At 44.0% G+C, this 71,708-nt stretch overlaps 3 protein-coding genes and 2 long non-coding RNA genes across 15 annotated transcripts; 3 read left to right on the forward strand and 2 right to left on the reverse strand.

The window, feature by feature from the left end:
• Positions 1-6,386: 6,386 nt before the first annotated feature.
• On the forward strand, positions 6,387-7,261 carry LOC131137441 (nanos homolog 3-like). The gene is made up of 2 exons (XM_058085429.1): positions 6,387-6,486; positions 6,566-7,261. The coding sequence occupies exon 2, from the start codon at positions 6,584-6,586 to the stop codon at positions 7,106-7,108; it is 525 nt and encodes a 174-aa protein (XP_057941412.1). The 5' UTR covers positions 6,387-6,486; positions 6,566-6,583; the 3' UTR covers positions 7,109-7,261.
• A 1,827-nt stretch (positions 7,262-9,088) lies between these two features.
• LOC131137435 (serine/threonine-protein kinase pim-3-like) lies at positions 9,089-22,261 on the reverse strand. Of its 11 annotated transcripts, none has more exons than XM_058085420.1 (13): positions 22,251-22,261; positions 21,170-21,279; positions 18,611-18,661; positions 18,127-18,490; positions 17,814-17,990; positions 15,915-17,321; positions 15,202-15,288; positions 15,030-15,071; positions 14,697-14,950; positions 13,859-13,997; positions 11,645-11,741; positions 11,462-11,551; positions 9,089-9,388 (listed from the first exon to the last, which is right to left on the reverse strand). In XM_058085420.1, exons 2-6 carry the CDS (start codon positions 21,266-21,268, stop codon positions 17,167-17,169), a joined length of 846 nt encoding a protein of 281 aa, XP_057941403.1. In that variant the 5' UTR covers positions 21,269-21,279; positions 22,251-22,261; the 3' UTR covers positions 9,089-9,388; positions 11,462-11,551; positions 11,645-11,741; positions 13,859-13,997; positions 14,697-14,950; positions 15,030-15,071; positions 15,202-15,288; positions 15,915-17,166. The 11 variants fall into 11 exon arrangements, 8 of the variants coding, with proteins under 8 accessions (XP_057941403.1, XP_057941402.1, XP_057941400.1 ...); XM_058085419.1 differs by lacking the exon at positions 22,251-22,261 and adding an exon at positions 21,687-21,840; XM_058085417.1 differs by lacking the exon at positions 22,251-22,261 and adding an exon at positions 21,392-21,529 and having other exon boundaries at positions 14,718-14,771.
• Positions 22,262-29,350: 7,089 nt separating this feature from the next.
• LOC131136765 (E3 ubiquitin-protein ligase Mdm2-like) lies at positions 29,351-30,698 on the forward strand. The gene is made up of 5 exons (XM_058083988.1): positions 29,351-29,560; positions 29,620-29,754; positions 29,815-29,883; positions 29,944-30,103; positions 30,175-30,698. Exons 1-5 carry the CDS (start codon positions 29,351-29,353, stop codon positions 30,669-30,671), a joined length of 1,071 nt encoding a protein of 356 aa, XP_057939971.1. The 3' UTR covers positions 30,672-30,698.
• A 29,194-nt stretch (positions 30,699-59,892) lies between these two features.
• Positions 59,893-64,343, reverse strand: LOC131137446 (uncharacterized). The gene is made up of 5 exons (XR_009131912.1): positions 64,250-64,343; positions 63,630-63,748; positions 62,944-63,072; positions 61,880-62,010; positions 59,893-61,718 (listed from the first exon to the last, which is right to left on the reverse strand). It is a non-coding gene; the product is annotated as an uncharacterized LOC131137446 (long non-coding RNA).
• A 1,307-nt stretch (positions 64,344-65,650) lies between these two features.
• Positions 65,651-67,586, forward strand: LOC131137449 (uncharacterized). The gene is made up of 4 exons (XR_009131917.1): positions 65,651-65,738; positions 66,808-66,994; positions 67,091-67,187; positions 67,306-67,586. It is a non-coding gene; the product is annotated as an uncharacterized LOC131137449 (long non-coding RNA).
• The last annotated feature ends 4,122 nt before the right edge of the window (positions 67,587-71,708 follow it).

The following is a 71,708-nucleotide window of genomic DNA, read 5'->3' on the forward strand; positions in this document are numbered from 1 at the left end:
TCCTCATCATTCTGATTCCTAGTGCTGCTTGTACTTGCAATGGACTCAACTGGAGTTCCTTCCAGGTAATCTTTATGCTTTCTGGACACATGTGATGTGAACGTTGACGTAACTGTAAATGCAGGGCTCTACGTTAAAAACAAAAATTACTTGCCCATGGGGAATCCTTAAGGTGAGAACTACTTGCCCGAACTTGCCCCATGTAAAATGAAAAGACTGCCATAATGATATCATATATCAATATATGCTGATAATTCATCAGATCATAGTACTGATGCATTGTATTTGGAGGAATGTCTGAAAATTTGTGGAGATGTATGTTAACATGGCAAGCCATGCTACCTTACACATGGTAGTCGTAGTAAGCAGTGATATTTATTTAAGTTGTACACCTCAATGAAACATTTGACACATTTGTGTACTAGTAAAGTGTTTTTAGAAAGAAATGCTCAGAAAAAATGCTCAATGGTCAAACAATAATTTGTGAAGCAAAGGTGAGAAAAATACACAGAGAAATGAAACCGCTAGGTTTTGTAGCTTGTGCAAAATCAGCACTTGGTATTGGATCTAATGGGTGGTGTTTCATTGTGACCACTTCAAATTGTCACAGCAACGTGATTCACTCACCTTTGCCATCATTTGATTTGCTGCCGCTAATAAAATACTTATTTAGGAGGCACTGTTTCATCACTTTTTGGTGTTTTCCTTCAGAAGTTGTTGAAGAATTAGACGATGTTGGCAGGGACGCCATGATAGATGTTTTCCTAGTAAAACGATCGCTGATTGGTTGATCGCGAACAAGAACGGGTGTGGGTAAAACGCGGATTGTGGATTACGGACCGCGGTCTAAATAAACGATTCTGATTGGTCCATTTCAAGATTTGCAAGGATTGGTTTGCAAATTACCACCGGAATTACGCAGTCCGAGTTTTACCAACACCCAACAAGAACCGCTTTAAAAAAAACTCTTGGCAGTACGGCATGCTAAAGTGCACTTGCCCGACGGGAATATTAATGATTGGATTTACTTGCCCGAATTTTGTTTTAACTTGCCCCGGGCCATCGGTACATCGTTATTGTCGAGCCCTGAAATGTTTTGTCACAATGTCTAAAAGGGCATGAGACAGTCTTGCCATCAGTTATATGACTTGTCAGGTGCAAGAGAAGACCCCGGATATCATCACACTTTATACTAAATCTCCTGCATTATCCAGTTTAGTTACATTATTTACATATTTATGGCAATGAGTGTGAAAGCGAAAGGCTGAAAACGTACAAAAAGTTATTGTGCATTCAGGGAAACCACACTTGAAGGATGCATTGGGCAGACAATATCATGTTTAAACTATTTTCAGGCCTTCACAACAAAATGATCTCAACTACACACAATCTTTAAAATACACTCTCAAGATATATATTACAATAGTACACATTAGAAGCTGTTATTTAGCTTTTTGCCTCAACTAGCATAACAAGCGTCTCCCTAAACTGTTTTGTTTAAAAGAAAGAACTGGTAAAATAGAGCGATGTAGCCAGCAAATCAAATTTAAGTAACAGTTAAATTAAGTAACTTTTTAAGTAACTCAAAGAAAAGCTAAACCTTTGTCCACAGCTTTGCTAAATTAGCTAGTAGCGTTATGCTAGCTTGCGGCGCTAATTTTGACTCGACGTTTTCGGCACAAAAAAAGCTGCTCTTAATAAATGTTAATCCAACACAAAATCACATAATACCATTCTTCGTACTTTAGCAAGATATATTTACCTTCTGGGGTGCAGGATGGATGATGATGATGATGATGATGATGATGATGATACGCCGCTGGGAGAGGAGGGGCGGAAGCAGCAGGTGTCGCCTCCTCAAGTGCTCCGTCCAGTTTGGTGCTTTCAGTTTAACAGTCCGTATGAAAACAAATTCTTCGTTTTCTAGTTATTGTTCCCTCGATCTCAAATTAAAACACCAGTGCTTAGACCTAGTTTTTAATTGTATTTAATTTGTAATTTTGCAAAATAAATACTGTATTGTACTGTAAGATTTTACAGATGCTTGCTGTTAATATTTTGTTCCTCAGAGGCGTTTGAATTTACAGTATTCAACTGTATCAATGGAGAACGGTACACTATTGTTCAAAATACCTTGTATTTTTACAGTAATTTGTTGCATTGTAGTGAACGAGTGGTTAGCGCGTAGACCTCACAGCTAGGAGACCAGGGTTCAATTCCACCCTCGGCCATCTCTGTGTGGAGTTTGCATGTTCTCCCCGTGCATGCATGGGTTTTCCTTTTGCATGGTTGTTTGTCTATATGTGCCCTGGGATTGGCTGGCCACCAGTCCAGGGTGGACAGCTGGGATAGGCTCCAGCATGCCCGCGACCCTGGTGAGGATAAGCGGTAGAAAATGAATGAATGAATGAGTTACTTAGATATACATACAGATGATGCTGGGTGCCTGGAGTGGAGGGGAATGAGGTAGCGGATAGAATAGCTAAAAGAGGGACTAGAATGATGGACATGATCAATGTACCTTTGGGTAAAGGAGAAATAAAGGCAATTATCAAAACCAAACCAGATGGGATATGGATAAAGGGGGAAGGCAATATTACAAAATACAAAAAGATGCTAAAGCACAAGGGGTGAAGATGAAAAACACAAAAGAGGAAACTATTTTAACGAGGCTACGATTGGATCATACTGGGTTCAATAAAACATATTTTTTAGTAGGTAAAAGGACGTGTGAAATATGTCTAGAATGTAAGGCCATAGAGAATGTGGAACATATACTGTTACATTGTGGAAATATAGGGACCAGCGTATGTAGCTAAGGGAAAGGATGACTAAAAGAGGAAAGGAGTGGAGCATGGAGAGTACACTAGGGCAGGGGTGGGCAAACTACGGCCCGGGGGTCACATCCGGCCCGCCAAGTGTTTGAATACGGCCCGCCCATTCTTTCCAAAGTATTTCATTTAAAGTCAACATACAAGCTGGCATCATGGCTTAAGCCGACATTTTCATGGTTTGGCGGTTTTATCAATTTCGTTATTTGATGCGGTCTGTTGTTTACAAAGTGAAAAAAGGGACACAAGCACATAAAAATAATAATAATAATAATAATATTAAATAATAAATGTATTCTTATTATTATAAATTTATAACGCACTTTACATCAAATAAATGATCTCAAAGTGCACATATAGCAGATTGCATAACACTTTTACAGATACAATAATTCCAGCTGGACTGTTACGTGTAAAATATCGAGTGTGGCCCCCTCGTCAATTTTGTTAAATCAATGCGGCCGCCCATCAAAATGTTTGCCCACCCCTGCCTCAGTCCTTCTGTAAAGATGAGCGGACCTAAGAAAAGGAAAGTGGACAGAGAATGTTGAGTGTTCAATAAGGAGTGGACAACTAAATATTTTTTCACTGAACACCGATCGTCTGCTGTATGCCTGATATGTCAGGAAACTGTGGCGGTTTTTAAAGAATATAATATTAGCCGTCACTTTACTACAAAGCATGCTAACTATGCTAGCAAGCTATCAACGAAAGAACGGGAAGCTACAGCTCAGAAGTTGGCGGCTAATTTACAGGCTCAACAAAACTTTTTTCACCGCCAAACTGCCATTCAGGAGTCAAGTACCAAGGCCAGTTTTATGCTTTCATTCAAACTGGCAAAGGCCAGCAAGCCTCTGTCTGAAGGCGAGTTTTTAAAAGAATGTATGGTGGAGACAGCAAGTGTCTTGTGCCCAGAGAGCAAAGACAAATTTGAAAAAATCAGTTTATCGCGCAGGACAGTGACTCGCCGTGTGGAACTAATAGATGAAGATATCACCAGCAACTTAAATAAAAAGGCGGAGTCATTCACGTCATATTCATTAGCACTGGATGAAAGCAACGATGTCAAAGACACTGCTCAGCTCCTCATTTTTATCCGAGGGATTAATGACACTTTTGAAATAACGGAGGAGTTTTTGACAATGGAGTCTCTGAAAGGACAAACACGGGGAGAAGACTTGTATGACCGGGTGTCTGCTGTCATCGAAAATATGAAGCTCGCTTGGAGTAAACTTATCAACGTCACCACAGATGGATCTCTGAATTTAACAGGGAAAAACGTTGGCCTGCTGAGGAGAATCCAGAATAAAGTCAAAGATGAAAATCCTGACCAGGATGTTATTTTTCTCCACTGCATCATCCACCAGGAATCTCTAAGTAAATCGGTATTACAGCTGAATCATGTTGTGAATCCTGTCGTGAAACTTGTCAACTTTATTCGCGCAAGGGGACTTCAGCACCGTCAGTTCATTACGTTTCTGGAGGAAACTGATGTGGATCACCAGGACCTGCTTTATCACTCCCGAGTCCGCTGGTTAAGTTTGGGCAAAGTGTTTCAACGAGTGTGGGAGCTCAAAGAGGAGATTGGTGTATTTTTGGAGTTACAGGGAAAGGCTGACGAATTTCCTGAGCTGAGCAACAAGAGCTGGCTGTGTGACTTTGCGTTTGCTGCGGACGTATTTTCACACATGAATGAACTCAACATGAAACTACAGGGGAAGGATCAGTTTGTGCAGGACATGTACACAAACATGAAAGCCTTCAAATCCAAGCTGGTTTTATTCTCCAGGCAAATTTTAAATAAGTCGTTCACACATTTTCCCACACTAGCCACGCTGAAAGAGGCCGGCGCAAAAGTGAAGAAATACAGCGAGTCACTAGATGCACTGCACGGAGAATTCTGCCGTCGGTTTTCTGATTTTGAAAAAATTGTCACTTCAGTTGGTGGCCTGTCCCCTGTCACAAGACCCCGAAACAGCTCCAGAGGAGCTGCAGCTCGAACTGATCGACCTTCAGTCCGACCCAGTCTTAAAAGAGAAGTTCAACTCTCTGAAACTGAATGACTTTTATGCTTCACTCAATGAAGCCGCATTTCCAAATCTCCGGAGGACAGCGCAGAAGATGCTGGCGTTGTTCGGCTCGACCTACGAGTGTGAACAGACGTTCAGCATCATGAACATCAACAAGGCCAGCCACAGATCCCAATTAACAGACCAACACCTCAGATCCATCCTGAGAATTGCTACAACTAAACTCACTCCAGACTTTGATGCGCTGGCTAAAAAGGGGGACCAACAGCACTGTTCCCACTGAAAGTAAAAGTTTCTCCTTTGTATTATGTAAAAAATGCTTTGGAAAATAATTAGTTCAGTAAGCCTTATATGTTACATGTCATTTCTGTTAAGGAGCGCACATAAGTGGTGCACAAATGAACGCACGTTCTCAAAACAAACAATGTGCACCAGATCAAATATAACGCGCTCCGCAGTGGCGCGTTATCAATGTTCCGTCCTTGCGCTGATCGTTGTTGACTTTTGGCACTGGAGACACAAACTGAATAGAAGGAGCAGGATAAGTACATCTGAATCTCTTACTGTTTTTGAAATAAATACAGTCAGGAGGAGAGTGATGATGATATCCAGAAGGTAACAGAACTTGCAGTGCTTTAAAATAGAAATTGTTAGTAACAAAAAAAATATTTTTTTTCAGTGTTTTAAGACTCATTTCAATAAATAGCTAAATACTGTGGGGCTTTAAAGACAGATCTTTTGTTGTAATGCTTTTGTTCATTTTCATTTGAAATTAAAGCACATGTTTTCTCCATATCCCATGATATATATTTTTTTTCTCCTGTGAGGTGGGGTTACCAAAACACTCCATCCATCTGCTCCTGGTCTGGCCCCTCTGTCAAAATTTAGAACTCATTGTGGCCCACGAATCAAAAAGTTTGCCCACCCCTGCACTAGGGACACTAGGGTCACTTGGGGAGGGCGTTGGAGATATACAGAGGGGGTGATCGTGTATTTAAAGGACACAGGACTGTAGACAAGAATATACATTCATTCATTCATTTTCTACCGCTTATCCTCACCAGGGTTGCAGGGGGTACTGGAGCCTATCCCAGCTGTCCACCCTGGACTGGTGGCCAGCCAATCACAGGGCACATATAGACAAACAACCATTCCCACCCACATTCATACCTATGGACAATTTGGAGTGGCCAATTAACCAGGCATTTTTTTGGAATGGGGAGGAAAGCCACACATACACGGGGAGAACATGCAAACTCCACACAGAGATGGCCGAGGGTGGGATTGAACTCGGGTCTCCTAGCTGTGAAGTCTGCGCGCGAACCGCCGTGCAGCAGAATATAGATTATTAAAATAATTAATACCACTATTATGATTATAGAATATTTATTACCATTATTAGTAGTAGTACTATTATTAGATTTCTCTCCTACTCATCTGAATGTAAAAGAAGTCAATTGCCCATTGATATACTCCGGTACAGTAGGTGGCGGTATGCACCTGGTACAGTAGGTGGCGGTATGCTGTTTAATTGTCATGCTAGCAATTAGACCATTACAGCAAAAGACGACGAGAAGAAGAAGCTGCAGAAGAACAAGTCCAGACTTTTTATTCATTTTTTAAAGGTTTGTTGCTACAACAAGTTAAAAAGTTGAGACGGTGCACGTTGTCCTACTAAACAAACACTTCCATACCAACTTACAGTGAAGGACCAAGTCCCGCATGGAACCGGGCGGTGCAAGGTTCCAGCCCTGGCGGGACTACTTTGGCTTGTCGGACGCAGTTCGAAGGATCGTGAGTCGGAACCCGACAACTCCGGATCCTCCAGAGCAGATGATTCCTTCGGAACTGGACGCTCTCCTGGAAAAAAACGACCGTCAGGTGAACTGTGTAGCAGATGATCCAACCCGATGCACAAGGCAGTTCCACATTCATGCACCAGGTGGCGATCTGCTGGATGTTCCCGCAGAAGGAGTGCTGAAAGCAGGGCAAGAGCAGAAGCAGCCGAAGACACCCGAGCCTGCACCCGCGCACATGCTGTGCCGTTTCTGCAAACGTAACGGGGAGCCCGAGGTGGTCTACAAGTCTCATTGGCTGAAGGACCTCTCGGGAGATGTCCTGTGTCCTGTCCTGTGGCAGTACGTGTGCCCTCTGTGCGGCGCTACAGGACCGAAAGCCCACACTAAGCTCCACTGTCCGAAGGTGGACAAGGCGTACCGGTCCGTTTACTCCAAGGGTAGACGCTGAACTTCTGGTCTCCTTGGGAGGTTTCACCCGTGTGGCTTTCAACCGTTTTACAGACCGGATTAAAATACATGCATGCTGTTTTGCATGGGTTCGAGCTTTAGTTGGTTTGTGTTACAGGTTGGCGTTCAATAGTTCAACTCTATTGCCAATAAAATTCACTCATTCATTTTCTACCGCTTATCATGAAGTTTGCCTTTATTCTTTTAATATTTGGATTTTATGCTTTATAACTCATCCTCTTGGAGACATTTTTTCCTTTGTTTTTTTTAGCTTTCTTCCAAAATAAAATTTAAAAAATATATTTTTTAAATCAATTTTTTTTTAAAAGAGATTTTTCAGTTTCCCAGTCTGGACGCCCCTAAACACGAGTGTTTGATAATAATAATAACTTTTACTAAATCTTTCCTAAGCCAACATGGCTTTTCATTCAGCATTAAGAATGAAGAGTACCTATTGTACTGAACCTGAAAGGATTCCAGCCAGGGAGGACAAAGTACTGACCTAAAGTGGAGTAAAGCCGACCATCAAGCTGGAAATATCGATATCAATATCAGCGTGGGACACTCCTTCAGTTCTTCCTGGCACGCCGCGTGTTGTCACTCTCCATGAGCGGCCATGGTTCATCCTTCATCCTCATCTGTCGCCTGTCATCTATGACATCATCCTGGACCGCTCATGCACGACTACTGGCTAAAGTATTTGACTTCAGAGAAGGCCAGTTTACCGTAAAGACGCATGAACAGACCAGACATGGAGGACGCGTACATCCGTATGTATTCAATCTGTTCTCTCTCTTCTAGACCAGTTACAAAACATGATGGAATAAAACCATATTTACCACAACATTTGCAACAAGTTTAGTTGGGGAATTAAAATAGAAATGGGGGAAAAACAGCTAAACATTTACAATAAATTCCACATTAAGTGGAAAATAATCATACTCTAACGGGGAAAAAGTAGGACATCTCATAATAAAATCATATTATAAGGAAAAATCATTTCGTACAAAATAATGGTAAACCGCCGGCTGCACCATTATTTTACACTTATTATTTATAGTGTATTATTTTACACTACATACTGTAATATCACTTTATTACCATTTCCTGGAACACAGTACATTTATGTATTTTATTGATTTACATAAAGTACTGGCAGCAGAGACGCCAGTATATATACACAATACAATATACTGGAATTTCACAGTATTCATACTGTTGGATTTTACAGCCTACTACCGTAAAAATAAAGCACATTTATCTGAATTTACAGTAACAATCTGGGTTACATGCCATTTGCACTGTGTACTGTATACGTATAATACACGGTAGAATAACAGTCCATGCAATTAGTTAGCATAATGGGTGACAAAGTGCTGAAACCTATGCTAAATATTCAATAAACAATGTACTCATATAAATCACACGTTTATTTAAACGGGCAGGGTCAGCATGAATACTGCTACTGTAACATACAATAAGAATACTAGAAAACCAAATGAATTCTTCAAATGCATGGAAGACCTTCCCAGACATGAAAACAAGCAAAGTGTTTCCATACCATTCTTTTACGTAGCGTCTCATCGTACATATTGATCTTTAGCTCAGACCAAACAATTGGGCTGAATACTGGAGCAACTCCTAACACGGCAAATACAGTACGTGATCAACTCGTTGCTTACCGTATCTAAATGTACTCTGCTGTTTGCAACCATGCGTCAGTAAAACAGTTGGAAAACTGAAATCAATCAAATATTCATCAATTGCTAAATGTCTGAAGAAAACTGGAGGCATGCTGCTGTTTTTCCAACTTCAAATATCCAAAAGCAGTTATATAGTATATAGTATGTGTGGCGAGCTGATGGAGGGGTACAAAAGGAAGTCGTCCGACAACGCCACCTGGGGAATTACACCCCAGGAAATATAGCACACTCAAGGTCACAAGTTTGTCACACCAATATACAGAGGAGGAGAGACGGACTTACTAAAGTATTAATAAATTTATTGGTTAAAATTACTCAGTTAAAAAAATATACAAAGGTCAAAACAGCCGGAGTGCCAAATAGGCCACAAAATTGATGCGGTCAAGTACCCCAAAACAAATTTTTAAAAAAGGTAGGAACAAGGATGCTAAGCACAGCGACCAGACTAAAAACAGGAGTAATTCAAACCAAAGAAAATCACTACAAACCAAACCACAATGTGCCACACCAACCTAACAAAGTGCAAGGGGGAAGCCACCACCCGGGGAAGTCCGTCGCGCACTGCACCAGCTCCTGTCCTAAAAAAAAGAAAAAGGAAAAGAAAATGAACACCGCTTGTGGCGGGACACTCAGGCAGGTAGGATCCGGTTAAAATAAAACATTTACCTACACAAAGACACACCAAAACACACCAAGTAGCATAAACCAAATTAATCAAACCAATATTGTAGAAAAATTTATGAAAAGCAACCCAAACAAAACTCAGTTGTGGGCGGGGCCAGGGATTGTATTCATTCCCAACCACTGAGGAATCAAAAACCAACTAAAAAAAAGGAAACAATAAACAAGAACTTATACACAATTAAACCACAGAACAAGAAACAGGAAATTAATTAACCCAAAAGAAAGTAAACGTGGTGGGGCAAAAAGCCCAGGGGTATGGGCGCATAGGAGGGTGTGCTTGAACCAGTTCAAACCAGGAACCTTAGCGTGGCAGTAGCATGGGAGACGGAGCGGCCGCAACGGTGTTGGAGGCTTTTCAATAGCCGTACTTGGGAGGCCCAGCTGGCAACGCACATCCCCTGCATGCAGTGCAGGCCCGAGACACGCCGAGCGTAGGGGGAGAGGGGAGCCACAACCTGTGGCTTTGACAGCTACCACAGACAGAAAGCTGGGCGAATGTTAACCTCGGCTAGCAGAGCAAAGAGATGAACAAAGCATCAGAAGCTTACCGGAGCGAAGGGAGCTTAACTCTCATCCAACGCAATATTAGCCTCACGAGGAAGAGGCCGACAATGCACTTCCTGCAAGCCCTCCAAAACACATGCCCGGTTGCCAACAGCCAACCCCGCTGCAAATCCAAAAAAATCACAGCTGCGGTCACATCATGATGCACCGTCACCGGTACAAGTCCAGTGATTTCATGCCTACCTTTCATATGCTGCCGATGGCACGACAGACCAGAGCGCACCACCGGAGCACGCCAACACAGCCTCAACAGGTGAACGGCAAGAAACAATGAGCGCCCCGGTGACATCGAGACCCATAAATCACACTGGCACCGCCTCACAATCAAACCCAAACAGCTGATGCCAATTAAGGTAGAAGCACAACAGCGCTCAACCTGCCACATTCGTGTATAACAGGGGTGCACATTAAGTCGATCGCGGAGGTGGTACTGGTCGATCGCGGCGTGACATTAAAAAAATATCATCCTCGCATCAATGCCGTCACTTGATTGATATACAGGGCAGCCATTCAGATGACAACTGAATGTTGCCCTTCGGGTGACCAATCAAATCAAACAACGTCTCTAAGTGCAGCAGAACTTACGATGTCAGCCTATCATCCATCCCCGTTACTTGATTGACATACAGGACAACCAGTCAGATGACAACTGAATTTTGACCTTTAGGTCACCGCTCATGCGTAAACAACGATGCAAAGTGCTAAGCTAGTCGGCGAATTGCGTCAGATTTTAAGCCCTCGCTAAAGTTTATGGTCACTAAAATGAGTGAAGTGGCTGGACCAAGTAAAAAGGCAAAAACATATCACTTCCATACGGAATGGGAGGTGGACTTTTTTTTTTCACAATGTCTTTTTCGAAGTGCGTTTGCCTGGCTAACCTGGCTATCAGCAGCTACTGTCCGGACTATGCATGCCTGGCTGATTCAATTCAGTGCAAGTCATCAAAGTAAACTCAGGTAATTACAAAAAATGTTAATAGTTAATTATGTGTGTTTTGCAATATTGGCTCATTTGGTTATGTAAGGTACATCAACATACGTACAAATAATCCTCAATACATTTGAAAATAAATACGTAGATGTTTTGCATTTTTGTAGTGGGTAGATCATTTTGACTCGGTCATTTTAAAAGTAGCTCGCATGCTGAAAAAGTGTGAGCACCCCTGGTGTATAGTATGTATATAGTATATACCCAGAACATCAATGTACTGCCATGTATGGAAATATACAGCACCCCAGTAAGAACATGAAGTAAGAACATGTCGGACTTCAAGATGCATCAATGGCAACTTTGGGGAAACCAAGACCTTAAGAGCCGGGTGACGTAGGCTCTGGGTAAAGTAGTGCGCTTCTGTGAGGTTGGCTTGTTCTTGACCTAAGAGTCCCGTGAGGCTCGTGTTCTACCTGATTCAAAGCACAGATGATCCAGTCATGGAGAGATGATCATCACGTTGCTGGCCTTCCATCTCTGGCTTGCCAAGATTACATGACGTGCTGATAAAGCAGATCATATCAAGTCTTTTATGGTTTCATGTGCCAATGTCAGTCACAACCACATATGGAGTTGAGAGACCAGATCTCACTGACCTTTCTCAAGTCCCATTCAAAGTCAACCAGGTTCTTCTGGACCATCATACCAGTCTTCTTGGACACGCTTCCGTGGGGTGGTCTACCATCCTGAAATCTGAATAGTCTAGGATTAGAGACTGAAAGGAAAACTAGATCTTGGAACTGTTCCATCTGTAGCAAAAGTTGAAGCTTAGAGGCGGTGTGACGGGACAAAATAGTTCTAGGATAAGACAGGAACAGCAAGCAGTACAATTACTCAATAAGTGTTGGATTCTTCCTGGAATGCTTTGTGCTTTGGCTCGAATCGTTTTGTTACCCGACCTGAGCCCCCCTGTTCTGCTGCTCATAATTAGCAGGGAGATCTGTGATGACAGAGTCTGAGACGTTTATGTCCGTCAATACTGGCGACTAACAAACAGCACCTTATGTTCAAAACTCCATCATGTTAAAAACCATCCCTATTAAAATGCCAAAGAATGGTCGGATAATTCAGGTTTCATTCATTTTCTACCGCTTATCCTCACCCGGGACTGGTGGCCAGCCAATCCCAGGGCACATGTAGACAAACAACCGTTCCCACCCACATTCATACCTATGGACAATTTGGAGTGGCCAATGAAGCTAGCATGTTTTTGGAATGGGGGAGGAACCCATGCATGCATGGGGAGAACATGCAAACTCCACAGAGATGGCAGAGAAGCAATCATCCACCGTACAGCCTATTCAGGTTTGAGTTTGGACAAATAAATCAATCAATCAATGTAATGACAAGAAAATGAATCCATCCCAGAGTAGCAGCTGCCTCCTCATATTGAAGGTAGAATACGTCATAGATTGCTAAGAGCAGCCATCCCATCATAAAGGATGCTGTGATGCCCTCACAAATGACACTATTACACCCCTCTCCCCCCAGAGTAGTCATCCAGCGTCCAATATTGACATCCTCTACCACCTGAAACATCATCAACCTTTACTTTATGTCCACATCTATAAAGTCTCCAAATAACGTCCAATCCAACATATGAAAGGCTTACCAAGCAGTATTTGGTTGGGTGGGGGGGGGGGGCAATATCAGCTATAGAGGCCGACACCTGGACGACACAAGGAACCATGTTATGGAAAATAATGGGTGAGAATAAAAATAGGGCATAATTACATTCGATATGTCAACACATGGCAAGAACTAGAATATGAACTTCCATCTGCAAGAAGGACCAGCCCTGCTAGTCGTATTGTTTGTGTTGCTCACTTAGGAGAATCATTCATCTCAAAGGGCTTAACAAGCAGGCAACAGTAGATGATAGACCATAGACCACATCTCCTGATCTGAACCCTCATCAGGGAAAAAGAAACCTTGAGAAGAGTCCGCAGATGGGGGGGATCCCTTCCAGGATGACCAGGCTGCAATGGATGTGGAGAGGGGAACATGTGACAGTTAAATATAACAGAGTATAATAGTCCAGGTCCAAGATGTAATGCCATCAGGAGAGGTGGGTCGCCGTGGGTCTTGAGATGATCACCATCCCTCTGCTGCAGTGCCTCCACGAGGTAGTGTAGAAGTAAGACTTAAGTCGGGACTTGAACATTTCTACTGAGGTAGCAGCTCTAATATTAACAGGCAGGGCATTCCACAACGTGTCTAGAACCCATGCTATATCTTGACTAGTTAAAGTCAATACCATTACTTGTTGAATTATCGCTAGCACAAGGGATCAACCAGGGAGGTTCAGGTTTATAGGCCTCGTTCATTCCCTTCCCAAAAACCGTCCGTTCATGACCGACACACCACTAGTGTTACCCCAGAGACGCCATGTAGGAAGTCACTCCACTGCTTGGCGTTCTCGTTTTGACAGCTACAAGTCCGTGTTAACATTATAATGTCGTTAAGGTGTCTATTCCCATTTATCGAAGAACAACATTCTTCAACATTCAATAAGTGCCCAGAAGAGCAGTTTTTGTGGATGCCAGAGTGCGCCAAACCGACAAGGTCATTTGACAACTTTCCAACATAAAAGTGTTATGGTGACTGGCGAGAGCATTTAGATCAAATCAACTAAAACAGCAAATAGCATACAACTAAGCATTTTACGGTACAAAATGGCTGCCGTCTGAGTGCTCTTAGGTGAAGTAACCAAAGCGAACACAAGCGTAATGTGTCTGGTGTCTTTGGCATAAGTCATTCAAGGTAGCAGTCCACCAGTAACAGCCGGAAACCAGCTCCAGGTAAGTCACCTCAGGTGTGCTGACAGGTATGAAAGATGGCATCCGTCTGTGCTTCCACCTATGGAACCGTGTCTCCGACGGGGCTGCTCCTTGACCTCACCCAGGAAGGGGGTGGGAGGGATGATGACGGCAGGCAGAGCTTCTGATTCTGGTGGAGGGAGGAGGAGGAATTGAGAGGAAACAAACATGAAAATAAAGGTGAGAACAGAGATCACGTGATTGTTGGAATGAAACTTTCCCTGTGTCTTAGAGACAAAAGGTACTCTCTTTGATAGTACATTTGACTCAGAACTACCGTTGTATAAAATATACTCGCTTTTCAGGATTGTTTAACTAGTTTTCCCTAACTTCATTTGGCGCCATATATAAGTCATATTTACATGAGATTTAAGCACTTTTCTAATATGATTGTGTTGTATTTTTTTAACATGGCCTTCTTGGAATTCAATGAAATGATCTGAACACATCTACAAATATGAAATGAAAACATTCTTTCAGACCAGAACACCTTTACTGCATTTCCCAGCACAGGTTAGAAATACCATACAAAACATTATAAATCATTGTAGATGTTTTTTACATTCATAACTATGCAAATAATGACAAGTAAAATACACAATAAAATGTTCCCAATTGTAACTTTCACATATAACAGTGAAATCTTTCAACACGCGTCATGTACTGCTGAACATTTCCAAATGCCTGCAAGGCATGCTGGTTAATCCAGTGGCAACAACAATATGAAATATAAACAATTATTGAAATAAAAACGTTGTCAGCAGTATGTCAACTCCTCGTCGTTTACTTCTGATGACCCCCTCAACACCTCCGTCTCATGTTGACGTACCTGAGAAATATGGTGAGGTACCTGGATTCGATTCTCCGCTGCATCTCCGCCTGTAGTAGTCTGCGTGGCTCCCCCCTACCCCCATTCCAAAAACATGTTAGCTTCATTGGCCACTACAAATTGTCCATAGGTATGAATGTGGGTGGGAATGGTTGTTGGTCTATATGTGCCCTGGGATTGGCTGGCCACCAGTCCAGGGTGGACCCCGCCTCTCCCCTAGGACAGCTGGGATAGGCTCCAGCATACCTGTGACCCTGGTGAGGATAAGCGGTAGAAAATGAATGAATGACTAAAGCATATTGGTGTCATTCATCAGCTGTGCTGTGATCTTACCTTGTGTAAGATGTTGAGACCAAATTCTTGAGAGTCAATATTCTGTGAAAAGGATGGAGACATTGTTGAGGAAATCCATTATCCAACTATTTTAAATCAATAATTCCAACTCTAAAGGGAAAGCTGCCATTTACAGATTGAAATGACAATATAGGTATTATTGCAATGTTACCTTCACAGTCCGGCGGCCTAGTTGGTGCAAGCTGCTGCTCTCCTCTGCTTCTTAGACTCTTTGACTGCACTAACTTGCTGTTCATGTCTGGAATAAACAACATTGCAGTGACAAAATCATTACAATATCATGTGTTATAGACGTTTATTTGGATATATTTGAAGACTGATGACACAAAGTTCCCGTAAAATATTTTGGACATGAAAATGACCACAGATGCGGTAAACTAACCTTGCTCCAAAATCACTCATCCTTCCAGACAGGTTTAAGTTGGTATTGATATATTTTCAGGACTTGAATAACCTGTGCTTTTTGCTGCAGTTCAGCAATTCAGTTCCTATCTTGCCACTTTTTGGTCAATGGATGACTTTTATTACAAATAAAAACTCCCGCCCCCCCCCCCCACTGTATCCCCAAGACTCAGGTCATAGCATACTTCAACAAATATTTAAGCTACACGCGGTTCCCATGGCTTGGAGCACACTGCTGCTTCCAAACAAATACCACATATGACGAATGGATCATTACAGGTTTAGTAAACATAAAAATATCCCGTCCTGCAACCGAAAACACGTCCATAAAGTTCGCAGTTCGCTAGCTAGATGGCAGGCTAAAGGTTAGCTAATGCTAACGTCGAGTATTCCACATTTTCACACTGACTTAGTCAGACGAGGAAAGGTGAGAGAGAAAAGTCAGATAAGCATATGACCTACCCATATGGCTCCACCATGAATTATCTAGTTAAACGACCGTCCATGTCGTCTTCCACCGTCTTCCCGTGAAAACATGGCGCCTCAAACTTTGCCTTGGCAAGTCTGAGGGCAAACCACCCCCTGACGCATGCGCAGAATGCCCACTAGGTGGCCAGGTTCACTGCCATTACCCAAGTACATTTTACTTTCTGGTATCAGGTTGGAAAATCAATACATTAGTGATGTAAATATGACTTAAAATTGACATATCAATGTGAGGATACCAAGTTACAGACAATCATCAAGTCCCACATTAAAGTTTTTAGAGTAAAACAAGTGAAATAATAAATCGGAAATGTGCTTGCTGACAAAGTCCCTGACCTGCAGATACCTGAAAAACTGATGTTTGTGGGTCAGCTGCTCAAAGGACGAAAACATTCCGTCGAGATACAGGTCTCCGAGCGAGCGAATCCCAACACTTTGCCAGGGTGAAAAGGCCATGTCGCTGACAAAGGGTTCAAATGAAGAGGGGACAAGAGAGGAATGGTGTGAAGTCCAAATTGAAGAGAAGTTTGAACAATGATGTTATCAGAGTAAGCAAGGGGTGATGTAGTCAAAGGAAAACACCAGGGACCTAAAGTAGAATGAGTTAGAATGAGTGAGTTGCAAGACCCCACCTCCATCTGGTGTGGAACCAGTACAACATGCTGCCAATGTTACAGCCCAGTAATAAAACCCTACATTTGGTCATGATCCACCCATCCATCCATGGTCCACCTGGTAGCACAGATGCCCAGATATGTTCAACTATGCATAGACATTTGGAATGGTAGCTTTGAGAGAGGATGTATTGTGGCTGCAGCGTTTAACGGCATGAGTTGGCTCTTTTGCAAGTTTCATTTCTTTCTTTCATATCTTCGCCAACTCACCCAGTAAGGTCATCACGGGATGGATCTGTCTGGATCAGACATGAAGGTTAAACAGCAACATGACATTTCTCTTGGACATGAATAAACTAGAGCGAATAGACTATCTGTCTGTCTGTCTATCTATCTATCTATTTAATTGGTTTGTTCAACTTAAATTAACTCTTGACTTTGGAGATAAAATGAATGAAAATAATAAATATATTATTATTAAAAATAGTGAAATAAAGTGAATGAGAAACATTTTGGGAACATTTTGGGGACATTCTGGCTCTCTAGGAACATTCCACACATCTCCAGAGCCTGAGAACATCCACCTGATGCTCCTCCGCTGTTTGACGGACAAATCACATGCCTTCCCGAGATGATGACGAGTGGTCAGCTGTGACGCCGGCCTCCTCATTGCCGTTGTGAAATGTCACCCATGGATGGAGGAAGATCTCCAGGGTTGGACGCTCATGGGGGTTCAGGCTGAGACACCAGCCAATCAGCTGCCGGCATTCTGTCAAACCAAAGGAGAAGGCTTCGTTCAAAAGAGTGGATGACACAATCATCAGCCCCTTTTCCACTTCAGGCTGGGGAACTTTGTTTCCTGGTAAATGTAGTTCCTGGAACTACCAGGTTCCGGTGGCCCTGTGTCGTTTGTGTTTCCGCCACATTTTAAAGCTCAGGCTGGTTGGTACAAATCAGGCTGATTTCTACAGTGATGCAATGGATATGGAAGTGAAAAAAGATGCGTTCAGCCTTTCACCCATACACAAACAATGCTCCGGGGGCCCTGAAATGGGGAAACCGCGACCTTCACCATCGCCATCACATGACAAGCCGGCAAGTCCGCAACTTAAACTGGCATAACTGCAACTAAAATGACGTCCACATACCACGGAAGAGGAAATGAACTGATTGTAAGATATTACAGTGGTACTGCTCAGTCCAATATGGCTAACGTGGCTAAGAGTGGAAGAACTGGCCCTTTAAAGAGAGCTTGTCTGACCTGCCGAGACACTACGATTGAAGCAGGGCTGTGCTCTCAGGATCTCCTCATCCCGTTGGAATGGGACGTCCCCGCACACCATGTCGTAAAGCAGCACGCCCAGAGACCACACGGTGGCCGAGCGGCCATGGCACTGTCCGAGCCGGATCCATTCTGGTGGACTGTATACTCTTGTACCTGGACACAGAGGAGCACATTAGCTGTTGTCACCACAGAGCCTCCAGCACCGCTCACTGGTACAAATTCCTGGTACTGTGGGAACTCTACTTGAATAAGAACTTTGCTGATCACCCTGATTCTGATGGGAACTCACCCTCAAAGTTAGTGTCAATGCCGTCTTTGAAGAGCGCCGCAGAGCCAAAGTCGATGAGTTTGATCTGTCCAGTCCGCAGGTCCACCAGAAGGTTCTCGTCCTTGATGTCGCTGTGGACTACACCGCACGTGTAGCAGTGGCGCACCGCCTCCAGCACCTGCCGGAAAAAGCCACGCGCTGCCACTTCATCCAGAGCGCCACGGTCTGTGATGTAGTCAAAAAGGTCCTGGACCAACTCAGGGCGCTCCATCACTAGGAACCAGCCGTCCGCCCGCTCCCACCAATCCAGGAGACGAGCCACGCCACCAAACGCCTCCCCCACCTTCTTCAACAAGACGATCTCCAGTGGAACAGCGACGTCGCCCTGTTGACATATACTGACATCAATGGCAGCCGCTATGCTTTACAAGAAGCTAGGAGGCTTTTTGTGGCCCCAATTTATTGGCTTTAAAAGTGTCTTTGAAAGGAAAAGTACACCACTCACCAAAGAGCCCCACTCAGTCACTCTGTTGCTGCACACATGTTTCACTGCCACCTGGTTGAACAGCAACATGACATTTCTCTTGGACATGAATAAACTATCTATCTATCTATCTATCTATCTATCTATCTATCTATCTATCTATCTATCTGTCTATCTATCTTATCCATCTCTCTCGCTCTCTCTTGCTCTCTCTCTCTCTATCTAATTGGTTTCTTCGTCTCAAATGAACTCATGACTTAGGAGAAAAATAATCAACAGATTATTATTAAAAATAATAAATAATATGAGTAGTTCCTCCTGAGTGGAAATAGTGTGCAGTATATTTGAGAGTCAGGGGCCTGATGTCCATCCACAACTCTTGGATGAGGGCTACAAGAATTGTGTTTGGGCATCAACTCCTGACTTTCTGTCACAGCAAAAGCGCATCTTTGTCCCTGTATTGGAAGCTAAAGTGGACAAAAAGTAAAAAAAAAAACACACCTCATTTTGAAAAATATAGCAAATTCTATCTATCTATCTATCTAATTGGCTACTTTGTCTCAAATGAACTCTTGACTTTGGAGAAAAATAATATATATATTATTCATTCATTCATTTTCTACCGCTTTTTTCCTCACACCCTGGTCTCCTAGCTGTGAGGTCTGCGCGCTAACCACTAGACCGCCGTGCCACCATATATATTAATTCATTCATTCATTCATTTTCTACCGCTTTTTCCTCACGAGGGTCGCGGGGGTGATGGAGCCTATCCCAGCTGTCTTTTGGGCGAGAGGCGGGGTACACCCTGGACTGGTCGCCAGCCAATCACAGGGCACATATAGACAAACAACCATTCACACTCACATTCATACCTATGGACAATTTGGAGTCTCCAATTAACCTAGCATGTTTTTGGAATGTGGGAGGAAACCAGAGTACCCGGAGAAAACCCACGCATGCACGGGGAGAACATGCAAACTCCACACAGAGATGGCCGAGGGTGGAATTGAACCCTGGTCTCCTAGCTGTGAGGTCTGCGCGCTAACCACTAGACCGCCATGCCACCATATATATTATTTTTAAAAATAATAAATAATATGAGTAGTTCCTCCTGAGTGGAAATAGTGTGCAGTATATTTGAGAGTCAGGGGCCTGATGTCCATCCACAACTCTTGGATGAGGGCTACAAGAATTGTGTTTGAACAAGAAACTCCCGACTTTCTGTCACAGCAAAAGCGCATCTTTGTCCCTGTATTGGAAGCTAAAGTGGACAAAAAGTAAAACAAAAAAACACACTTTATTTTGAAAAATATAGACAATTCTTATCATATTTTTCCCAAGCTGTAAAAACAGCTTAGATACTGTGTACTCTTATTAAAAATTTGGTAAATACTCTGCCAAGAGTGTTTATTTTCTAAAAAAAAACAACCATTGACCCTCGCCAACAAGTGAAAAAGTATCTATCTATCTATCTATCCCTCCATCCATCTATCTATCTATCTTATTGGCTACTTTGTCTCAAATGAACTCTTGATTTTGGAGAAAAATAATCAATACATTATTATTAAAAATAATAAATAATATGAGTAGTTCCTCCTGAGTGGAAATAGTGTGCAGTATATTTGAGAGTCAGGGGCCTGATGTCCATCCACAACTCTTGGATGAGGGCTACAAGAATTGCATTTGGACTTCAACTCCTGACTTTCGGGCACGGCAAAAGCGCATCTTTGTCCCTGTATTAGAAGCTAAAGTGGACAAAAAGTTTAAAAAAACACACTTCATTTTGAAAAATATAGCAAATTATCAGATTTTTTCCCGAGCTGTAAAAACAGCTTAAATACTGTGTACTCTTATTAATAATTTCGTAAAAACTCAGCCAAGAGTGTCTATTTTCCATAAAAAAACAACCATTGACCCTCGCCAACAAGTGAAAAAGTGCCATTACATACAATATGCACCTTCCAGTTCTTAATAACGTATCCATCCATACCTAAACTACTTCTAGTAAGTCCACGTTCCTGTGCATCCGACCTCAAGCTCTGCCTGTTTCCTTTTGCCTCCTCGTGTGCCCCTCTCTGCCTCTTCCTATCCATCCATCCATCCATTTCTATATCTATATCTATATCTATATATGCAAAGATGAGTCAATTCCTCAATCATATCAAGTCAAATTCATGCTAAACAAAAAAAATAATTCTTTACGGGCACCTAAGGAAAAGACATGCGCCTTCTCTGGGAAAACAAGACAAACTATCTTTCAATAAAGCACAACCGAAAACTACATGGCCTTCAGAATAAAAGCCCAATATCGAACTTCAACGTTAACGAATTAGTCGTGTAGAAACATTTGTATCACAATAAGCAGCGCTAATTAGCTAAAAAAAAGTAGTATGTTAACTGTGCCTGGACATTCTTATGGTATAAACTGAGAGAGAAGGCTAAATAAAGTCCAAACTGGAAGTGTTGTTGCCATGTGCGTGCAGCTCGACGAGGCACGACCACGTGTTAAGACAATATTATTATAATTAATAATAACAATTATTATTATTATTATCATCATCATTATTAACCATCTCTTACGGGCAGGCTGTCGGTCATGCGGACCCCCGAGTAGACGGTACCAAAGCCCCCCCTGCCGAGCACAGACTCCAGTCGGTACCCGTTATCAAACGTTGGCATGTCTTTTTTGGCTGCGAGAGACAAAAGTAGAAGGAATATCAACCAAAAAGAGCAGAAAACAACTCGTTTGCGGCAGAAATTACTGTTTAAAAGACTAGTTGAATTAAACATTTAGAAAAATACCATCAAACATCTCCTGTAAAAGCAAATAAACACCGACTGTAGTTTACACGACTCCCTCCACTCAAGCACCTAGCAAAGTCCAAGTCCAAACCGGAGTCAGACATTGCATATCCTTACGCGGCGAGGCTTGCAAATGACATCGTGGACTTTTACTCGGTTAAACATGACATAAACGACGACGAGCTTAGTTTTGACAGTTACACTGAATTCCAGGCTTTTGTGGATAAAATGGCCCACGAAAACGACGAGTGGGTAAGTGGACTAGTTTTACGTAGTCAGATTAGCGCAGGGATACCTGAAAGTGGCCGGCGCTGCTCACCACTGACGACAGATTGAAATAAAACCAAATCAAAAATAGAAATTGTCACAATACATGTGATTCACGTTTGAACCACTAGATGGTGCTTAGATACGGCGTACCGGTGTCAACCACATCGGCTGAAGACAGGAAGTACCCGTATGTATGTTGTTGGCTAGTTGCAAGCTAGTTACAAGCTAGTTACAAGCTAAGTAAAGGAAGTTCGAGATCAATCCTGTTGTTGTTCTTAATGTTTCACGGAAACACGACATGGTACCAGGAGGAATCCACTTCAAATCATCCAGTTAGATCAACGTCATGGAGAGTGTGAAGTCGCCTGACGCTGTTAATTGGACCGGGAATGTCCACTTTGTGGCGCTCTTTCAAGAAGCGCTTGGTGCTGTATTTGCAGGCCACAGGACTGGATTCTATATTCTATTTTTAATATTCTATATTCTATACAATAGCACCTGGACCACAGGCTGTGGAGGTATTTCATGCCCTTGTGTTTTCTGATGGAGCTAAATGAAGCTAAATGGCATTTTGGTGGGACTGAAGTACCATTCCTTGGAGACAAGCTCACCACTGCTGGTGGAACCAGACCAGGAAAAAGTGAAAGCAATACTCCAGATGCCAAGACCAGAAGATAAAAAAGGTGTGTTGAGGTTTTTGGGCTTGATAAACTTCCTTGGAAAATCCATTCCACACCCTTCCTTGAAAACTGTGTAACTAGACGGATTGCCCCCCTGCTGTGACATATACCCTTCCCTTGTGTTTATGCATTTTCTGTTACTGCCGCCCTGTTGGTTGGGCCCCGCACTGCTCTCTCTGTTTGTCTGCTGCAGAGTCCAATTCCCCTGAGGTGGGTGGAGCTTCTGGAGCACAGCTGCAATCCACCTACACCTGTACTTAACCACCTGCAGGAAAGCATGGGATTATTCATCAGCAGGGGCTTCCATGTGGACGTAGCCCTCAAGTTCTGTTCTCCGGCCGTCTCCTGCTCATCCAGTAGCCCGCCTGACTCTCAGGTTGGTTTTTTTCAGGTTGTCGTTAGTTTCTGCAATTGTCAGTGACGGCACGTCAGATCCGGGCGGCCTGATGCGATACATGGGGCGTCTAGGCATCTAGGCCCGCCCGTGGATGAGCCCACACCATCTTTTTTCAGTCCGTCGCAAGTTGTTGTTTTTGTGAAAACTAGCAGTAATTTTCCTTCATAATATAATTAAAGTCCGGGTTAAAGTTTCTTCCATTAGAAACCGAAAATTGAGAGTGAAGTCCCAGAGACTAAGTCCAGAGAGCCCCCTTTCAGCGAGTGAAATGTTTCTATTCAAAGTCCAAATGAGGCACCGGAGTCAGGTTCCAGGTAGAGTCCAAAAAGTTGATTCCAAAGCCGAGACATCAACTTGTATACTCTTTATGTGGGGAACTAGTATAGTGATTGGCTGTGGAGTTTTGGTGTCGGGTTACATCTCATATTTTATTCATGTTCATTCCCTAAAAGCTGCAGGCCATTTGGAGCCAATTGTGGCCTTTTTCCGGTGGCACGTGGTGATGGCGATGGCGATGGGGAGAACCGATGAGTCTGCTATAATGGTCACAGCATAGAAGCTTTTTTCCAGCCCTGCTACTCTGGCGGCCTCTCGTGGACAAAAAGAATACTGACTTAAATGTTTCCGAAGGGCCGTTTAAGGACTGCTCTCCACATATAAAGGTTTCTAGTTCGGTTGTATCTACTGGAATCTAAAGGTTTCATAACACATCTCATTATATTTTGTCACACTAAAGATTATAATATGAGTAAAAATAGAAAGAAATAGAGAAATAGTCTCTCTTGTCCTAAAAAGGACACCACATCAGCCGCACATTCTTTCCCATGAAATATTGTTTTTCTGGCGCTGGGTGTTCTCTGCCGCCTGGGCCTCCATGGGGTAGTGGGTCCTTGCCTCTTCTGTCCCGGCTGTGGCGGCCCTGTGTCGTTGGTCGGGCTTGGGGTGGCTTGGGGCGGACCGGTTCCACTTCCAGGGGGGTGGCGCCTCCGGCCATGGGTGGGCTCCATTCGGGTTGGCGGGGGCGCCCCTGTGCCCGCTGGTGTGTGGCCCTGGATGCCCTTCTGCCCTCGTGGGGTGTGGTCTCTCTGCGGTCTTTGGGGTGTAGCTGTCCTCCAGCCTGCTGATGCCCTGTTTCTGTTCGGGATTGCTTCTCCATGGCCCCTCCATAGACCAGGGAAGGTGTAGCTTACACCTTTCCTGGCAGAGCAAACCTGTTTAGCATATAAGGGCATTTAGATCAACAATACTATCTGCCCAATGGCTGGACAGGACCACAATGAACCACCCGTTCCATCCTGCCTGCACACGCTTCTTCACCTCCTTTTCACTATCTCCAGTCTTCTGGACCATTGATCCCAGGTACTTCAAATTATCCACCTTCTGTATCTCTTCTCCCTGTAAACTCACTCTTCCACTCGGGTCCCTCTCATTCCCGCACATATATTCAGTCTTGCTGCGGCTGATCTTCATTCCTCTCCTTTCCAGGGCAAACCTCCACTCTTCTAGCATCTCCTCCACCTGTTCCCTACTCTCTAAATCCCAATGTCATCTGCAAACATCATAGTCCATGGAGATTCTTGTCTAAGCTCATCTGTCAGCCTTTCCATCTCCATAGCAAACAGGAAGGGGCTCAGAGCTGATACCTGATGCAGTCCCACCTCCAGCACATCTTCCAGTCCTCATACATGTCCTGCACCACTTGAACATACTTCTCTGTCACTCCAGACTTCCTCCTCCAATACCACAGTTTCTCTCTAGGCACCCTGTCCTAGACTTTCTCCACATCTACAAAGAAACAATCCTCACCATGAGGGTCCTTCTACACACCCCCATCCTATGCTGTCTGGCTACACTTTCACCTAGCACTACTTTGCAGTCACTGATCTCCTTCAGATGACAGCGTCTACACAAGATGTAGTCTACCTGTGTACTCCTACCTCCACTCTTATAGGTCAGCCTATGTTCCTCTCTCTTCTGGAAGAACGTATTCACGACAGGCAAACCACTACAACCACCACCTGTCCTTCTGCGTTCCTCTCCTGAATATGAAGCCTGCCATCACCTCTTCATCATCTCTATTTCCTGCACCAACATGTCCATTCAAGTCTGCCCAATGACAACTCTTTCCCTACAATTCTTCATGTTTTACAATTTTGACAGTCAATGACCGACCTCTGTGGGACAGGCAGCATGTGTTCATCATATTCTAGGGAGCCAAGCCATACAAAGCCTACCATGGACTGGTACTAACATGCTAACTATTTCACCTTTTCAATCGCAAACGGCTGTCACAGCTCCTAGGATTCAATGAAGTGTGTCGACGCTGCCATAGTCACAATACTTTTAAGCAGGAGCTAACGTTGCTAAAGGAGCTAACAGTGCTAACCAGTGCTAGTTGAGGCTGTACTTTACCATCTATGTGTATCTATTGTTGTCCCTTAACATGGTTTCATTGTTTTCAAATCAAGTTACCTTACATAAGACTGCAATTGATGGACAATATTTGAATGACTTTGCGTTGGTCCTCCAGGGATCAAAGTGAGCTGCTGTCTCCCGTGGTTCGGGATGACGAGGTGACTGTGGCTGCCCGTAGGAGGAGGAAGAAAGTGGCGTGTGTCCTGGGAATGTGTGTGTGATACCAATGTTGCTTTTTGGCTGAAGGATGTGTTGATGACTGTTGACTGTTGATGTTCATAACAAGTAAAGGTCCAACACCTCGCTACACGAGGTTCCTCGCCTCCTTTTTGAAACTCTCCTCCTCCGCTGTGTTTGAGCTGTTGGAAGACTACCAGACACTCTGTCAGGACAAGGAAGGCTCTTCCCATCTTTTCTTCATAAAACAGCATGAGATGACTAACGGCTCGAGCGGTCGGAACAGTATGACTGCGGGAGTCCGCTGGCTGCTGCAGCAGGAGAGCTGCTCCTGGAGACTCACCGCCTCCCTCTACAGGTGGGCGCTCACTTCCTGCTGATGGCAGCCTGACCTCCGCCTGACTTGCCCAGCAACTGTCTCCTTCTGCAGGGACCGAGTCCAGGGAAAGTGAGAAGTTGGTGGTGGAGCTGCTTTTCCAGCACGATGCCGTCATACGTCAGAGTCAGGTACCAAACACAAGGATGTTCCTCTTAGTACTTCACTCGCTCCTACTCACTCCTCATCTAGTTGGTCGTCGCCTGGCTGGAGAGCATCGCTATGGATCAGATTGGAGACTTCTCTGACTATATTGAATATTATGCCAAAAGGAAAAAGCTGAGGAGGGAGAGGGGCACTGCCTTCACCGTTGCCTTCACCGTCCCTCTGGTCACTGAGCTGATGAGGCCTGTTACGATGACAATACATCCTCTCCCATTCTAGCTACGCCATTTCATTTTTCTATATGTTTTCAGGATCCACATGCTCCCCTCCGGCAGCAGCGACCCCTGGCTGTCCTGGACCGAGAAGATGATGCCCGTCTGCTGAAGAACCTGTTCACTCTGATTGGAGCTGATGTCCTTGGGCATGGTCCACCAGGAAGTGGAGACAATGCCGCGAGAATACCTGGAATTCAAGTATGACACAGACGCACGTACAGTCATGGAAAACACCATTAGACCGCCCTTGTTTCTTCACTTGAATGCCTGATACAACAAAAGTATCAGACAGGTGTGGACAGATATAACGATGATAGCATAAATCATTCATAAGAGATAATATCTAGCAACTTCCATGCTTTTCTTCATTTCCAAAATCACTTCTATTCTTACAGGAAGAACTATAACATTGTACTTCCAAAAAAGTAACTCCTCTAGCTGTTATTGTTGTCATGGTTATTTACTATACAGAGTGTACAAAAACACTATTGACACTGCAAACTAGAATTGCTTCAATTTTCCAAAAACATAATTTTAGTGTTTTCAGCTAAGAGTGTCACGATTGGGCTTCACCCCCTTGTGGCAGCTCTTAGTTTTCCTCTTTTCCTCTGTTCCTGGTTCATGCCCTTATTTTGTATTTACTTCCTGTGTTGCTCTGTTCTGTTTTCCATTCCCCTCCTGTGCCCAAACCACGCCCCAAAGGTTCCCAAAACCCGGCTTCCGTGCCAAGCTGCGTGTCGTCCCGGATTCCTCCAGTGCCCAAGCCACGCAGCTCCAAGGTTCCACAAACTCCGGCTCCCGTGCCAAGCTGCGTGGCGTCCCGGATTCCTCCAGTGCCCAAGCCACGCAGCTCCAAGGTTCCACAAACCCCGGCTCCCGTGCCAAGCTGCGTGATGCTCAAGATCCCCCCCGTGCTTAGACCTCGCAGCTTCAAGCCCCTGCAACCCCTGGCCCCCGTGCCCAGCGGCTTGATGCTCCAGACCCCTCCAGAGCCCAAACCCCGCCTGAGGCCCTCTGGAGCTCCGGAGGCAGAGCAACCGGAACTCAAAACTCTCTTCCAGGTCCCCCTCCTCCCTTCCCTGGTTCCACATACAGCGGCATACGGCGTCTAGAATATGCCTTCGGAAGGGGGGGCTAGTACGACCAGCCGTGCGTCTGATGACGCACCTCACACCCTGTCCGTGGAGTGTGGAGATGATGCCCCCTGCTGGTCGTCTGAGGAGGACCGGCGGGCTGGTCCTCCAGTTCAACCGGTTCCTCCGGCAAACCAGGATGTGCTACCCGGTACGTTACCTGCTGCCCAAGACTCTCATTCCTTTTTCTCTTCTCCACAGTCCAGCCAAGACCCAGGGCTCGCTCCTCGTGATCCGGCGTCCGCTCTTCCACGGCGGGACGCCACGCCTCCTGATCCGGCGTCCGCTCTTCCATGGCGGGACGCCACGCCTCCTGATCCAGCGTCACCTCGCCGGACCAGCCTCCCCGGTCAGGCCCGCCACCCTGGCCGCCCCCCAGAAGGGTCCATCCATGCGTTCCGCTGGACCTGCCATCCTGGGCACCCTCCAGAGGAGCCCGGTTTCTTTCGGGCTACTCACCCTTCAGGCCACCCTCCTGCGTGGCCTTGCCACCCTGGCCGACCTCCAGACAGGTCCAGCCAGCAACCCACCTCCGGTCCCCCCGCCTCCCATCCCTCTTTGCCTTTGGACCTTTTGGACCTCTAGGATCCGTCCTTGTGGGGGGGGTACTGTCACGACCCTCGTGAGGATAAGCGGTAGAAAATGAATGAATGAATGAATGACTTAGCAGCTGCTGGAGTTTCCTTTTCACCAACGGCAATTACAGAAAAAGCAAAACATTGCTTTATTGCAATGGAATTGATGATTTTAGCATCAAAAAGCAATAACTACACGTCAAATGTATATTTCATATAAGAAAAATCAAATCAGCAAAAGCAGATGTTTGTCATATCGGACAGTGGAAATGGCCATTTAAAGGCAATACTGCAGACTGGCCTGTAGGTGGTGCTGTACCTTGCATGGGAAGATCAGATGGAGTAATCATGGCTCAACAACACAAGAGTGTCTGCCAGGCCTGGTTCCGCTGGTGTGCTGACTCGGCAATGGGATCCCGCCGTGCTTTTATTTTGAAATTACCGCAGATTACCGCACCAAATTGGCTCGCATGTTGCATTGAGTTATGAACAAGCAAAATTGTATTTACTCTTCAGTTGGTTAAAAAAGTTATGTTAATCACCAGAATGACCACCCCATTGCTATCATCACAACAGCTCAGGTAGGCGTTAAGCGCAAGCAGTTAGCACAAGTTAGCAGTTAGGGACTGTTGTTCAGCGACAGTCACTTGGAAGACATACTTAACTTTTCGAAATGCATTTTACCCAGACAAAAGGCGCTAACGAGAGAGGAGACGTTTTAATGCACAGAACTTCTATAGCTTCTATCAGAATAATCTGAATTATTGTCTGTATTTATGCTGTGAAATCCTCATGGGGGGTGAGGTTGTTGTAACCCGGTGTTATGTGTTGTCCGTGGTGGGGACACACACCTACTGTGAATACTGTGTACACGGAGGGAGGTAGGACAAGTCCGGACATTTCATACCTGTTCACGTCTCGTGCAGCCGGTAAAATTGACAAATTCAACTCCTGTTTAGATGGTCAAGCCAATAAATAGTTTGCTTCATATGATTTAAAAAGTGTTGTCATTGCCACGTGGGTCCATGGCCTGCTTGATGCTGGGTAAGATTATGAAAATAGGAAGAATTTACAGAATTTAGCTGTAACCATATTTGGTCGTAATTCAGTGAACTGAACATATGTTGCCATGACAACATAAACTGATGTTAACTTTGTCACTTTCAGTGCTACATTTAGCTGACATGGGCCCTGGTTACTACTAGTTAGTTAGGAGTCATGTTGGACTAGTCCTGCCATGTCTAATAGTAAGATTCAGCTGTTGCACTCAGTGTGAGCGTGTGCTGCTGACTCAGCCTGACTGGTCCTGATAGGCCGGCATGGACTAGGAGCAGTTGGCTTGTTTGCTTCCTGTGAGGTAGCTCAAGCTTTGCTAGCAGCTTTGCTAGAAGGCGAGGGTGTATCTCACACAGGAAACATTAGCATGCAAGGGCAGACTGTCTGGACGTGACGTCCCCCAACCCAAGCCTTTGGATGGGCGGGCCCTCACTAAGCACCACCTCCTAACATGTCATGAAAGGATATGGCTAACCCCCCCCCCCCCCCCCCCCCCCCCCATGACCTGCCCAGGCCCCTCCCACAGCATAGAGGAGGACAAGGAAGAGGATGCATCGGAGGAGGATGAGGAGGACAAGGAAGGTCCAAAGAGGAGGAGGTCAGACAGCTTCTCCCTGACCTTTGATGAAAGCCTATCCTGGTGCGTGATTGGTGGGCTCGGAGGTGGGGGGGACAGACACAGCAGCCAATCATCAGACTCTTACAGTGCAGTGAGTACACACACACACACCGTATGTGCTTTACTGAACCTGTGTGTGTGTGTGTGTAGTCTGGGAGGTCAGAGGTCACAGCTCCCCCTGACCCCAATTCCGACAGCGATAACTTCAGTGTGGAGTTCGAGGTGGAGTCCATCGAGTCTGCTGACTACGACAAAGACGACGCGTCCTTGTCTGCAGACGACCAGGTGAGGACACGACGCTCTTTGGCGGCATAGAACCTTGACTGACGTTTGGATGGCGTCCAGGTGTACGAGGTCACCATCTTTGAGGGGGAAGACGATGACTCCTTTGAAGACACTGAGATCACAGAAGCTGTGGGTCTACACACACATGTGCGTGCACAAAGTCCTGTGTGTGTGTGTGTGTGTGTGTAGGATTACTGGCGCTGTGATAAATGTGATGGGTTGAACCCGCCTCTCCCAAGAAACTGCCTTCGCTGCTGGACATTGTGCCAGGATTGGCTGCAGGACACTTCCTGTCCTATCGCCCTGCCCCCAAAGCCAACGGACCAATCAGCTGTGAGAGATGCTGCGGGTGTGTTGAAGTCTGTTTGAGCAGAAATAAGTGATGGATGACCTTGGCTGATGGATAGATCTGTCATGAAGGTTATGATGCCGAGGATCATGGAGTTGATGTTCCGGATGGGAAGAGAGCAAAAAGTCCGGCTTTCCATTCGCAGTGCCTCTCTGAGTCCGCCTCCTCTGCTCCCAACTCCCAGGACCTCCTGTCCAGTTCCCAGCCGTCCTCATCCTCCTGCTGCTCCAGGCAGGAGAAGATGCGGACAAGCGGGTCCCAACCATCCTCCTCCGACTCCCAGGAGCCTCTCCCGTTACCCCCCATCGATCCTCCTCCCCTTCCTGTTGCTCCAGGTGATGTCCCTGAGCTGGAACGCAGCATGTCGGCCGAGTGGCGCCTACCAGACTCATGCCTGGACCCGTGTCTCATCTGTCAGTCCCGACCAAAAAACGGCTGCATCGTCCACGGGAGGACGGGACACCTCATGTCCTGCTACGTCTGCGCCCGGAAGCTGAAGAAGAGGAACAAGCTGTGTCCCGTCTGCAGGCTTCCCATCCAGTCTGTGGTCCTCACCTACCTCAGCTGAGTCCCCCCCACCCCTCCAGTCCCCACCCTCAGTCCATATTGTTACAAGGACGCGCCAAAGCACTTCATACCTGTTCACGTTAAGTGCAGCCGGTAAAACTCGGAAGTTCAACTCCTGTTTAGATGGTCAAGCCTCATATTATTTAAAAAGTGTTGTCATTGACACGTGGGTCCATGACCTGCTTGATGCTGGGTAAGATTATGAAGATAGGAAGACTTTAGCTGTAACCATATATATGTTGCCATGACAACAAACTGTGATGTTAACTTTGTCACTTTCACTGCTGCATTTAGCTGACACGGGTCCTGGTTACCCTGGTTACTACTAGTTTGTCAGGAGTCATGTTGGATTAGTCCTGCCATGTCTACTAGTACGATTCAATTAGCTGTTGCACTCAGTGTGAGCGTGTGCTGCTGACTCAGCCTGACTGGTCCTGATAGGTCCTGTCAGTCCTCTGTACTCCCTGTCGTCCCCATCTGTGATGAGTCCGATGATTGCAGAGTCATCAGAGAACTTCTGCAGGTGGCAGGTTGGTGTGTTGTGTGAGAAGTCTGCAGTGTAGAGGGTGAAAAGGAACGGAGCCAGGACCGTTCCCTGCGGGGCCCCCGTACTGCAGACAACCGTAACGGACACACAGTCCTGTGTCCTCACATACTGTGGACGGTTGGTGAGGTAGTCCAGTATCCACAATGTGAGGTGCCGGTCCACCCCTGTGTGCTCCAGCTTGTCCCTCAGAAGTGCTGGCTGGATGGTGTTGAACGTACTGGAGAAATCCAAGAACATGATTCTCACAGTGCTCCCAGGTTTCTCCAGGTGAGAGAGCGCTCTGTGCTGGAGGAAGATGACAGCGTCGTCCACCCCGGTGCCAGGTTGGTAGGCGAACTGAAGTGGGTCCATCGAAGGACCCACCAAGGGGCGGAGATGGTCAAGGACCAGCCTCTCCAGGGTCTTCATCAGGTGGGTGCTTAATGCTGGAGCTGATGCCATCTGGTCCTGCCGCCTTCCTCGCCTTGGTCTTTTGGAGCTGGTTTCTCACCTGGGATTTTGTGAGGGTCAGGTTGGACCAGGGGGGCTGGGGGGTGTTGGTGCGGAGGTTGAGCTGAGCAGCGGGAGGTGGCTGTGTGCTGAGAGGAGGGGAAGTGGGGGTGGGGCCGTCCACTTGAGGTGTCGTGGGGGGGGGGGGGGTGCAGCAGGGGGTGCTGGGCAGGGGAATGGGCAGATGGCTGATCGAACCTGTTGAAGAATAAGTACTATCCCCTATCCCTACTATCCACTCTCCCGACTATCCCTTGGTATCCCTACTATCCACTATCCCTACTGTCCCCGCAATCCACTATCCCTACTGTCCCCGCAATCCACTATCCCTACTGTCCCCGCAATCCACTATCCCTACTGTCCCCGCAATCCACTATCCCTACTGTCCCCGCAATCCACTATCCCCACTTTGCACTATCCCTACTCTATCCACTATCCCTTCTAGATCCACTATCCCTACTATCACTACTGTCCCTACAATCCATTATCCTTACTATCACTACTATCCACTATCCCTACTGTCCCGACTACCCCTACAATCCACTATCCCTACTGTCCCCGCAATCCACTATCCCTACTGTCCCCGCAATCCACTATCCCTACTGTCCCCGCAATCCACTATCCCTACTGTCCCCGCAATCCACTATCCCTACTGTCCCCGCAATCCACTATCCCCACTTTGCAATATCCCTACTCTATCCACTATCCCTTCTAGATCCACTATCCCTACTATCACTACTATCCACTATCCCTACTGGCCCGACTACCCCTACAATCCACTATCCCTACTATCCGTCCTATCCACTATCCTTACTATCCCTACTATCCACTATCCCTACTATATCCACTATCCTTACTATCCGTCCCATCCACTATCCTTACTATCCGTCCTATCCACTATCTGTCCTTGTTAGCAGAGTTCTTTTACCCAACGTTAAACGCACATAACACACGGCACACGTTGTTCAGTGCTGAGTGAAGCACCTGCACACACGGGCTCACCTGTTTTATATTAATTAGAGCATGTGGGCAGTTCCCTAATCACAGTCACGTGATACCAAAATGAACAAATAAATCATAACATTTTAACAAACAAAATGAAATGAGAGCACATCAACACCCCCACTTGCTCACATTTTACAAGAATCATGTCAACATAAACTTCACAGGTTTTTCTTTTTTTTTTTCCAATGCTCACACAAAAATCATAAGTTCAGAGTTCATTAGTTGTTCATAGTCCATGGTTCATTCACCAAACATAAAGGTTTCAAAGTTCATCAACTTCAGCTTACTGGCTGGTTTCGTTAGGATGTCTGCAACCATTTCATTAGTTGGACAGTATTCCAATGTCACATCATCAGTTTGTAAAGTAGATCTCACAAAGTGGTATTTAATGTCCACATGCTTACATATTTGCCTATGTACAGGGTTTTTGGCTAGAGTCAAGTCAAGTTTATTTATATAGCCCTTAATCACAAAAGAGCCTCAAAGGGCTTAACAAGCAGGCAACAGTAGAAGACAGACAATAGACGACAAACTTACTTTGTCGTAAGTTTCCCGGTGAATGTTATGTAGTTGTAACTCTAGCACCATGTGTTAAATTAGCTGGTTAAATAAAACATTTTTTTCTTTTGTGTTTACTAAGAATTTATGAATGCTACCAGCCCAATTTTCTGCAGTTCAAATGAGTGGTTTTGGTTCACTGCACAGATAGGTGATATGTCTTTTTGCCCTGTTGGCAAATTCAGGTTCAACTGCCAGGCTGTGTGTGTGTGTGTGTGTGTGTGTCGTTAATTTGTGTTGAAGCTGTGTCAGTGTGTGGAAGCAGAAAGCTAACTCTAGCACCACGTGTTGTGTGTAGCTAAACGTTATTCTCTGCAGCAGAAAGCTAACTTTAGCACCACATGTTGTGTCTAACTAAAAGTTAAATTATCTGGTTAGATAAAATTGTTTTTGTCTTCTTTGTGGTTACCACAGATAGGTAATACTTTTTGTTGGCAACTTCAGGTTCAACTGACAGGCTGTGTGTGTGTGTGTGTAAAATGTTGCAGATTGAATAGTTTAACAGGCTAATGCATATAATATTGTTTTAAGCATTGTTGGTGTGTTTTGTTGTACTTTGATAGAGGTTAACCTCTGATAGAGGTTTAAACTTCATAACTGGTGCCCTGTAAAATAATATTTTTGTGTGTGTTTTCAGGTTGCTGCAACGAACATGACTTGGCACTGTAAGTTATGTTCAGCTTTTTTTTTTTTTTAGAGCTATAATGCCCTGGTTGTCCTCGTAGACTAAACACCTGTATACCTGTCCATCAAAATACTTCAGAAGCTGTTTTAAATACAGACACTCTTGCATGGTCGCAGCTAAAGCCATATACTCAGCCTCACAAGTAGAGAGTGCAACTGTAGGTTGTCTTTTAGTTTTCCATGAAACAAATGGCCCATCTTTGTTCAGGCTGATACAGTAACCTGTCGTGCTTTTTCGATCAATATCAGCGGCCTAGTTGGCATCACTATAAGCATGGATTGTGTTTTCACCTTTGTGCTTTTTGAAACATAGTTCTTTGTTTTGAGTACCTTTTAAGTATCTCAACACATGCTTTACCGTTGTCCATTGATCAGTAGTCGGTCTAGTGAAGTACTGAGAAAGTTTACTCACTATAAAACTCAGGTCTGGCCTTGTACATGTTGCTAAGTATATTAAGCTCCCAACTGCCTCTCTGTATTTCCTCACATCATCCATTAGTTTAGCATCATCACTGTAGTCAAGTTTCTGTTCACAAGTGGTAGCTCTGGCTTTACAGTCTAACATGTCAAATCTCTTCAGTATTTTCTGTACATATTTGCATTGTGACATCTTAACACAATCTGCAGACTGTTCAAAGTCAATACCCAGGTAATGTGTTAGTCTACCTAAGTTTTTCATTCTGAACTTGAGTTTCAACATTTCTTTAACACATTGTAAGACATCATCATCATTGGCAGCAATAATCAAATCATCGACCCATATGATTATGTGCACTTTTTCTTGTTCAGTAATTTTGCTATAAACACAATGATCAGCTGGGTTCTGTACAAATTTCATCTCACACAAATAATCATGCAACATCTTATTCCAGTTGCGTCCTGACTGTTTTAGACCATACAGGGATTTTTCTAGTTTGCACACTAATTTGTCACCTTCTTTTGATACAACTTCATAACCTTCAGGTTGTTCAATGTAGATTTCACACTCGATTGGTGCATGAAGATAAGCAGTTTTTACATCCATCTGGTGAACAACTAGCTGCTCCTGTGCTGCTTTCTGTGCTAATACCCGGACACTGGTCATATTAGCTGTAGGGGACAAAGTTTCATCATAGTTTACACCTTTCTTTTGGCTAAACCCCCTGGCTACATATCGGGCTTTGTACTTGTCTGATCCATCAATGTTCTTTTTCATTGCATAAACCCATTTACCCCCCACTACATCTTTACCCTTGGGAAGAGTGGTCAAGGTAAAAGTTACATTGTCTTGTAGTGACTGCATTTCTTCATCCATAGCATCAACCCATTGTTTTGCATTAACTGAAGTGAATGCTTCTGTGTATGTTTGAGGAACATTACACAGGAGTCTGTAACAGTAGTCAATATTAGTAATATCCTCCTCAAAAACACATGCATGATCACCATAATAGTCAGGCTTTCTTCTCTCCCTATCAGGATAACGTTTCTCAGCAGGTTTGTATTCTTCCTGTTTACCTTCTTCATTTTCTAACTTCACTGTTTCAGCATTTTGTTCGTCTTTCACATCTGCTTCAGTGTTTGTGAACACTTCCTGACTTTCTATCACTTGTGGGTTAGCTAGTGGGCTTGTCACACATTTTCTCTCATTTTGAATGTCAAAATCATCATCTGCATCCAGTACCTCCTCATTCTTTTTAACTACAAACTACAATCCACTATCTGTCCTATCCACTATCTGTCCTATCCACTATCCGTCCTATCCACTATCCTTACTATCCCTACTATCCACTATCTCTACTGTCCCTACTACCCCTACTATCAGCTGGCCCTATTATCCCTACTATCCACTATCCCTACTGTCCCAACTATATCCACTATCCTTACTATCTGTCCTATCCACTATCTGTCCTATCCATTCTCCGTCCTATCCACTATCCTTACTATCCCTACTATCCACTATCCCTACTGTCCCTACTACCCCTACTATCCGCTGGCGCTATTATCCCTACTATCCGTACTATCCACTATCACTACTATATCCACTATCCTTACTATCCGCTATCCCTACTATATCCACTATCCTTACTATCCACTATCCCTACTATATCCACTATCCCTACTATCCGTCCTATCCACTATCCCTACTGTCCCTACTCCGCCTACTATCCGCTATCCCTACTATCAGTCTTATCCACTATCCCTACTATCCACTATCCCTACTGTCTCTACTACCCCTACTATCCGCTATCCCTACTATCCTTACTATCCCTATTGTCCCTACTATCGGCTGGCCATATTATCCCTCCTATCCCGACTATCACTCCTATCCCTACTATCTCCACTATCCTTATTATCCGTACTATCCCTCCTATCCCTACTATCCACTATCCCGAGTGTGTCTGTGTGTCGTTCAGCCATTGGGGCAGATAGTATTGTTGATCCAAATGCCCTTACATGCTAGACAGATTTTCTCTGTGTCAGGAAAGGTGTAAGCTTGTCACGAGGGGACGTGGGAAGGAGGACCCAAAGGCAGAGTTGGCAGGTACTACACGAGGGTGAAGGTCGGTACACGGTAAGTCAGTCCAATAAGGCAAAGGTATCCGAGAGCGGCAGGCAGGAGGGGTGGTCGAAAAGCAGGCAAGGGTCGAAAACCAGGCGAGGCGATAACAAGGAGTGCTAGGACGAGACATGAATGTACAACGAACTTGCACCAGACAGGAGGCATCGGAGGCAATAAATAGCAAGAAGGTAATCAGGTGATGAGGGACACCTGAGCGCAATCAGGCAGGAGGCGGTGTCTCCAAGGTGAAGGCGGGGTAGGCGATGACAGGCATGACAGAACCCCTCCCTCAACGGCCGGCTCCTGACGGCCCAGGAACCTCAGGGTGAGCTAAATGAAAGTCTTCGATGAGGGAGGGATCCAAAATGAACCGGGAGGGTACCCATTGGCGTTCCTCAGGTCCATACCCCTCCCAGTCGACGAGATACTGCCAACCTCGGCCCCGCCGTCGGGAAGCCAGCAGTTTCCTGACTGTGTAAACAGGACCTCCATCAATGATTCGGGCGGGCGGCGGGTGGCTGGTTGGTGGGACCAGGGTGCTGGTCTTTGCAGGCTTGATCTGACTTACATGAAAGGATGGGTGGGTTCGCATGGACCTAGGTAGTTTTAGACGAACAGAGACAGGATTAATCACTTTGGAGATTGGAAATGGGCCAACGAACCTGGGGGCAAGCTTCTTCGACTCCACTCTCAGAGGAAGGGTCTTGGAGGATAACCAAACTCTTTGGCCCACCGTATAGGCAGGAGCAGGAATTCTTTTGCGGTCTGCCGCCACCTTGTAGATATCAGACTGTCTTTGAAGGTTGTTGCGAGCCCTCTGCCAAACTCTCTTGATGCGCCCCACCAAGGCCAAGGCGGAGGGCACAACGGAATCCTTGACGAGCGAGGGGAACAAGGAGGGTTGGTGACCAAATACCACGTGATGCGGAGACATACCGGTGGATGCGCTAGGCAAGGTGTTGTGGGCCAACTCCACCCACACGAGTTGTTTAGCCCAAGAAGAGGGATTTTGAGAGGCGAGGCACCGCAACTTTGTCTCGAGCACTTGGTTGATCCTCTCTGCCTGTCCATTAGACTGGGGATGAAATCCAGATGAGAGACTGACTGTGGATCCCAGCAAAACACAAAATTCCTTCCAAAACAAGGAGACAAATTGAGGACCACGATCGGACACTATGTCCTGCGGGAAACCAAAAATGCAAAATATATTGTTCAGCAGTGCCTCGGCCGTTTCTTTGGCAGAGGGAATTTTAACAAAAGGAATGAACCTTGACATCTTGGAAAATCTGTCCACGACTGTGAGTACCACCGTCTTCTCCTCTGACGGGGGCAGTCCACAAACGAAATCCAACGAGATATGGGACCAGGGCCGGTGGGGAATAGACAAGGGCCTGAGTTCTCCCATGGGTTTCTGTGGTGAAGATTTGTTAGCCGCACAGACAGGACAGGCAGAGACATATTCAGAAACATCCTTCGCCATGTTGGGCCACCAAAAGCGTTGCTGGGTTACAAACATGGTCTTTTTCACCCCCGGGTGGCATGAGGTCTTATTGGTGTGAGCCCAATGAATGACTGAACCCCTCATGGTTTCCACAACAAATAATTTATCTGGAGGGCAGTTTGGGGGCCGAGGCACTTCAAGTCCTGCCTCCCTGACCTTATCTTCTATTGCCCACTGCACGGCAGAGACAAAACATGAGTTAGGTAGGATGGTTGCGACCTCAGGTTCCTTTTCCGACGGGAAAAAAATACGGGACAAAGCATCAGGCTTGGTGTTCTTGGAACCAGGACGGTATGACAAGGTAAAATTGAAACGGCTGAAAAACAATGACCACCTAGCCTGTCGAGAATTTAATCTCTTGGCGGATTTGAGATATTCCAGATTTTTGTGGTCAGTCCATACCTGGAATGGCAGCGTAGACCCCTCCAGCCAGTGTCTCCATTCTTCGAGAGCCGTCTTGACTGCCAATAATTCACGATCCCCAATGTCGTAATTGCACTCTGCTGAAGACAATTTTTTTGACAGAAAGGCACATGGATGCAGTTTACCGTCCTTAGGACCGATCTGGGACAGGACGGCTCCGACTCCAATATCTGACGCATCCACCTCAACCACAAACTGCAGATGGGGATCAGGGATGGCAAGCACCGGGGCTGTGGTGAAACCATCCTTAAGCTTCACAAAAGCTTTCTCACACTCCGAAGTCCAGTGAAATGGTTTGTAAGGAGAGGTGAGAGCATGGAGAGGAGAGGCTACCGAGCTAAAGTTTCTAATATATTTACGATAAAAATTTGCAAATCCCAGAAATCTTTGAACGTCTTTACGAGACGACGGAGTGGGCCACTGAGCAACAGCGGAGACTTTTCCCGGATCCATCCTCACCTTCCCCTCGGATAGGATAAACCCTAAAAATGATACAGAGGACTGGTGAAAGTCACATTTTTCGGCCTTCACAAATAGGTGGTTGTCCAGGAGTCTTTGCAGAACCTTCCTGACATGCTGCACGTGAGTAGATTCATCGCGAGAAAAAATAAGAATGTCATCAAGATAAACAAACACAAAAATATTTAACATGTCCCTCAAAACGTCGTTGACCAGGCCCTGAAACACTGCTGGAGCATTGGTCAGTCCAAAGGGCATCACCAAGTACTCATAATGTCCGGTTGGGGTGTTGAAGGCCGTCTTCCACTCGTCCCCCTCTCGTATCCTGACAAGATGATAAGCATTACGCAAATCCAGCTTGGTGAAAATCTTAGCTCCTTCCAGGAGCTCAGTGGCGGTGGCAATGAGGGGCAGGGGATACCGGTTCTTGATGGAGATGTCGTTAAGTCCTCTGTAGTCTATGCATGGCCGAAGGGATTTGTCTTTTTTCTCTACGAAAAAGAAACCAGCCCCCGCAGGAGATGAGGAAGGCCTGATAATCCCTGCTGCAAGTGACTCCTGAATGTATTCCTCCATAGCACGACGTTCGGGAGGGGACAAGGAAAAGAGTCTTCCCCGTGGGGGTGTGGTTCCTGGCAACAGGTCAATAGCACAGTCGTGGACCCGGTGGGGTGGCAGTGACTTGGCCTTGACTTTACTGAACACAGCAGCTAAATCGTGGTAACACTCTGGAACAGAGTCTAGATTGACCTCCCCTTGTTCCATCACTGTTTTGGCACTCACCAAACAGTTGTCCTGACAGCCGGGCCCCCACGAGACGATCTGACCAGACGCCCAATCGAAGTGGGGGTTATGCTGCTTCAACCAAGGATGCCCTAAGATAACTTCATGATCAGAGCTAGAGAATACATGGAGGCTTAGTTTTTCTGTGTGACTGTCTGGAAATGAGATCTTGACCGGATGAGTTCTGTGACTAATTTTGCCCAGAGAACTTCCGTCCACCGCCTTCACCGTTAGGGGGTGTCGTAGAGGGCACAGGCGAAGCTTTAGTTTCCTGGCGAGTGAAGTACTAATGAGATTGGCATCTGACCCAGAGTCCACAAATACAGGTACCATGATGGATGTATGCTGAGAGCAAAATTGGACCAAAGGTTTGTAGGGAGCAGGATTGCTGATAATGACATTAAGACTCACCAAGCCATGTCCCAGGTTGCTTGTTTTGCCCATCTTGCCCATCTTGACCCCACAATTAGCCACTAGATGTCCCCCTTGACCACAATAAAAGCACCTGCCCTCACTTCGGCGGCGGGTCCTTTCCTCTGGAGACAGGCGGGTTAGTCCCAGTTGCATGGGTTCGTCAGCAGAGGGCGCAGCAAGTGGCACGGCGACAGGGGTGGGCCGGACGTTGTTGACGTGCCCTAGGTTGCCACCCCAGTGTGTGGTGGAATCTCGCCAGCGTGACCTGCTCTCCTCCTCATGATCATGAAGGCGCTTCTCAATCATGACCGCCAAGGCGATGAGCTCATCAATTGTTCCTGGCAGTTTCAGAGGGATCATTTGTCTACGAATGTGGGGGGACAGTCCAAGAAAAAATGCGTCTAACAACGCGGGGGCGTTCCAGTCGCTGTTAGCCGCTAGAGCGCGAAATTCGACAGCGTAGTCGGTGACACGCTGACGCCCCTGACGTAGCTGGAGCAGGGAGCGAGCTGCTTCTCTGCCGGACGGCTGACGTTGGAACACTTGCTCCAGTGCCTTGGAGAACGCTGCGTAGGACTCGCACACAGCGGATCGACGGCTCCATTCCGTGGTGGCCCACGCTCCTGCCCTGCCCGTGAGATGGGAGATCACAAAAGCCACCCGGGCACGTTCTGACATGAATGCGGGGGCTTGAAGTTCGAAATGGAGTTCACACTTGGTCAAAAAGGGGCGTACGTCACCCGACTCGCCAGAGAACCACTCCGGCCGTGACAACTGTGGACACGTAGCGGCCGGCAAGGCGGAAGTCAGGACCGGTGGAGGGAGCGGAGCCGCGGCTGTATCCACTGGAGCCGCGGGTTGAGCAGCAGGCTGAAGAGCCGACAGCAGGGAGTTAAGCTGGGAGCCTAGATTCCCAGCCATGGCGTCCTGTCGCTCCGACAGGGATTGCAACGCCGTGCCTAGAGCGGCAAGCTGTTCCTCTTGTTGGCTCTGGCGCTGTCCTTGCGTCCGGAGAGCCTGTCGAACGGACTCCAACTCCGCTGGGTCCATGATGGCAAGTTCGTTCTGTCACGAGGGGACGTGGGAAGGAGGACCCAAAGGCAGAGTTGGCAGGTACTACACGAGGGTGAAGGTCGGTACACGGTAAGTCAGTCCAATAAGGCAAAGGTATCCGAGAGCGGCAGGCAGGAGGGGTGGTCGAAAAGCAGGCAAGGGTCGAAAACCAGGCGAGGCGATAACAAGGAGTGCTAGGACGAGACATGAATGTACAACGAACTTGCACCAGACAGGAGGCATCGGAGGCAATAAATAGCAAGAAGGTAATCAGGTGATGAGGGACACCTGAGCGCAATCAGGCAGGAGGCGGTGTCTCCAAGGTGAAGGCGGGGTAGGCGATGACAGGCATGACAAAGCTACACCTTCCCTGTACTATGAAATTTTATTTGCTGTTATTTGATGTTTTTGTTTGTGCGAATTTGGAGCGGCCGGACCGGAGCAAGAAGAAACACAGACAAGAAGAAGAAGAAGATGTTGATTGCCAGTTGCATTATCTGACTTTTAAGTTTATTTAACTTGTCATTTTTGATTAATATGAACTTTTTGCGGCGGCACGGCGACCTCACAGCTGTCTTTACACACAATGTAAAGACCTCACAGCTAGAGACCAGGGTTCATTTCCACCCTCGGCCATCTGTGTGTGCAGTTTGCATGTTCTCCCCGTGCATGCGTGGCTTTTCTCCAGGTACTCCGGGTTTCCTCCCACATTCCAAAAACATGCCAGGTTAATTGGCGACTCCAAATTGTCCATAGGTATGAATGTGGATGTGAGTGGTTGTTTGTCTATATGTGCGACCTGACCAGGGTGTACCCTGCCTCTCGCCCGAAGATAGCTGGGATAGGCTCCAGCACCCCCGCGACCCTTGTGAGGAAAAGCGGTAGAAAATGAATGAATGAATGACCTTTTTGCAGATTTGTGTAACCTACTTAAAATAATTAACTCGTAGTTACTTATAAAAAGGTATCTATTAAACATGAATAAATCAAACCAAGAATCAAGAATAAATTCATTGACTCAGATAGCTTTGTACTGTGTAGGTTACACATGCACACCTTCTTCCTATGGAAAGAGTTGAAATGAGATCGAAAATTAAAGAATGGAGAATGCATGGCAGAGACAATGCAAAAAAGAAAGCAAGGAAAGGCACTAATTCTCTTTTCACCCCAAAATTTAAAGTAATAAATAAAGTAATAAAGTAATTTATTGTCAAGGAAACAAAATATATTCTGTAAAAATATGCAGATTAAGACTGGGGCACTGTGGATTAAACACTGATTTTTTTATATAATTGGGAAACATAGTACTGGGCTATGTGAGTGTGGACAGTGAAACATATTTAGCTTGAATGTGGTCTACTGTGCTGAGAGACCTTTTGAAGGCATTAGCAGATTTGGGATTAGTTCCATTTTCTATTCTAACACTATTTGGCTTCCATAACAATCGTCAACAGACTGAGACAACAATTTTACACTTCCTGTGTGATACAAGACTGTATGGGAGAATATGAGATAAGACTGTGACTCACGGACTAACCTGTGGAGGGCAGTAATACGCCTTGGAGCGTCGAAACTGCCAAGAAACAAAAGAAGAAGAAGACCGCGAGGCGGACTGGCAGAGAACGGCGAGATCAACGGACCAACTAACCGATGGAGACAACATTAGTAGTCCGCGCTGCGCCATTGGGTTAAATGTAAGTAGTCGACATAAATCTCGTTTGAATGTTTGTTTTAGGCGGTTCAACGTGTTTTAAACGGAATGAGTCACGTAATGTAAAACGTAAAAATGGTAACCGTTAGGTTAGCAGCAAGCTAACATGCAATGTTGCCAATCAACGTTAGCTGTGTTTCCCGGTGAATGTTTTGTCGTTGTAACTCTAGCACCATGTGTTAAATTAGCTGGTTAAATAAAACATTTTTTTCTTTTGTGTTTACTAAGAATTTATGAATGCTACCAGCCCAATTTTCTGCAGTTCAAATGAGTGGTTTTGGTTCACTGCACAGATAGGTGATATGTCTTTTTGCCCTGTTGGCAAATTCAGGTTCAACTGCCAGGCTGTGTGTGTGTGTGTGTGTGTGTGTCGTTAATTTGTGTTGAAGCTGTGTCAGTGTGTGGAAGCAGAAAGCTAACTCTAGCACCACGTGTTGTGTGTAGCTAAACGTTATTCTCTGCAGCAGAAAGCTAACTTTAGCACCACATGTTGTGTCTAACTAAAAGTTAAATTATCTGGTTAGATAAAATTGTTTTTGTCTTCTTGTGGTTACCACAGATAGGTAATACTTTTTGTTGGCAACTTCAGGTTCAACTGACAGGCTGTGTGTGTGTGTGTGTGTAAAATGTTGCAGATTGAATAGTTTAACAGGCTAATGCATATAATATTGTTTTAAGCATTGTTGGTGTGTTTTGTTGTACTTTGATAGAGGTTAACCTCTGATAGAGGTTTAAACTTCATAACTGGTGCCCTGTAAAATAATATTTTTGTGTGTGTTTTCAGGTTGCTGCAACGAACATGACTTGGCACTGTAAGTTATGTTCAGCTTTTTTTTTTTTACCACTAGAACATATCTATTTAAACACTGTACAGTCCCTGACAAAAGTCTTGTCGCTTATCCAAGTTGTAGGAATAACAAATAATAACTTGACTTGTAGTTGCTCAATTGGAATCAGAAATGACTTATATGAAAGGCAAAGCCCTCTAGATTATGCTTTTTATATCAAAATAAAGTTTTGTACCATTCATTGAGTTTTATCATTTAATTAGGACATAAAGGTCAGATTTTGCTTGGACAAAAGTCTTGTCGCATACAAAAAAATGTAGAAATAATACATATACTTAATTTTGAATACACAAATATGCTACAATAACATCAGAACATAAAGTCATTGTACCTTGGAAAAAAGAATTAATATTGTGTATGGCTTCCATGAGCTTGGAGGACTGCATCCATACGTCTTGGCAATGACTCAAATAACTCATCTGGAATGGCCAAGAAAGCAGTCTTGCAGGACTCCCAGAGTTCATCAGGATTTTTCGGCTTCATCTTCCAAGCCTCCTCCTTCATCTTACCCCAGACATGCTCAATAATGTTCATGTCTGGCGACTGGGCTGGCCGATCCTGGAGCACCTTGACCTTCTTGGCTTTCAGGAACTTGGATGTGGAGGCTGAAGTATGAGAAGGAGCGCCATCCTGCTGCAGAATTAGCCCTTTCTTGTGGTTTGGAATGTAATGGGCAGCGAGAATTTCTTGATATTTCAGGCTGTTGATGTTGCCATCAACAGCCAACAAAAAAATCGTGTTGCATTTGCCAAGGCCCATAGCTTGCAGAAAGGATGGACAGTGGAAAAGTGGCAGAAGGTTGATTTTTCTGATGAATCATCCATTGAACTGCATCCCAATCGCCGCAAATACTGCAGAAGACCTGTTGGAACCCGCATGGACCCAAGATTCACCCAGAAAACAGTCAAGTTTGGTGGAGGAAAAATCATGGTTTGGGGATACATCCAGTATGGGGGTGTGCGACAGATCTGCAGAGTGGATGGCAACATCAACAGCCTGAAATATCAAGAAATTCTCGCTGCCCATTACATTCCAAACCACAAGAAAGGGCAAATTCTGCAGCAGGATGGCACTCCTTCTCATACTTCAGCCTCCACATCCAAGTTCCTGAAAGCCAAGAAGGTCAAGGTGCTCCAGGATTGGCCAGCCCAGTCGCCAGACATGAACATTATTGAGCATGTCTGGGGTAAAATGAAGGAGGAGGTTTGGAAGATGAAGCCGAAAAATCCTGATGAACTCTGGGAGTCCTGCAAGACTGCTTTCTTGGCCATTCCAGATGAGTTATTTGAGTCATTGCCAAGACGTATGGATACAGTCCTCCAAGCTCATGGAAGCCATACACAATATTAATTCTTTTTTCCAAGGTACAATGACTTTATGTTCTGATGTTATTGTAGCATATTTGTGTATTCAAAATTAAGTATATGTATTATTTCTACATTTTTTTGTATGCGACAAGACTTTTGTCCAAGCAAAATCTGACCTTTATGTCCTAATTAAATGCTAAAACTCAATGAATGGTACAAAACTTTATTTTGATATAAAAAGCATAATCTAGAGGGCTTTGCCTTTCATATAAGTCATTTCTGATTCCAATTGAGCAACTACAAGTCAAGTTATTATTTGTTGTTCCTACAACTTGGATAAGCGACAAGACTTTTGTCAGGGACTGTAGATTGCAGCACAGCCACTTTTCAAAAATGAGCCCACTCCCATGCCTCCATGATGATTGCATGTGCACATTTCAGACACTTAGCGCACCGAGTACTCACCTGTCAAGATATATTCAAAAACAAAACAGCAGTGCAAGGGAAAATCAGGAACTTGTGACTTTTAAGTGTCCTTTATGCACATCTGAGCAACCATTTTCAAAGTCTGTTATGTGTCATATCGTGATGGTTCTCATTTCCAGGAGAATGAAATTGCTCTCATTTATTAGCAAGATGATGCAGACGACAGACTATTGTGATGTCCAGCCCACCAATCAAAAAGCTCATGGAGCTCTGGCCTGCTCTTTGTATGCTGTCCGAGGTAATGTTGATCATCTCATTCATCTGTTTGCATCTGTATCAGACAGTACTGTATATCACATTGTGTGCAGTGCTATCCATGCATTCACCCTAGATTAAATAATCTCTTTCCTCTTTCTGTACTGTCCTATCCACAATACAGGTGTATGCAGAATTTCAACGCATTACTAACCAGAACCTTCCCACTATGCCTAACTTGATCATCACACTCCTCGTTTAATGGCGTTATTTTGGCAGAAAGCTTCCAGAATGGGCAAAACTGCAGATGCGTTGGCCGACATTTTCAAAGTCCATGATACACAGGTGATTATACATTTCACAGGTGAAGTCTTTGTGTAATGTTGAGAATTTAAAGCTTTCAATAAGTGTTTGAATTTCACAAATGCACCAGATAAGTCAGCACGTTATTAGTGGAATTATGTGCAGATATTATTGTGGCAGCTAATATCATGCGTTGAGTGGCATTGGGTTTGATTAGTAAACTTGTCACAGTATTTACGCTATTTTAATTTTTTTAGGAGTCACATGATGTCCACACAAGGCGGGTCACTATTCTCCATGCCCTTCCTGTTTATCTGCATGAGGAAGTGTCTGGATTTTTCAGAACATGTGTGGTAAGTCCCAGTTAAGAAATATCAATTCTATTGTACTGTAAATTAACCTATTGATATTTTCATTTCATTTAGTTATGTATAAGGAAAACACACATTAATATTTCTGTAAATGGGCCAGTGTTCAACTGCAAACATTTGGCAAGGTGTTTAAACCTTAACTGTCTTTCAAAATCTTTGAGACCCGTAAGGACATTTTGTCCACTGCTCTAAAAATGTATGAGATAAATATTTTTTCAGATTTTTTTCCCACAGCTTTCAGTCAAACTCTGTTCTTTATAATATATTTTTTATTTGTTCTTTTAAATATTTTATCGGCCTTTTCATTTTTTCAGGATGATATGGATGAGCCAGACGTGGGGGATGAGTCACCGGTGCTCCTTACAACCGTGAGTGACGATGCCACAAGCCCAGTTTACTACCACCCAGCCAAAATCTCTGTCATCCTAGAGGGTGATGTGGTGGTCGACCTCCCCAGGCTTGCTGATGCCTTTCTGGCCTGATTTATGCTCTACATCTCTCCTATCCGAAGGGACTGACCAACACATTTGAGTTCACACAGAAAATCCTGCTTGGTCTGGATAACTCTAAATTGTCACCAAAGCTACAGACTCTCAAAAATGATCTTATGTTACATGTGTAACTCTACACCTGAAAAGGAGTTTTGTGCTCACTGTTCCCGATTTTTCGGAACAACTGAGGAACATATGAGGAGCAAGCATCCCAGCATCTACTTTGCTGGTTTAAAGGGACAAGAGCAAAGCATGTGTGCCAGAGTAAGATGGTCTGAGATGGAGACCAAAAGGTTAAGGGAAATCGTATGGTCCAGGCCAGCTGATATGGTCGGTTAAACATATTATGCCAAGATTCACAAGAGCCCAGATCGTCAAGATAAAAGCAGAATGCAGAAAGAGTTCTTGCCCCGACAGTGATGGAGGTGGAAGGTTGAAAGAATGGCTCAGGGAGGAACTCGTTACAGAAACACCTGTAAACACCGTACGAGCTCTCCTCCACAAGAACGTGTTGAGTACTTGTCCCAGTTTACACGGAGAGCTGGACAAGTTAACTATCAACAAGGTCGGGGCAGATCTCAAGACTGCCATTCGGCAGATGGGCGGGCTTAAAGGGAAGACCAAACCGACTCGAATAACCAGAAGCATCCGATCTCCGAAATGGGCCAGCCGGAGAGCTGAGTATTCAAAAACGCAGACGGAATATGTCCTTGACCGGAAAGCCCTGGCGAATAGAATCCTCGAAGGCACAGTGAGAACATCTTGTCCGATCTCCACTAGAGTAGTGGAGGAACATTACAGAGAAGTGTGGGAAGCCTCTGTGAATTTCAAGGGGTTGGGGAGATTCGGTGTTCTCCCCAACACGGACAACTCCCCGTTATCTATTCCAATCTCGGCAGGTGAGGTCTGTGCTCTTCTTAAAAAGATCAAGCCTGGGAGTGCGCCTGGTTGCGACGGGGTCACAGTGAATAATATCAAATTGTGGGACAAGACGGGTGAGAAATTATCTTCCCTATTTAACAACATGCTACTACTGGGGAAGGTGCCCCAGTGTATGAAACGTAGCAGAACCACCCTGATCCCCAAGTCTAGTGACCCTGAAGCTTTGGAGCAAATCAAGAACTGGCGACCCATCACCATCGGGTCGGTGCTCCTAAGACTTTTCTCGGCGGCATTACAAAACAGGGTCCGAGAGGTCTGCTCACTCAATCCCAGGCAGAGAGGATTCATTCAAGCCCGTGGCTGTTCTGAGAACCTGTTGCTTTTGAGTGCCATTATTTGCCGTTCTGCGGCTAGGAGAAAGGCTCTTGCGGTAGTGTTCATCGACCTTGCTAAGGCCTTTGACACGGTGGCCCATGAACTCATCATCGAGGCCCTCCGCCGCAGGGGTGTTGATGTTTTCCTGCTGGAGCTCATCCAAGATCTGTACAAGGGGTGCACGTCGTCAGTGGAGACGAAAGCTGGCCGGACCAACCGGATAAGGATTGAGAGTGGTGTCAAGCAGGGGGACCCTCTCTCCCCTCTGCTCTTCAATGTTGCGCCCGATCCACTGTTGGACATGTTGGAGACGCAGTGGGAGGGAATACACGTGGGGTTTGCGTCCATGACCTCGTGACCTTGTGTTGCTCAGTGGGTCCTGGGTTGGCATGCGGCGCAACCTCATAATCCTTGAGACTTTCCTGGAGCTGACGGGACTTGGGATCAATGTTGACAAGTGGTTCTGGCTGAAGCCGGGGCATGATGGTAGACTGGAGTGTGGCAGCGACCCATGGCGGATAGGAGGAAGGCCTATCCGCATGTTGGGCACACAGGACCATATCAAATACCTGGGGATTACCATCAGCCCCCTTCGGGGTGCAAGCCCCCCTGACATCAAGGCTTCAATAAACATCATGGCCAAGAACATCAATAAGGCGAAATTAAAACCCTTGCAGCGCCTTCACATCCTTGTCTTTTATGCCATCCCGAAACTAATATACCCCGCTGTCCACGCCATGGCAACAAGCGTGGCGTTGCTCGAATGTGATCGTGAGGTGAAGAGATGGATCAAGAACTGGTTACACCTCCCGTCGGACACGGCAGACGGTTTGCTCTATTGTAGGAATAGGGACGGCGGGCTCGGCGTCCCCAACCTGTCCGCGCTTGTCCTGGCCCTCCAGTGTCAGAACCTGGCGTATCTCCTCCAGTCGGAGGAAGAGTGTGTCAGGGAGGTTGCGAGAGTCATGATCCCAGAGGCTGATGGTGATCAAGGTGATCAAGCTCTGGGAAAGGGCCTGTGGTACCAGGTATGGGGGCAACGAAGGGATGTCGGGCCTTGATATGAGCAAGATCACGAGCAGCGCCAGGAGTACCTCGGAAACATGGAAGTGGTGCGGGTTATCGGCACAAGGTGTCGGCCACAGTGCTTTTAATCAACGACCCTATAAGCAATGAATGGCTTAGAGACCCAGCAAGGGTACGCTTCTTTCAATCAGACTACATACTAGGTCTGAAACTCCGAACAGGCAACGTTGGGGAGATTTGGTTATCAATTCCAATCTCGGCGGGTGAGGTCTGTGCACTTCTTAAGAAGATCAAGCCTGGGAGTGCGCCTGGTTGCGACGGGGTCACAGTGAGTAACATCAGAATGTGGGACAAAACGGGTGTGAAATTATCTTCCCTATTCAACAACATGCTGCTATTGGGGAAGGTGCCCCGATGCATGAAACGCAGCAGGAACCACCCTGATTCCCAAGTCTAGTGACCCTGAAGCTTTGGAGCAAATTAAGAACTGGCGACCCATCACCATCGGGTCGGTGCTCCTCAGACTTTTCTCGGCGGCTTTGCACAACAGGGTCCGAGAGGTCTGTACACTAAATCCCAGACAGAGAGGATTCATACAAGCCCGGGGCTGTTCCGAGAATTTGCTGCTCTTGAGCGGCATTATACGCTGTTCTGCGGCTAAGAGAAAGGCTCTTGCGGTCGTGTTCATTGACCTTGCTATGGCCTTTGACACAGTGGCCCATGAACTCATCATCGAGGCCCTCCGCCGCAGGGGAGTTGACGTTTTCCTACTGGAGCTCATTCGAGATCTGTACATAGGGTGCACGTCCACAGTGGAGACAAAAGCTGGCTGGACTAACCGGATCAAGATCGAGAGTGGTGTCAAGCAGGGTGACCCACTCTCCCCCCTGCTCTTCAATGTTGCGCTGGATATGTTGGAGGGGCAGGGGGAGGGAATACATGTGGGGTCTGTGTCCATGACCTCCTTGGCATTCGCTGACGACTTGGTGTTGCTCAGCGAGTCCTGGGCTGACATGAAACATAACCAACCATGTAAACCTTTTGTTATTTATGATTTATTCTTCTATTTATTCTTCTAATTTCTATATTTTGTACTGTCTTACTCTGAAAATGGAGCTGCTGCAATTTCATTCCACTATATGTAAAATGACAATAAAGGGCATTCTGATAAACATTTACCAGGTATTAATTATTATTATTTACAGCTAAACCCAACTACTATAGTTATAGGTAAGCCGGTTGCTGTTAAATTTTTGTGCCATTCTGCTATAGTGCCCTTAAAACCAGGATGCATTGTTGGGTTTTTTGGTCAAGGATATGTGCTATAATCTTCACTGCTCAGCACGATGCCCCAGAGTCTCGGACTCTGAAGTCCCCTGTGTCACAGAGGGGTCTTTACCTTCCTCATCAGACTCCCGAACAATGACAATTTTACATTGGGTTAATGATACAGACAGCATTAAAAATTGCAGAAAGAAACACTTGGATACATACTTGATAAGGCCCTTCCCACTTGGGAGAGTGCCAGTGTTTTCTTTTTACACTTTTAATCAACACCCAGTCTCCTGGCTTCACGGATGTTGTCGGTCAAGTTTGGTCGTCTTCTTTTTCCGGTTCTGGTTGTACACCTTGAAGTATTTGTAGCAGCAGTCTCATGTAATCTGCCAAAGTGGAATCGTCATCAGTCTACAAAAGATTGCAGAGTCCGTCTCTTTGGGACAATGGGACGACGCCTTTTTTTTGGGGGGGGGGGGTTTAAAAGTGTCTTCCTGTTTGTTGTCTTCTCTTCCGTCAGTATCCCGTCAACTGTCATCTCCCAGTTGTTGAGGTGAGAAGACAGCCCATCAAAGGGTTTTGTCTGCCGTGGCCACGGTCTTTCTGTCTCGTCCACTCCACAACTGGACGACCCCCCCACCCCCCACCCACCCGCTCTTTTGTCTGCCTCACTGCTGTAGCACCCACACTGGAGTTGAGGGGGGGCTGGGGTGCTATCTCTTGGCGGTCCACGTCTCCTTCGGGTTGGGGATCTGGGACCCCTGGGTCCCCCACCCAGGGATGTCCATGGTGTGCGCGCGTGTGTCTGAGCTATTTTTATGTATTATTGTTTTAAATACTTATTCATTATTAGTATTATGGTTATATGTATGTACTATGTGTAAATATATATATATATATATATATAAATGTGTGTGTGTGTATATAGTATATCGAAGTACAGAAGTACACACCTCCCTATGCACACTCACAGCACATGGGTGCTTCTCTACACAATCTACCATCTTATCCTTGATGTCTATATGCTATTAGTATGCTATTATTACAGTAATAATGATGTCACGCAGTGAGATTGTAATTACTGCAACTGTATGGCTGTAATTGTGTTTATTATGTTGTTATGGGAATTGTTGTTGCTGCTGTTTTTGTCTCTCTCTCTCGCTCTCTCTCTCTCTCTCTCTCTCTACTGGGGGATAGTGGATAGTAGGGATAGTTTCTTTCTTTCTTTACTGTGTCTCTTTGTCCCACCGGGATCCTAACTTTTGGCACTAGACCATCCGCATCCTCAATTGCGCCGACCACTCTGCCTTCTCCATCTTCTGGGAGTGTTGTCGTCTCTCAATCACCACATCCTCCAAGTGGGACATTTCTTGTTCAATTGTGCCACTGCTGTCTTAGGTTAATGTTCGTCAAATATTCTTTACGCCTCCTGCTTCAGAATGCTTCTTATAGGTTATCACATGGTTTGTCTGGTATCAGGCCAGGTATCATGCCCCCAAGTGTCAGTATCAGCCCGAGACCGAAGGTCGACACGGATACTGATGGATACTGATGGATACTGATGGATGATACCTGGCCTGATACCAGACAAACCAAGTGATGATCTTATCACATACTATTTAATCATGAGCTTATTATCACGTACTATTTAATGAAAAGACCATTTTGTTTCCACAAAATTTTCAGTTTATTACATGTATTATATCTAAACAGTGTAAACTGTGTGTTCACGCTTGTGCGCTGTTCTCTGATTGGTTGTTTCACGGGCACGATACCAGAGCAGCGCAGAGGTGGTTGGTGTTGCATTATTTGCCAACAATGGCTTCTCACCACGCACTCACTACGCATGTAGGAATGAGCAGAGCTTATGTAATCCCGCCCCTTGTCCTTTTGCATGAGCCACCGATAGTCGTTCACTTTCCCGAGTTGAACATGTATCCGATGTTTCCCGATTTTTCCCAATTTGATTGAAAATGTTTGATGGTGCAGTTTTGCCAGCTTGTGGATAATGAGCTGATAATTAACTAAAATGTAGGAAATAGAACCGCAACAACAAATATTTACACGGAATTAAATAATAGATGCTGCGTTGTAACAACGATAAATAATAACCGACATAGCAATATGCAGTATGAATAACACTGGGGAACACTCAAAATGTTGCATTTAAAGTAAGACTTGATTTTAGTCAATTTAAGTGTGCTGAGTTCAAATCTGAAGTTAGTTTTTTTCTGCAAGCTACAGATTTTATGCAATCTTTAATTTTTATTAAAAATAGAAAAAAATCGAGCATTATTATAGGATATTGCAATGTCAGCCACAAATCAGTATATTTAACAAGGCAAAAGAAACAGAACATTAAAATGTGATTTTAGATTAAAGTACACCATTGTTAGAAGTGCCATATGTTTTTCTGGAAGTGTTTCTCAGAAAACAGTCTTTATCGCAACGTGAGATAAGCATAATTTACAACGTTCTTCAGATAAGAGTCAATCACAGCTAATAACGCTTATCACTTTCTGTCAGTACAGTATTTTAGTCAGGCAGGAATTTGCGTTTGTAACTTTTGTGTTTGTACACTTCATCTGGGCAATCTCGTTTAATACTCCAGCAGTAGTCGGCCATCATACTTTTGTCCCAGCGACCTTGGTAGCGTTCTTCCATGATCTTTAGGTCTTGGTGGAACCGCTCTCCTTGTTCGTCACTCACAGCCCCCAGGTTTTCAGGGAACTGGTCAAGGTGGCTGTTCAAGAAATGAAGCTTGATGCTCATGTTGCACCTGAGAGCACGAAAAGCGAGGAGCATTCTGTTCACAAGTTCATTGTAGTTCTCTGCCTATTTGTTTCCAAGGAAGTTCTAAGCGACTGCCACAAAGGATAACCATGCTGCCCTCTCCAAGGCGGTCATCTTGGCAAAAAACTGATCATCACGAATGAGGGTTCGAATCTGTGGGCCATCAAACACACCTGCTTTGATCTTCTCGAACGACAACCCTGGTATAGCTTTGATTATGTGTTGGAAACATTCACCTTCGGTATCCAGTGCCTTGACAAATTGTTTCATCAAACCTAGTTTGATGTGCAGAGGAGGAAAGATGATCCTATCTCTGTCAACAATTGGGTCATGTGTGATATTTGGCATGCCTGCTTCAAGGGTTTCACGAACAGGCCAGTCCTTCTGGACCCAGTGTCTGTCTCGTGCTCGACTGTCCCACATGCAGAGGAAACATGGAAACTTGGTGAAACCTTTCTGTTGACCAAGAAGGAAGTTTACCATTTTCAAGTCTACACAAATGATCCAGTTGTGCTCACGATATTTTAAGAATTCCATGACCATTCTGATGTCATCATAGTCTTCCCGCAGATGAACTGAATGACCTACAGGCACTGCCCTGTAAACATTGCCATTATGCAAAAGAACACACTTGAGACTGCGTTTAGAACTGTCTATAAAGAGCCGCCATTCAGTTGGATCATAGTGAGGAACACCCATTATCTTTGAGAAGACCTGGGATATCATGGCAGTAAACAAACTGTCTGTCTTCAGAAAAGAAGGTCACAAAAAGCTGGTCGCGCTTTCTGTAATATGACACTTTAACAGTGTGATCAACAAGATTTTTGCCTTGTAATCTTGATGCCAAAAGCTCAGCTGCTTTCTTTGAAAGACCTAAATCCCAAACTAAGTCATTCAGTTCAGTTTGGTGAAGAGGCTTGGGGGCTGGGGGAGATTCAGTCTCTGAAGAACATTCCTCGGATTGTTCCCACTCAGTTTCTGGCAATTCATTGTCACAACTGTCTTCCTCGTTCGTATCATGTCCAATGTCTTTATCGTTTAATGAAGGCAAACCTTTGAAAACTGGAACAGCAATGGAATCTATGTATATAATCTCAAAACGCATAGATTTGGGTTACGTAAGTTCATATACGTATTTAGACTATTCAATCAATAAATCAATGCATCTGATTTAGCATTGTATGGTGAATATATGGTTGTCTACTCCGGGTAAAACTGAACATCGGCTCGTGAATGAATACATGAGACATTTTTATGTGAACAGTCAAACCCACCTACAACATTTGTGTGGTTTCTTTTTTAATGAGCAAGATACAACAAAGCATTAGGAAAGATGATATTAGGTGTTGTGCTTCAGCATTGCTAAGACAGGTCCTTGTCCACATCATCTGCTTTTAGTGTCTCCTAAGTTTTTTCTCCTGATTTTTTTTCCCACTTTGTTCCACTTCTTTGTTCTCTTGGTTCCATACACATACGTGTATTATAGTGAATTTCACAAAGTAGGACTCCGTATTTCTCAATCAGATGTTTTGGTAGTTGGAGAATACACTGTATAAACTCAGGCATAGTATCTATTATAGTAAAAAAAAATAATAATAATAAAAATTAAATACACCCTTGCTAAGTAATAATTCTAATATATTGATTTCAATTAAACTACTATGTTGAAAACTTTATCATTGCGAGCTTTATTAACGTAATAATGCAGGTAATTGCATTAGCTGAATATTCCCGCCGAACAAGCCCGGGCAGATTTGACGCTGAACGCTAACGAGTATTTTCAAGTGAGCATCTTTTCATTTAGTAATATAATTTGCAACATACAGGTACATCTTATGATGGATTTATCTTCAAACACACAAACAGACTAGTTGTAAGTAGTTCTACGAGTACATTCTCTACTCCATGGGGAAGCTAATGCTGCTCTTTCAACTTTTAGCATTACAACTGTCCAGTTAGTTTCTCTCACTACAAATATTGTAGTGTCTTCTGACAAGTCATCTAAACGGCTTTCATTTGGTCGTAATAATCATTGTACTGCAAAAAGGATGGATGTCATTTCACCCAGGACTCAGGTGTGATACATTTAGAAGTAGCTGTCTGCAGCCTGGTTGCCTTAGGACAGGGGTCTCAAACTCAATTTACCTGGGGGCCACTGGAGCTAGGGTCTGGGCGAGGCTGGGCCGCATCAGGTTTTCCAAAAAAAAAACCAAAAAAAAACGCATTTATTAAAAACAGAAAAATGAATAAACTTTGCTTTGGTTCCGATTTTCTACAAGAAAAGCTCTGATAAAACATTCCACTGTTCTCAAATATCTATCTTTTTATTTTTCTACACAAAATAAGATCAAGAATAAAGAAAATCAATCAATCAGCAATAAATAAATAAAATAATAATAAAACAGCAAATAATTAAAAATTAAGAAACCACATATAGTTGGTGGGTAGACAAATTATTTTTTTCAGATTAAAATTAACAAAGCATTATTAGAGCCCTGTAGACATGACAAAACACGACTATAGTCACATTAATACTCTTTATTTACAATATATTGCGCAACTGCAGGGTCTTGAGACCCATGCTAACTCGCAAACTAGAGAGCTAGCGACCTAAACGGTAGCCTTCAAGTTATTTCCTTTAAACTTAAAATAGCCAAAAACTTACCACTTCCACACGGATAGGGAGGATAACTATTAACAGTTATTTAACCTTTAACATGAACATTAATCAAACGTAATAATTTTTTCTGGGTACATGATACCATACAGCAACCATATCAAACTTGCGCACTAACATTAAACTTTCATATCAAGGCAGGGGCCTCAAACTAGTGTCCTGCGGGCCACATTCGGCCCGCGGACCGCGTGTTTGAGACCCCTGCTTTAAACTGATTGTCCGACTGTATTTACTTTGGTGGAAAACATTCCGAGTCATCAAAATGACGCTCATATTCCTATGATGTCTGTACTGCGGGAATATTTTTACAACCTCGGGGTGGTCGGAAGCTTGGAAGATCAAGTCGTCCAGGATGATGAGGGTCGTCTGGTCGTGCGGAAAGAGGTTTTCATCGTCAAAGGAGTCAGGCAGTCCTTGCACAAATTTCAGTCTTTTATTCTTTTTTTTGCATTTCATCGTACATGGTTTGATAAGAGGTATAAATACACACCACGTTTTGAGATACACATTTCATGACATGCTCACAGTTTTCTAAAATACTTTTTACAAAAAAGGTTTTTTCCACAACCGCTTGGGGCCTGAAATCGGACATGAACACGGTACCTCTAATCTAGGGTCAAAATCAACCTGCCCCATATCCATTTTTGTGCTAATAGCCAAATGGCAGAGCCGTCTTTTGTCGTACACCACCCGGAACTTTTTCATAAATGTTGTGTTTTTCAAATGAAACACCCTTTTATCGCGTGTGATGCCATGCTGGGGCGCTTCAAGCGCAGTGGCCTGCACGCGGTCTGATTGAATGTAACCTTCCACCAGTGTTTTGACGCTGTCAAAATTGACTCACTCGCAGCACTCTTGCGTTAGTGTGATACCTTTCACCTTCAAGACCAGGGGTCTCAAACTCAATTTACTTGGGGGCCACTGGAGCTAGGGTCTGGGCGAGACTGGGCCGCATCAGGTTTTCAAAAAAAAAAAACCAAAACACATTTATTAAAAACAGAAAAATGAATAAACTTTGGTTTCGGTTTTCTACAAGAAAAGCTCTGATAAAACATTCCACTGTTCTCAAATATCTTAATTTTTATTTTTCTACACAAAATAAGATGAAAAATAAACAAATCAAGAATAAAGAAAATCAATCAGTAATAAATAAATATAATAATAATAATAAAACGGCAAATAAAAACTTAAGAAACCACATATAGTTGGTAAGTAGACAAATTATTTTTTTCAGATTAAAATTAAAGCATTATTAGAGCCCTGTAGACATGACAAAACACGACTATAGTCACATTTATACTCTTTTTATTTACAACATATTGCGCAACTGCAGGGTCTTGAGACACATGCTAACTCGCAAACTAGAGAGCTAGCGACCTAAACGGTAGCCTTCAAGTTATTTCCTTTAAACTTAAATAGCCAAAAACTTACCACTTCCACACGGATAGGGAGGATAACTATTAACAGTTATTTAACCTTTAACATGAACATTAATCAAACGTAATAATTTTTTCTGGGTACATGATACCATACAGCATCCATATCAAACTTGCGCGGGCCGCACTAACATTAAACTTTCATATCAAGGCGGGGGCCTCAAACTAGTGTCCTGTGGGCCACATTTGCCCCACGGGCCGCGTGTTTGAGACCCCTGTTCAAGACGGTTTTCCCACTGTCTCGGGTTTGGTAGGTGTAGCTTTTAGGACCAGCTGCGACAAACTCCTGAATGCTGTCACAGTTCATCCGTCAAATCCCCCAAGTCATCTCCCAGCTGAAGAGGACGAACGACTCTTTAACGACTCCCCCTCTTTAACGACGTAGATAAGACCGTCTGTGTCGGTGTAAAGAACACGCGTGTGTAGCTGCTCCAGGTACCTGTACATTAACACCCTGGCATACGCCGTTGTAAAACAAGCATAAAAGATGTCGGAGGATTTAGCGGAGGGTTTGATGTAACGTTGATTGTATTTATACTGTATCATCGCCACGTCATCATGAAACTCTTTGCCGGGTTTGATTTGATTTGATACGGGTCTAAGCGGATACCCTGGTGGGTTTGGTAGTCGCGTATGTACTTTTCTCTGCCTTCGTCATAAACCACATCAGGCGGGTACCCAGAAGCCTCCTGTTTCCCCTTCAGAAAAGTGTGCATATAATCCACAAAAATTCTCTGGACCTTTCAAAATATTACACCTCCATAATCTGGACCCCCCTGTAACCTAACTCAACGGCTTTGTTGAATTTGACCGTGACCCACACCCCCGTCAGCGCCTTATCATCATCATCATCATCGTGGGGGCACGGCCCCTCCTGGTTGTTTACTTGGGCGCATGTACGACAAAGCATCACCAGTTTCCCCCTGGATGTTTTGTGCGGTAGAACAGGAGAGAAAAGACCTCTCGGGGGGGGGATTTGGCTTTACTGAGACCATAATAGTTTTGAGGATCATCCAAGTCTTTGTGGGTAATGACGGGGTGACCTAGCGGGTAAGCAAAGTTGCTGTTTACATAAGGATACAGGGAAGCGACGTCAGCGTACAACACATGTTCGTTTTGCGCGGCCATGTACCTTAGAGTAAATGCGCTCGTTCGACCGCCAAAAAAAAAAAACGTGGCGAGGTGAAAGAGGATCTGGGGGCGTTATAGTTACGAAGGAACTCCTGCACCCCCGGATGTGACGTTTTTATGTTATTCCAGTCATGCTCCTTCATTACCATAAGACACACCCCGTGTTTGGTCTTTAATTCCTTTCGTCTCCGTTTGGGACTCCCCCATTAACGGACAAATGTCACCTGGTTGAAAACAGTCGGAGCACCCGTGAAAAAAACCACCCCAGGAACTCCCAGACATATTTTACACCCCCCGACTCAGCGTAGTCGTCTACAAAGTTCTCACCAATCTTTTTTTCACCGGTGTTCATCGCGTGTTTAATGAACAGGTTTTCGCCGTGGGTCGTCCATTTTACGTATTGAATGGCAGCTAGCAAGTATGATTTGTGTGTGACGCACGTAATTGTCGGGTGGGGGTTCAGCGATCGTATTAGGTTTTAAGAATCTGGTCCTGAACACTTTCATGCTGGCCGAAGCTATGGTGATGCAACTCATCGGATCTACATCCGTCTCTCTAAGAAATTCATCTCTGAATCTCGTGCAGGCTTGGAACAGAATGTCAACATCATTTTTGCAATACAGCAAGGCCTCCTTCTCGAAATTAGATGTAGCCCCGCACTCTTTCTCGTACCAAGCAAGAAACAACGCCTTCTCAGCTGGAGCCATACGTTCTAGGCCAGGGGTCTCAAACACACGGCCCGCGGGCCAAATGTGGCCCCCCGCCTTGATATGAAAGTTTAATGTTAGTGCGGCCCGCTTAAGTTTGATATGGATGCTGTATGGTATCATGTACCCAGAAAAAATTATTACGTTTGATTAATGTTCATGTTAAAGGTTAAATAACTGTTAATAGTTATCCTCCCTATCCGTGTGGAAGTGGTAAGTTTTTGGCTATTTAAGTTTAAAGGAAATAACTTGAAGGCTACCGTTTAGGTCGCTAGCGCTCTAGTTTGCGAGTTAGCATGTGTCTCAAGACCCTGCAGTTGCGCAATATGTTGTAAATAAAAAGAGTATAAATGTGACTATAGTCGTGTTTTGTCATGTCTACAGGGCTCTAATAATGCTTTAATTTTAATCTGAAAAAAATAATTTGTCTACCCACCAACTATATGTGGTTTCTTAAGTTTTTATTATTATATTTATTTATTACTGATTGATTGATTTTCTTTATTCTTGATTTGTTTATTTATTTTTCATCTTATTTTGTGTAGAAAAATAAAAAGTAAGATATTTGAGAACAGTGGAATGTTTTATCAGAGCTTTTCTTGTAGAAAATCGGAACCAAAGCAAAGTTTATTCTTTTTTCTGTTTTTAATAAATGCGTTTTTTTTGTTTTTTTTGGAAAACCTGATGCGGCCCAGCCTCGCCCAGACTCTAGCTCCAGTGGCCCACAGGTAAATTGAGTTTGAGACCCCTGGATACGGGTCTACGTACTTTAGATGCTCCTTGGAGCTGAACTTGTGTGGAAAATAACCTTTAGTTTGATCTTCAAACCCCAAGGCTTTGGGCATGGCGCCGAGTCGCATGGTGAGGAACGACAACAAGTCGATGTACTTCAAATTGTAATATTGGTCCGTAAAACCCAGAACTTTACTCCCCATCATGATAATGGATGGTGTGAGCTTAATTTCCGTCATTTGACTGAGGACAAAATAACTGTCAAATCCTCTCGCATTGTGAGCTATTAAGGTCCATCCCTTAAAATTATTTTCCTGAAATGGAGGATCCATTTTTTGACACAATCCTCACCGAATCAGCTCCGCTCATTTCCATCCAATGTTTTTGTACACACCAGGAAAGGAACGCGTTTATTGTTTTGATCCACGTAGGTTTCAAAATCAGAAAATATCAAGTTATCGCAGGGTTTTTCTGTCGTTAGCGGTTGCACTGTAATGGCCACAGAAGTCCATCAGCAGAGGTAGCAGGGTCCGTAAGTGCGTCACTATATTAGACTCAGCTGTAAGAAAACTGCTAGTTTTTAGTGACGTCACACGCCGAGGGGACCCTGAGAGCCGGCGTTCGAGCCACGAGGACCAACTCTGTCAAGCGGCCACCTGATGGGATTTCCTTTTCCCTCTCGGCTTGAGCTGTTGGAACTTTGGGCAAGGTTCCGGACCCAGGGATTGGACAGGTGGATGCGCGTCCGTGAGTGGAACTGCGGCTTTCACCTTTGTCTTGAGGACTAATACTGACTCTTTGGGGAACTTTGGGACACTTTCGGGGTGGGGGGTAAATGTTCGGGATTAATTTGGTGTTTCATGGTTGTCTTTGTAGGCGGGTGGGAAGTTTAGTTAGTTTGGGAGGGGATGATATGGATCATCATTAAATTGCCATTGTGGAGGCAAACAAGCCTTTTCCTTTTTTCTTACAGCTGATGTCGAGCATCAGAGCTATCATGGTGGCCAAGCATAATTGATCTCTATTGTACAGGATGCACAAATGGCGTTTTTTTCGTTTTGGATGATTTCACAATCGAGTGTTTTCTCCAACTTGCGTTTTGCACCAGCACCCCCTCTCTGGTCGCGCACAACCTGCATGACAAGTTCGAGCCCCACGTCGGTCATGACATCTACATTGGATTGTACCAGACAGTCCAGTCAATTTTGAAACGTCTCCATGACATCCTAAGGGTCCTCCGTCACGCGAACAGATACGTGTTGTCTCACTGCACAACATCCCCCGGAGCTGAGGCTGCTAAATCGTTCACATTTTCCATAACACCGGTGTAGCAGGTTGCAAAATCAGGCACGCGTTCAGGAAGAGGGATGTTTAGCACACATTGTTGAAATGGGACCTGTTCACTATTTGAGGCTCTGCCAGATTTCCTCCGACTTGTAAGGACGGTTCATTGTGTGTACAATCAGACGCCGATGGCTGATTAAGCCACTTGAGCGCTCTTTCAAGCGGACTAAAAAAAGTCTTCAAAATCTGCGATTTGTCTAATAGCCAAAAATGAATCATCATCATTATTTTTTTCAGGGGTCAGATCATTTTGCTCATTAGGGCTTCTATTTAACTCATTTATGACAGCCTCCAATTCATGCGGTACAATATCAGGAAAATCCTCATCCGTATTAAGATCCATATGTTTGACAAAAAAAAAAAACTGCTTCACATTACCAGACTTCAGCTAAGATGTAGATTGCGTGGGTGAGAAGACTTTTCATCAACCTCTTTCATGCTCTGATCCTCTTCCTGTCTCTCACTCCTCTGCTTTGACTTTTTACGACGTCCTCGGCGTCCTTCTGTGAAGGAATGACATTACCATCATTATTATTATTATTATTATTATTATTATTATTATTATTATTATTATTATTATTATTATTATTATTATTATTATTATTATTATTATTATTATTATAACGCTCAGATATTGGATTGCATCATCAATTTCACACATTACCTGGTATATCTCCCAAGTCTTGTTTACACCCCTCTGACTCTGACTCAGTCGCCACAGAAGACAAATCTTCTTCCGGACCCCCGTCTTCTTCTACCGAGACGTTTTTCATGTTTTCAAGTTTCTCATGATCCCTGCAAGTCAAGTTCACCGCTGTTTTTAAAAAATACATATGTCCCCGCCGTATATCTTACAGTGCGTCGTATATCTTACACTCCTACGAGACTCATCTTGATCGCGACTCGAGTCTGTGGTGGGTGGGGATCAAACCGCTAATGCCTACGGTTGTTTTTGTTTCAACATGTGTCGGATATTCATATCAGGGGGGGTCCTGCGGATCCCATTACGTGGTACCCCCTCCTACAACTGCGTTGGGCCATAGATGGTCAGCTTGTTGGTGGGTGCGTGTAGCTGAAGGGGAGGAGGGGGTCTGAAGCTAAGGGGTGTGTTTGTGGTGGGGGCGTGTCAGGAGGGTCTGAAGCTAAGGGGTGTGTCGGTGGAAGCTAAGGCGTGTGTTGATTGGATGGTCTGAAGCTAAGGGGCGTGTCGGTGGGCGGCTCTTAGGTTAAGGGTGGGGGTTCGATAGCGATTCTATCACACTTTATACCTCGCACGCTGGATGGACGGACCGCCGGAAGACCTACAAGGTAATGTAGGAATTATTTCTTTCATTCAATAATGTATTTTTTAATTTTGATATTCATTCGTTTAAGTTAAACGAGGGTAAAAAAAAAAAAAAAAAAAAGAGGGTAGACGGGGGCAAGAGACCCCCCCCCACACACACAGGCATATGTTAAGACAACTCCAATGTTTAATCCGAATTATCCTTTGATTTCCAGTGTTTTTGATTCTAGGCCTTTGCCGGGTGATGATGTCATATCCTGATACGGCTGCGGCTGCGATGCTACCGTGGGGGGTCGTAAATGACAAGACGATGCCGTCATATCTACAGCAAAGGAAACGATGTCGCCCCTGGGGGTCGTAAATCACATGCGATGCCGCCCATGGGGTGCCCTGGGGTGTCATAAATATAATTTTGACAGGGTTGGGAAAACATACCCGCATACCTTTGATTGGGTCAACAAGGTCGTCACGGTCATCCATCAGATTTTGACAGGGGTCAAAAGGTCAAAAAAGGTCCATCAAATTTTGACATAAACCTCTCTCTATTACTCTCTGAATGAGAGTAGAGACATCTGAAGAAAAGAAAGCAAAAAATGTTGTTAGAAGAACGAGCGAGCAGAACTCCAAAAACACCTCAGACAGTTCAGTCAGAAAGAAGAGTGTCCAAAGCCTGGAAACAGGAAGTACAGAAATGTCCACATTTGAAGGTACCAGCAGAAGTAGGGAGAAAAGTTGTGACACATTCCAAAAATGGCGGGATGCTCTGTGTGACACATTGTAACACAAAATAGTTGGGACAGACATCTTGCATAAGATAACTTCCACATTCCACATCAAGGGCTGACTTCCAAATTCAAAATTCCACATACCACATTGACTTCCAATTTCTTGATGGTTGTGCCATCTTTTGTCAGACAGTTTAGCCTCTCTCTCTTAAGCGTGTGTCCTACGACCCAAATGACATGGCTACATGTCTCCTGCTATATGGAGTTGTTAATATAGTTGACAATGCTTTGTTTTCCACTTTCTGACATCACTTTTCCCTCAAACCCTCTGGAAATGCACAGGTAACAGTTTTCTGCATCACCCGTTTGGAAAGATGGGAAGTAGAAATTAATCTAGGACGTACTTTATAAAAGTTTGCTGAGGATGCAGACTGTAAAATCGGGTGCGCTGATGCTGGTGCATGGTTGTTCTCAATCTGACACACGCTCTTTCCCCAACAGCAGGGTGATATATGGTGTGGTTCTGAAATCATACAAATGCAAATTAAGCAGGTGATGTGTAGCTAGCTGCAATAGAAATATCAAATAAAATATCAACATCAAATATCAACTGGTCAATTCACAAAGACTGTTGGCATAAGAGCCAACAGTTAACAAACAGGGCAAAAATATAGTCCAAGCACATTAATGGGATTATGCAGCCATCTAGTGGCGGAAAGGACAAATGGCGGCATGACTGATCCGAACTCTTCTAATTAGGGGTGCCGCCACCTCTGCACATTATGGAAGCCATGTCTAGGTAATTCCTCGAACAAGTTGACGAAAACAATAATAAATACTCCTAAATATAATAAATATAACACACGTACATGTCTACATCTACGACTGAACTGGGGGCACGCTTCGCAATACACGACATGTATGATGCAATCTGTAACATGACACCCGGTCCAATTACTGGTACAACATGACACGGGTCATATGTCAAACTGTCCAAACCCCTCTCCCCCAAGTTCTGACTCACAGTTCCAATGGACGCACACCGTTAATCCACCAACTTGCATCAGGGAGCGAACGTCCTCTTCTTTGCCTAACAACTCTGAACTGCTTGATGAGGGGGTGGAGCTTAGCATGATTGCTTGATGAAACCGGTCCAGGGTGAATAATGCAGACCGGAAGTGTCCTTATATGGTATCCGGCCAATTTAGTCCTTCTTTTTTACACAGACATCCAAGGTGGTGTTATTGTTTTATTATCCACAGAGCAAGAAATTATGCGGACTATGTTTTTCCAGCTTTGCTAACCTTAAGCAGCACTTTAAGGTCTCCCACACTGTTAGAAAGCCCATAATTTACATTGCATTGTATGTTCAGCTTAGAGTGCAGTGTTAGTTCTCTGGCAGTATTCAAGATTACATTCCATTACTTAGCATACAGAAAATGCATTAATATTAATTTCATAAACATTGTGACTGTTAGAAAGCCCATCATTTACATTGCATTGTATGTTCAAATTAGAGCAGATGTCCCCAAACTCGCGGCCCGTGGGCTAAATGCGGCCCGCGAGACGCTAGTTTGAGGCCCCCACCTTGATACCAAAGTTTAATGTTGAAATGACAGCTTAAAGCTGTGTGCACACCGGACAACAATTAACATGATTTTGCCCCGCCCCATACTGTTACCCTACCCTGTTACCCCGCCCTGTTTTGCTTTGGATTAGCAATGAAGCTAAAGGCTTATGACGCTGGGTACAAATAAATGCAGGAAATGATTTGGAATAAAAGGGAAAATACACGTCAAGATAAAGCATCTCATCAAACATGTTGTTAAAGTTACGACGCTGCTCCCAGACGGAACTGAGTACGATGCTAACTTGCTAATTGGGTAAAATTATTAAGTTTCATTAATGTTCATGTTAAAGGTTAAATAACTGTTAATACTGTACATTTGAATGTGAAAAAAATAATTTCTCTACCAACTGTATGTGGTTTATTACGTTTTTCTTATTTGCTGTTTTATTATTTTACTTATTTATTACTGATTGATTGATTTATTGTCTTTATTCTTAATTTGATTATTTATTTATTTTTATCTTATTTTGTGTATAGAAAAATAAAAATGAAGATATTTGAGAACAGTGGAATGTTTTATCAGATATTTTGGTGTGGAAAACCGGAACCAAAGTACTGAAAAAGTGTAGGGTATAGCAGAAGCAAAAGCATCGAAGATAGTTTTTTTATTGATTTTTTTTCCAGTTTTTAATAAATGCGTTTTGGGTTTTTTTTGAAAACCTGATGCGGCCCGGCTTCACCCAGAACGTAGCTCCGGTGGCCCCCAGGTAAATTGAGTTTGAGACCCCTGGCTTAGAGTGTCGTTTGTCCTACGGTGTTCAGCGGTCTGTAAACGCACCACAGTGCGGGACGTTTTTTCGGTTGAACAATATATAGATCTCTGAGCCTTATTGCGCCTCATACATCATATCACCAGGTTGATGCTGTGCGTGAATGCATAAAGGTGAGTTTTTTGGCTTTATTGTGGGAGATGCGGAGTAGTTTGGGCACCCTTTTCACAAAGTTAGGCTCCCTTTTCATCGGTGCTAATATCAGTATATCAGTATTTAAGCTAACTATGACTAAGGGTTATTCTAGTGAGTGTCATGTTTGTTTGTCATGTTTGGTTTCTTTGTTGAATTTCTGCGTGTAGCGTGCCTTTAGCTCATCATTATACTTGTGTAATATGAGTTACATTACGTTACTTATCATTTATTGTGTATTTGTCTTTGTTTGTATGTCTCATCAGTACCACATCATAACCTAAATAAAACCACCAAAAGAGGACAACCTTCCGTGTTCTTTGATTTGAACACACCCCCTGTACCAGGGGTCTCAAACACGCGGCCCGCGGGCCAAATGTGGCCTGCAGGACACTAGTTTGAGTTGTTTAAAGTTTAATGTTAGTGCGGCCCGCGCAAGTTTGATATGGTTGCTGTATGGTATCGTGTACCCAGAAAAAATTATTACGTTTGATTAATGTTCATGTTAAAGGTTAAATAACTGTTAATAGTTATCCTCCCTATCCGTGTGGAAGTGGTACGTTTTTGGCTATTTAAGTTTAAAGGAAATAACTTGAAGGCTACCGTTTAGGTCGCTAGCTCTCTAGTTTGCGAGTTAGCATGTGTCTCAAGACCCTGCAGTTGCGCAATATGTTGTAAATAAAAAGAGTATAAATGTGACTATAGTCGTGTTTTGTCATGTCTACAGGGCTCTAATAATGCTTTGTTCATTTTAATCTGAAAAAAATAATTTGTCTACCCACCAACTATATTTATAACTTAAGTTTTTATTATTTGCCGTTTTATTATATTTATTTATTTATTACTGATTGATTTTCTTTATTCTTGATTTGTTTATTTATTTTTCATCTTTTTTTGTAGAAAAATAAAAAGATAGATATTTGAGAACAGTGGAATGTTTTATCAAAGCTTTTCTTGTAGAAAATCGAAACCAAAGCAAAGTTTATTCATTTTTCTGTTTTTAATAAGTGCGTTGTTTTTTTGTTTTTTTGAAAACCTGATGCGGCCCAGTCTCGCCCAGACCCTAGCTCCAGTGGCCCCCAAGTAAATTGAGTTTGAGACCCCTGCCCTATACCTTTGACCGCTCCAAACTAGTGCATACTGGGAGACGATCTCACAACCCGAGAAGCCTCTCCGCTCCACACACCATCCCAAATGGAGAGGAGTTCCAGCTTCTCATCAAATTCGGGAATGCACGGTAATATTATGAATAATGTACTATTTATACATATAAGCTGCTGTGGTATTTACTTGCATTTTCATGGACTCGTTTACTTTTCATTTCCTAACGCAGAGTTTCAGGAGCCCACAACTGCCCGTTATGTGGGAAGGACAATTTTGTGTGCCTGGACAAACATTTACTTGACTCACATAAACTGGCATCAGCAGAAGTAAGTATTCTCATTTGGGTTGATTTATGATGAGTTATGTGACAAAAATCTCACAAGATTAGATGTGAATCAAATTTTTCATTCATCTTCGGAATAACACGTCATTTTACATCAATAGGAGCGAGAACCATTGTTGAAATAGGCCAAAAGAAATGCTATCATGGAACAATTTGCTGAACTTTGGAAATCTAACCCAGAAAAACCCATGGTCTCTTCGTTGGACCCTGGAAGGGTTCATGAAACTGGTACTTTTGAGTTGTTTTCTTATTTTTTGTAGTTCACTAATAAGTACAGACAAAAAACTTTTTGTTATTCTATCTTACTAAATTGTCTATCTAAGCATACACATATTAAACTTTAGCATTTTCTTGTGTTGTTTTTATGGCTTTTCTGTAGCAACCAGACATGTAATGATAGATATTGGAATTTGGAATTTCATCTGTTCTTATCTGTTATAGAGATTAATGGTCTAAGTCAGGGGTCTCAAACTCAATTTACTTGGGGGCCACTGGAGCTGAGGTCTGGGTGACACTGGGCCGCATCAGGTTTTCCAAAAAAACGCATTTATTAAAAACAAAAAAATAAAAAAAACGTCACTTTGGTTCCAATTTTCTACAATAAAAGCTCTGATAAAACATTCCACTGTTCTCAAATATCTATCTTTTTATTTTTCTACACAAAATAAGATGAAAAATAAATAAACAAATCAAGAATAAAGAAAATCAATCAATCAGTAGTAAATAAATAAATAAATATAATAATAATAATAAAACGGCAAATAGAGTCCTGTAGACATGACAAAACACGACTATAGTCACATTTATACTTTTTATTTACAACATATTGCGCAACTGCAGGGTCTTGAGACACATGCTAACTCGCAAACTAGGGAGCTAGCGACCTAAACGGTAGCCTTCAAGTTATTTCCTTTAAACTTAAATAGCCAATAACTTACCACTTCCACACGGATAGGGAGGATAACTATTAACAGTTATTTAACCTTTAACATGAACATTAATCAAACGTAATAATTTTTTCTGGGTACATGATACCATACAGCATCCATATCAAACTTGTGCGGGTCGCACTAACATTAAACTTTCATATCAAGGCGGGGGCCTCAAACTAGTGTCCTGCGGGCCACATTTGGCCGGCGGGCCGCGTGTTTGAGACCCCTGCTCTAAATGGTGATGACCAACTATTGGAGAAGCCCACTGATGGTGACAAGGGACAGGAGGATGATGCTTTCAGCTGCCAGGATGAGGAGAGGGATGGGTGCCAGGATGACCAAATGCACAGGACTCCATCGTCTAGTCATCCTAGCTACGCTGGCAAACGTTCCACCATGACATCTCCCGACCCCATGACACATGGAAACTCTTTGCACATCCGTCACGATACATCCTCCTCCAGTGGTGCTTGTAAATACAAAAGCAGACCACTTCCTTCCAGCCCTGTTCCTGGTCTCAACTCCTCTACAGGTCTCTGGACAAGTGTGATTTACGGCCTGAGTGACAGACTGTATTCCACCCCTGTGACAGGGTCCTCTCATTTGTTCGATCACACTACGATTTCTTCAAGAGGCTTGCCAGTGGACTTGAATGGAAAGAGTAACACGTCAGTTAGTTCAGCAGGAGTGCAATCAACATGTACGTGCAACTCCCGTGACCTTGCTGTCAGGTTGGAGATCCTTGAACAAAAGGTGGAAAAAAGGACCTGCCAGTCTCCTACTCCCAGCGGCATTCCCAAAAAAAAACTATCTACCCAAAAAGGGGAACACACACACAGATATAAGAAGCATCAATATTTATTTGGTAAGTTATACTTGCCCTGTCAATTACAATTGAGCAACCAATTCCTTCTTTTTCTTTTGAGCTTTATTTTTAGTGGGATTGTACAACAAATGTTTATTTTTTTATTTCTACTTCAGAGAAGGTTGCTGAAGACTTCATGAAGTTTGGCCTTGGGTCACAGACAAGAAGAAAGGACAGGGAAAATGCAGTACAGGAATCCAGCCATGCATGAAGATTTTGTATGTACAAGGATGCTGGCCTACCATCCAGTGCTGTTTTACATCACCTGAGGTTCCTTCTACAAATCCACAAGTTAGTATAGACAAGATAAGTTAAGACAAGATAAGTATTTTTTCATGGATTACATTCTGTGTTTTCTGTGTTTCCCATTGCTTTATTCCACAATTGGAAACACAGAAACCTTTTCTTGCGGTCCGGTAACTTTCACATTTAAAATGGTTTGGATTTCTGAATTGATAGGATATTTATTTTTCCTTGAACAGACTTTGCATGTTTCCTGGTAATAGTTTATGTTTAGCTTTGTAAATGATCTGTAAGGTTTTCAAGGATATTATATCCACGAATTTGAGCAGTTTGGATTCGAGGAATAATGGATTAGTATGCTCTATGACACCTACCTTATGTATATGCCGAATTGCTCTTTTTTGCAGGAGGACCAGAGGTTGCAGATTGGTTTTGAAGTTGTTTCCCCATGTCTCTGAACAATAAGTCAGATATGGCATTACAAATGTGGAATATAGGATGTGAAGAGATTTATAGGTTAAAACATGTCTTGCTTTACTGAGAATTGCAACATTTTTTGCCATTTTTTGCTGTGTAGTTTATGTGTGATTTCCAGTTTAATTGGCTATCGAGAATTACACCTAAAAATCGGATTTCATTAACTTGTGTGATTGTTGCTCCTCCAATTGAATGTTTTGTTTTTTGATTGCTTTCCAAAATATACACATTTTGTCTTGTTCATGTTCAGTGATAATTTGTTTGAATCGAACCATAATTTAATCTTAAAAAATTCTGATGATATGTTGTGGAACAATTTATCAAGATTTTTTCCTGAGTAAAACAAACTAGTGTCATCGGCAAAAAGAACTGGTTTTAAAAAGTCTGACAAATGACACAAATCATTACTATATAAAGAGGAAAATGTAGGTCCTAGCACAGAGCCCTGGGGGACCCCACAGGTTACTAGCAAATGTTCCGAGTTATAATTGTCCATACTAACATACTGTACTCTTCGGTCTAGGTAACTTCGAATCAATTTTAATGCTAATCCTCTTATTCCACATCTGTCCAATTTCCTCAGTAGAATATCATGATCTATGGTATCAAAAGCTTTGCTCAAGTCCACAAATATTGTGATTGAGTGAGTGATTTTTTTCTTCAAGAGCACATGATATTGTTTCTACAGTGTCCATGAGTGCTAAGGCTGTTGAATGCTTGGATCTGAAACCATATTGCGCATCGGACAATAGTGAATGTTTTAGCCACTTAGAATTGCTTTTGTTTTTCCATAGTTGGCCAACATACTTAACAGATAAAAGCTATGCATCGACATCAATCAAAAACATGTTGAACAACATAAACATGTTTTTTAAGCACATTGAGACCTCGTGGCAGAAGGAGAGCAAGATTAGGCAGAAGGACTTTACTCAAATTCATTACGAGTTAAAGAGAATAACATCAGATGTCCAAAGGAGGGGTGAAAGTCCATCGGCAGAAAAGTGCTTTCCCAGAAAACAGGTATAGATATTTTCCCTTTTTTTCCTAGTCTGGTTTTGTGTATCGCCTGTATATATTTTTTCCATCTACATGAATTGGGATTTAAGGCCTCATGTGGTGGTGCACTGTTTCCACAGCTGATCAGCTTCTCGCATGTGACCAAATCCAATTTATGAAGGCTGCCGGGAAAAAAATTCCAAAGCTGCTTTGTAAGCAGATTAGATCACTATGATCAATTTTCTATACGAGCATAAAATATATTTTAAACTGTTCTAATCTAATTTTGTATGATTTTTAGAGGACTTGAGTCAGAGGCATGAGCAGGAGCAGCACTCCAAGTTGATGGGGTATATAATGGGGTACCTCGCCATGCTAACAGTACACAGAGCTGGGGTCCTCATCAACATGACCAAAGGAGCTGTGGTCAACTTTCAGTCATGGAGTCACAGCAAGAAGTTCCATATTGTGGTTGGTATTATTTATTTTTTATTTATTTGTACAATGTTACACACAGATCACAAATCTCAATCCAAATACAATAGACACTAATCATTGTTTTGGCAAATTCAAGTGAAATATGATAATTCTTGCACGATTTTCACAAGGTGGATGACCACAAAACAGTTGGGGCATTTGGCCAAGCATCACTTGCCCTGAACAGTGAGGAGTTTTCATGGCTTGAAGCACTGACAAAGAGAGAATGCAGTGACACCCGTCATAGGAGCAAGTATGTGTTCCACACACATCTCGGCAAAACGATGGTGACGGCTGCAAACGTGCTCAACCTGGCTTGGGAGGACGCAGGAAGTGCAATCAGCTTCACTAAGATCCGAAGCAGTGTTTCAACTCAAGTAAGAGCTTCATCTAATTGGATTTGAATGTGAATGTCAGCATTCGGCCATAGATAAGGAATGTAGAACAGGAATGTGGAAGCTGGAATTCAGAACTTGATGTGGGATGTGGGAGTTGGAAGCAACCCGTGGAAGTC

Source organism: Doryrhamphus excisus, chromosome 10, assembly GCF_030265055.1.
Source record: "Doryrhamphus excisus isolate RoL2022-K1 chromosome 10, RoL_Dexc_1.0, whole genome shotgun sequence".
NCBI lineage: Eukaryota > Metazoa > Chordata > Actinopteri > Syngnathiformes > Syngnathidae > Doryrhamphus > Doryrhamphus excisus.

Bases quoted from the DNA above. Each gene is read 5' to 3' on its own strand.
- LOC131137441 (XM_058085429.1), top strand. From the start codon at position 6,584: ATGGAACCGGGCGGTGCAAGGTTCCAGCCCTGGCGGGACTACTTTGGC.
- LOC131136765 (XM_058083988.1), top strand. From the start codon at position 29,351: ATGACCTGCCCAGGCCCCTCCCACAGCATAGAGGAGGACAAGGAAGAG. The intron at 29,755-29,814 runs GTGAGGACACGA...GATGGCGTCCAG, and splicing joins CCTTGTCTGCAGACGACCAG to GTGTACGAGGTCACCATCTT. The intron at 30,104-30,174 runs GTGTGTTGAAGT...TCTGTCATGAAG, and splicing joins AGCTGTGAGAGATGCTGCGG to GTTATGATGCCGAGGATCAT.
- LOC131137435 (XM_058085418.1), bottom strand. The intron at 18,662-21,169 runs GTAAGAGATGGT...CTGTTCAACCAG, and splicing joins GCATGACCGACAGCCTGCCC to GTGGCAGTGAAACATGTGTG. The intron at 17,991-18,126 runs GTGAGTTCCCAT...CTCTGTGTCCAG, and splicing joins CATTGACACTAACTTTGAGG to GTACAAGAGTATACAGTCCA.